The sequence below is a fragment of the Schistocerca serialis genome, chromosome 2 (genome assembly GCF_023864345.2).
Source record: "Schistocerca serialis cubense isolate TAMUIC-IGC-003099 chromosome 2, iqSchSeri2.2, whole genome shotgun sequence".
Lineage (NCBI taxonomy): Eukaryota > Metazoa > Arthropoda > Insecta > Orthoptera > Acrididae > Schistocerca > Schistocerca serialis.
Window position 1 is genome coordinate 1007834615 of NC_064639.1, and position 72089 is coordinate 1007906703.

The 72089-nt window shown below is 44.4% G+C and overlaps 1 long non-coding RNA gene across 1 annotated transcript; it reads right to left on the bottom strand.

Annotated features, from left to right (window-relative positions):
- Positions 1-5872: 5872 nt before the first annotated feature.
- LOC126456691 (uncharacterized) lies at positions 5873-51380 on the bottom strand. The gene is made up of 3 exons (XR_007585375.1): positions 51209-51380; positions 18888-19104; positions 5873-5978 (listed from the first exon to the last, which is right to left on the bottom strand). It is a non-coding gene; the product is annotated as an uncharacterized LOC126456691 (long non-coding RNA).
- Positions 51381-72089: the final 20709 nt, after the last annotated feature.

The following is a 72089-nucleotide window of genomic DNA, read 5'->3' on the forward strand; positions in this document are numbered from 1 at the left end:
TCATTCATGGTGGTACATGGTACTTACTGGAATTGCGGAAACATGGACGGGAGGACCCACCAATATAAATTTATTTTCACACATCCTGTTTATTTAACAATATAAAACCATAACCCTTTTTTTTTCTTTTACAAAACGAATAATTTGGCAAAATATACTAGATGGCCGGACCTGCAGCCAGCCCGCAAAGGTGTTTACTATCACATTGGACACAGTCTGCCTTATTAAATGCCCTTCTGCAACACATGAAAACTACATAAGCACCATTGATGACAAGAGTGATTCAATTACTCAAAACAGATGACGTAACTTTTAATTTGAAAGCTGTATGTCGAAAGGTTCGGGGTTAAGATGCGCACCTATGCTTAAAGATTAAACAGATTAGGAAACAATATGACAATGATAAGGCTTACTTCAAAGCAACCAACTTCTTAATTTCAATCGACAACCAAGGTGCGATTGGATCCCAGCCTATCCCTTTTGACAATCTTATTTTGACTAAAGCCCTGGTGACAGTTGGCTATTAATATTCTCAAAGTTAAACGGATTGGCAGTTATTAAGACCACTCTGAAGGAACGTCTTAAAACATTACCTGTGAACACTTATTACAAGAGAACTCACTCAGCGCAACACAAGATCCATCTAAAATACACCAATGATTACCCGCTCTTTCAAACACAGCAACGCACAACTTAGTGCAACAGGTTGTCCATATTATAACTAGTGACTGAAAAATGTAATTACAATCAAAGAATTGAACGGGTTAACTTCTAAATCTAACCCCAAGGTCCCTCTTTGTTTAAAGGCAACCTGTGCCTTAGTGCAATTGTTCCGACTGTATTTACGACCAGGAGCTGATTCATTTGAACATTAATGATCGGGTACAAAACAAAAAGGAAAGGCAATATAATAGTGGGACAAATTTTCAAACGACAACTACTGTCTTAGTATAGACTATGGTCTGCATTTACGATTAAAGAGCCGACCGAGTAAAACTCTCAGGGTCGGGTACAAAACAGAAAATAATAAGAACGACAGGTAGACAATGACACAAATCACCACGAGGATTACAGAATGCTACTCCCCTTTGTCATCAAGCATTTCCATATATCCACGGTGTGTCGCAGTGGTTACTGAGTAGGTAGAAGAGGGCAGACAGGCCACGAGCGGTCGTCCGACACAAATGCTGCCAACCAACCGACGGGATGTCGGCCTGCTGCTTGTAGTCGACGCTGACCCCGGTGAAGTACTCCGGTATCTTCGCTCTGCGCAGGCCCTCCTTGCGGTGCTCGTGGCTTCGGCCGCACAGAACTCGTGACCACCTCTTGTCGCGACGCTACCGCCAATCCCCAACTTCATGCCTCCTCTAGGGCCAGTGAAGCCCGTATATATATGCAGACAAAGACCTTCTAAGGACACAGCTACCAACTCTTCCTCATAGCTTTTGGCAATTGGGTCGCAAGAGGGATGGGATAGTCAATACTACACCTGAGCCAGTGGCACCAGACAGAACAGTCTACTAAATCAATGGCGCCAAGGCTCACATGGATATACACACCCCTACAAATGTTGAACACATGCCAGAAGGCCAAGTTCGAAGCTGCAGTAAAATGTTGACCTATTGGCCTTGCAAGCTTCTCATTAAGGTAACATTTAAGAATTAGTGACTGGTGCCCAACTCAAACACACATATACTTCTGCATGAAGCCAAAAAAGACACACAATATTTCTATGCTTCGTGGTTGAAACATTTAACCACGTTGTCTCCCTGAACAGAAAGGATGAAACTTTATCAAAGTGATTGACTGACTGATGGTCCATTCACCATCTACGAGAACTGTAACCGCTGATATCCCGTTCACATACACAAAAAAAAAAAAAAATTCTCTCATTAAACTGTGGCATATTATTGTGTATAACATTTTGTAACTACTGGCACATAAACATAAAATTTGTACACATACTGACAATTGACAGGCATCAGCATAAGTGAGACAGAGAAATATTGTGTACACAAAAAACACAAACTTTTGTAAGTGTTCCTGTGTAGTCGAAGACCATGTAACATAGTGTGCATCACAAACAAAAACTTGTTCCAAACTGACACGGTGATACGCAATCAGGATATCTTCAACATGAACATGTTTAAAAAAAACTGGAAGCTTTAAAAAGAAACAATATATACTTTACATTGTATTTCCAGTTTCTAGTCTCTGAAATAAAGTTCTGGGGAGAAAAGCAATGTTTGCACTAGAGGGACGAATTATACTGAGTTCATGCAGTTGTCTGAGCGGCAAAAAAAACAGTTGACCGTAATATCCTTCACACGCCAACTTCATACAACAAATCACTCAACACACAGACATTATTTCTGCACTCGTCTGTGGAGCAGGGTTGTGGTTCCTGTGATGGAGAATAGGGCGCCTGCTGGGAGGAGTGCAACTACTCATGTGGGCCACCAATCTACTGTTCCTCAGAACCAGGCGCGGATATGGCATCCGGAAGTATCTCCAGTCATCCTTCCTTCTGTGTGTGTGTGTGTGTGTGTGTGTGTGTGTGTGTGAAATCTTACCTGCTAAGTTCATCAGTCCCTAAGCTTACACACTACTTAACCTAAATTATCCTAAGGACAAACACACACACCCATGCCCGAGGGAGGACTCGAACCTCCACCGGGACCAGCCGCACAGCCCATGACTGCAGCGCCTGACACCGCTCGGCTAATCCCGGGCGGCTCATCTTTCCTTCCTTCTCTGTAGTTGCGTTGTCAGTCGACAAGAAGCTCATATGGTGGTAGGACAGCCTACTGTTGATTTGCAGTACTGTGCCATATGATGGCAAACACATATACAGACTCTGATTATCATTGCGGACTGCAAGATTCGGGACAGATCCATTGGACAGGTAGTTGGCTGTCTAAAGGCAGTAACACTTGGCCTTATCTAGACCGGAAAGTTACAGTATAGGATATTACTCTTAGAGTGACTGCAACACTCATGGAATCATCCGATGGAGGTTGAAACAAGCATAGCAGATCGATCAATGTGGCCGATTGCTCGCAACTGCTCTCTGTAGGAGATAATCACGACAAACTGCAGTCCAGCAGTACCCAAACAAGGAACTGCTTTGGGGATGCAATCCAGCTTATTATAATGAGTTATGTGAACTCGTGCAGGAACCGAAAATGGCGTCCGTCATAAGTGCGCCTCAAGAGCCATTCTCACCGACGTTTTGTGCCGCCACTATTAGAGCACGCCTTCGTCATCTGGCACCTCTTCTGCAGTGGAATCCCCATATCTGCAACACTGCTGAGCCGTGCCATGCTGTCTCCCCGGCCAGCCGCTAACGCATTCCCCCATCCCAGTGGGATTCCATGGATTGTGTAATCCAGCCTATTATAATGAGTTATGTGAACTCGGGCAGGAACCGAAAATGCGCCTCAAGAGCCATTCTCTCCGACGTTTCGTGCCGCCATTATTAGAGCACGCCTTTGTCATCTGGCACCTCTTCTGCAGTGGAATCCCCATTTCTGCAACACTGCTGACCCAAGCCGTGCTGTCTCCCCGGCCAACGGCTAACGAGTTCCCCCATCCCAGTGGGATTCCGTGGATTGTGCAATCCTGCCCATTATAATGAGTTATGTGAACTTGTGCAGGAACCGAAAATGGCGTCCGTCATAAGTGCACCTCAAGAGCCATTCTCTCCGACGTTTCGTGCTGCCATTATTAGAGTACGCCTTCATCATCTGGCACCTCTTCTGCAGTGGAATCCCCATTTCTGCAACACTGCTGACCCAAGCCGTGCTGTCTCCCCGGTCAACCGCTAACGCATTCCCCCATCCCAGTGGGATTCCATGGATTGTGCAATCCTGCCCATTATAATGAGTTATGTGAACTCATGCAGGAACCGAAAATGGCGTCCGTCATAAGTGCGCCTTAAGAGCCATTTTCTCCGACGTTTCGTGCCGCCATTATTAGAGCACGCCTTCATCATCTGGCACCTCTTCTGCAGTGGAATCCCCATTTCTGCAACACTGCTGAGCCGCGCCGTGCTCTCTGCCCGGCCAACCGCTAACGCGTTCCCCCATCCCAGTGGGATTCAATGGATTGTGTCCGCCCTTAACTGCCCCAGAGCAGTCCGACAGGTGAGCCGCCGCCTTACTTCACTGCACTGAACAGGTGGGCAACATGCGGGTAGCATGGGGGATGTGTCGTGACCGACAGCTGCCTCCCTCATCAGGCTTCTCCCTGCCACCCGGGCCCATTTACTTCACATGGACCACCCTGTAGTGTCAGTTCTCGCCCAGCAGTCACTCCCTGCTCCCAGTACCTGCACAATACTTAAATCCATATAGAGGGTGTGCCCCCCACCCAAAAAAAACTTTTTACAAATACAGCATTAAGAATTTTTTACAATCGTCTCAGATAATATTTTGTACATTCAATAAAAATAATAATAGAAATGAATATTTACATGAACAGAACTGTTACACTAATTCACTATAAATATAAAATACGCTCTGGTGTCAGAATGTATAACAGTATAATTATAAAGTATAGTGACTTAACCTATGGGCCTATTGTTAACGCTAGTGTGTGTGTGTGTGTGTGTGTGTGTGTGTGTGTGTGTGTGTGTGTGTGCGTAATTATTGACTCATTAAGATAAAGAGTAAGCTGAAATATGCTACCGATATCCCTAAACTACTACGAGGGTTGGAACTTTAATAGTGGCAACTATTTATTTACAGCTCGCACAAAATTGATACGTGTTTCGAAGTTTTGCTGACCTTCAGAGCAGTCACCAGCATTGTGTATAACCCGTTGCCAGCGATGTGGAAGTTGTAGGATACTCTTAGCAGTGCCAGTTGTGTCGACAGTTCGAGCGGCGCGGTCTATTTCCCGACGAATTTGTAGTAGTTCTGAAGCGAATGCCGTGAAACATTCCCTTCAGTTTAGAAATCGAGTTGAACTTACGAGGGCTTAAGTCAGGAGAGCGCAGTAGGTGGTATAGCACTTAGCAGCCCCATTAGTCAAACAAATCAATAACAGCTTGCACTGTACTTGCTTGAGCATTGTCCTGCAAAATGATGGTCAGGTCCTGCAGAAAGTGTCTTCACTTTGTCTCTATGCTGATCCTTTTTGGAACACAACCTACGACCTGCTTGAAGACAGATGCAATGACACTTTCTGCACGATCTGACCATCATTTTGCAGGACAATGCTTAAGCACACACAGTGCAAGCTGTGACTGATTTGTTTGACTGATGGGGCTCCTGAGTGCTATACCACCTACTGCTCTCCCCCAACTCGATTCCTAAACTGAAGGAAACGCTTCACAACATTCACTTCAGAACTGCTACAAATTCGTCAGGTAATAGACCGCGCCGCTCGAACTGTCAACACAACTGGCACTGCTAAGAGTATCCTACCACTTCCATAACGCTGGCAACGGGTTATACACAGTGCTGGCGACTACTCTGAAGGTCAATAAAACTTTGAAACACGTATCTATTTTGTACGAGCTGTAAATAAATAGTGGCCACTATTGAAGTTGCAACCCTCGTATATGTAATCGCAACTATTGCCTACCTGTTACTGGAGCATGCTCACAACTACTGATGACAATTTAACTTCGCTAACTACACTATCTACAGGCGCCACTGCACGTCCCTCGCCGTCTTTGACCACAGAGGCCTCGATGGATCCCTGAAACTGCTCAAGACATGGCGGATGCACACAAATACAGAATGAACACATATTAGACGAGATAAAATTAGCTGCAATTGCTTTAATGATGGAAATTAATAAAATACAATATATAACCTATCAGCTACACCCGTTTACCAAACATACCCTCCCCCCCCCCCCCCCCCCCTCTCCATCCTGGCCCGTTGAGACAACTCGGTGGATGTTGCTGTCTCTGGCGTGGCCGATATGTTGAGTCGGGTTGCTGCTCATCTGAGATGGAACTGGATATCCTGAAACGTTCGGTGGAAAATTTACACAAAAAAACACGACAGACTTCTCAAGTTACAATGCAAAGACGCTACCTCTGTAAACAAGTTCTTCTAAATACCATCCTTCCGGACTGCTCTTGTGTGCTAGGGCTGACACCAAGACACCAATTACCGGACTTGTTGTGGAATTCCATACCTCCTGCATTACACCTCTCATGCGATAAATCCCGACGATCGCACACGTTCAGAGACATGACGTACCATCGTACGAGGAACTCGCCACACTCCAGAAAAGTTACGCCCAGCACCAGCAGCATGGGTAGGCACAATGGTCACCTTTGTACATCCACCTACAAACCCTATGAGTGTGGTGCAACGCACTGTGGTGTGCCCAACGCCAACTAAAAATAATCCTCACTGAAAATAGGTGCAACACTGCAATAGTGATCCCATAACACCAGTGACAAATACCGCGAAAACAAACAAATGCTGCAGTGCTGTAAGGCGTGGCCAGAATAATGTCGGTATGCATCCAGTAGCTCTTCCTCAACAAAGACACAGTAATAGGCATGGTGTAAAGACAAAACACATATGAAGATCAAGTCTGTGTTACCATTGACTCGGAAGAGTGGTAGCTCCCCCATGTAACAGTAAGTCTGGAAAAATGAATTAGGCCGACACAACATTCACAGCATTCTCCGTCGCTGTCAGGTCTGTGTTGCTGCAAGAGGTGGCCACACCCCAAATCTTTGACCAGTTGTCGAAATGTGTGCGCAAATCTATTAAGTTGGAAAAAAACGAAGAATGTTTTTGTCTACCGTTATGGATGTTGCAGTTGTTTACATTATGTATTGTTTACATTGTTTCTTCTTTGCTATCACCTAAGTATTCTCTTTTATGGCACAATAAATGCAATATTGCAATATTTCCCTTTGTTGCTCTAAGTTTGAACACCAGTGTACATATGAGCACTAGTATGAATTGAGTAATTCACTTGTAATTGGTTCAGTTGTGATTGAGCACTTCAGTCGTCACTATCTCTCTACTGTGATTTAACACTACGGCTGTCAACATGTCTCTCAATTCGATTCAACGAAAGATTAGCCCCAAAAGTCAGGTGTTGAAATCTCGACGAAATATTCACAGATAACCGATCCTGTTGCAAAAAGGCAAGCTGAAGATTGCTCCGTACTGTAAAGTGTTATCAGACCTGCTTCTCAAACTCTAGAGAGATTGAGAGGGCTATTTTGACAGGAGCATAAGACATACGTAGTCGACGGAGATGGTCTAAAATATTTATGAGCACAGAAGAAGATTATGAACATGACACTTGGAAAATGGTGATAAGGTAGAGCTATGAGAGGAAGTAATGCCGGAAGCATGGGTAGACTGGCAACATCATTTTTTAGTAAAGCAGTAGACAGAACACGTGATACTGTATGTAGCATTAGATTTCAACCAATAGCAACAGTGTGAACGATATGTGATTCATCGGTGGAGATGATTCAATAATTCACGATCTAAAATAGCCGGATACAAGAGGATTATCTACATAACCGATTTCGTTCACTGGAATAATCCGAATGAATTGGTTGCTTCGAAAGTAGCGGACAATAAGTCACTCGGTAATGAAATAATATGTATTGACGAAGTACTTCGAGAGCAGTGATTATTGCCTAAAAGTTTACAATGTCTGACAAAAATGCTAAAATGAAAGGCTGGATTTGGAAACAGTCCTCATAATATTTTTTTTCTTGTCTCACTTTTATCTGTTTTGTGGGAAAAGGGTGTTTTCAGGAATTTTACTGAGCAGTCCTCCTGATTCAGCACAAGAGATAAGAAATTTCTGGATGAGGTATCGAATATATTGCTTCCCCCTACTTATACCTCCCGAGGAGATCACGAATGTAAAATTAGAGAGATTAGAGCGCGCACGGAGGCTTTCAGACAGTCGTTCTTCCCGCGAACCATACGCGACTGGAACAGGAAAGGGAGGTAATGACAGTGGCACGTAAAGTGCCCTCCGCCACACACCGTTGGGTGGCTTGTGGAGTATCAATGTAGATGTAGAAATTTGTTCTGATTCCGTAGGAAGGCATACTATAAAAGCTGGGAAAAAACTACTAGGAAGATTTGGGTTGATGCTGAACCGCTGGGTACTCAACACCCCAGTCACTATCCTTCTAAAAAATAAGAATCTATACATATATGCATTTTTCTTATCAAATTGTAGCTACAGACTGTGTCCTCTCGTTTCCGCTCGCTCTACAGGTAGCGCGCCAAAAACCCAAGCCACCTTTCACGCTTCGCACAGCAACCTCTGTACAGTAAAAAAGCAGACCATCTCTTACTTAACACAAATCCTACACATTGACACATTGCCCCTAAGCGTGTACCATTTTATACACGTGACAACTTGCACAAATATATAAAATTACATTCACGTTCATTTTCGTTTCATTAATCTATGACAAAACATTATTTAGTAAATTATACATGTTACGCATTTCTTTACACGAGTTACAAACATACATTAGCAAAGCACTCTGACATCACGTATATCATACTTCCCATAAAGTCTTTGCATAACACAGTTATATTTCGACAAACTTGAAAGTCAAAAAAAAAAAATTTTAAATTAGATAAGTGATTGAGTAACAGTGTTACAAACTCACTTTGGACACAAAACTTAACACGCGTTTGTAACACTTCCCTTCAACAGGCACACAAGAAATATATACAATTGGAGCAGCATTAATTTATAAGAAAGATAGTTAAAGTAAAAGAAAAATACTTGTGACTAATGATGAGTCAACAAAGCTACATTCAAAGTCAATAGTTCACTTCCTGCAAGTTTATTTACTTAGCAAAAGTTAGGGATTGGAAAAAAAATAATTTTATAATGAAACAAACAATTTACAATATTGTTGCTAAATTCTGTTATTCTTTAATTGGGGGTAGCGCACAGCAATGCATCTTCTCTGTTCGTTGTCGGAGAGGCGTAGTAGCTTGTTGAGGTGACGGTGATGGCTCGCGATGTCGTAGACAAAATTATTACAGCAACTCTATTTGTCGTATTTCCACGACGAAGTACGCCGGTGAGATCCCTTCTTAGTTAGGTTGCAAAGTCATTCGCAGTGGCGTTTAACAAGTGATTGGCTGAATAGACTCAACTATTGCTGATAATCCACAGGCTTAGCATGTGGACGTCTATTACTTGTTCTGCACCCTTAGTTCTCGTTTCAGTATTTTACACATTCTCCGTGATAGTTTCCGGCCTGATATAATTATTCTTCACGTCTGCATATGACTGCTGCGATCTTGAACTCACAGTCAGCAAAACCGTTCTTGCTATTGATCCATAACTGTAATTACGTCCACAACGATAGTTACTTCTTCAAACATTCGGCTGTTCATTAAAGAAGACACATGGAACATATTTTGTGTTCAGACATAATGTCCTCTCTAGAATATGAGAAGCTCATCTGCAGAAACCAGAACGGTTCTAGGAAAGGAAACAGCGGTCATGCGAGACACAGCTGGCCCTCTTTGTGCATGACACACAACAAACTCTAGATACCGGCTCCCAGGTTGATGCTATATTTCTAGATTTTCGAAAGGCGTTCGACTGGGTTCCGCACTGTCGCTTGCTCCAAAAGGTGCGCGCTTACGGCCTATCCGATGACATATGCAGTTGTATAGATAGTTTTCTAACAGACAGGGAGCAGTATGTCGTCCTGAACGGGGTGACTTCAACAGAAACAAGCGTAACTTCAGGTGTGCCCCAGGGCAGTGTAATAGGTCCGTTGCTTTTTACAATTTACATAAACGATCTGGTTGATGGTATTGACAGCGGCATTAGACTGTTTGCCGATGATTCTGTAGTCTACAGGAAGGTAGTATCGCACGAAAGTTGTGAACAAATCAATGAGGACTTGCAGAAAATAAATGCGTGGTGTAATGACTGGCAGTTATCTTTCAATATTAGTAAGTGTAACTTATTGCGTATAACAAGGCGAAAATCCCCATTAATGTACGAGTACAAAATAAATGACCAGTCTTTGGAAGTGGTATCATCCGTCATGTATCTGGGTGTGACTATTCGAAATGATCTCAAATGGAATGATCGGATTACACAAGTAACGGGCAAGGCGGTTTATTGGTAGAATCCTTAAGCGATGCAGTCCTTCAACAAAGGAAATACCTTACAATACGTTAGTTCGTCCAGTCTTAGAGTATTTTTCGTCTGTATGGGACCCTTACCAGTTGGGTCTGAATCAAGAGATTGAGAAGGTCCAAACAAGAGCGGCAAGATTCGTGACTGGTACATTCAGCCATCGCGAGAGCGTTACAAATCTCATAGAAAGTTTGAAGTGGGACACACTTGCAGATAGACGGCGCGCTAAGCGGAAGGTGCTGCTCACTGAATTCCGAGGATGTAGAGCACATACTGTTACCACCAACTTTCAAGTCGCTCAATGATCACCATTCAAAGATAACGGAAATCAGAGCTCGTACTGAGGCGTTCAGACAGTCGTTTTTCCCTCGCGCGATCCGCGAGTGGAACAGACGCGGGGAAATATGACTTCAGGGCGAATTGTGCCCTCTGCCACACACCACTTGATGGCTAGCGGAGTGTATATGTAGATGTAGATGTTTTATGGAGTCTTCTCTCGCGATGCAGTTAAATGTAAAACAGTTTCACTAAAACGGAACCATAACTATAATGCCTACTCGTGTTAGCTTTGTCTGTGCTGTTTCAGACACAGTCTACTTAGTAACACTCATATCGTACGATCTTTCTGTTCATAACGATCACTTCAACTTTCATTAAGCACTGGGACTGTAATCCCAAGAGTCAATCGCTAAACTGCATGATTCATTGTCTCGACAAGATTTTGCGTCTCAAATTAACAACGCGAGTCTCGCCATATTACCGCACACCCACTGACTGACTCCCCCTTAGTGTGTATCACTACTGTCACACTCGCTACTACTCTGTGCTTTCATGTCTAAGATTTATATATCAGTTCTTCACATCACAGTTAATATTACTAATACAGACAAAATAAAATAATTTCAAGTCTTCTCATATTCAAGTACTAATTATAAAACTTGTTCATCGTTTAGATGCAGTTATGTTTAAACATTATTACCAAACACAGTTACGCTACACCATCATTGATATGAATACTTAGTCTATGAAACTGAAAGAAGTGGCCGAGAACAAGAGAAAAAATTTACATATTTCCAATGACTGTACCTTCACAATCTGAAGGACTGGAAGAGACATCTACCATCGAGACTCTCAAAGATCAGTCCCGCCTATCTCGACTTCTGCAGCAGCGGGTTAAATGAGCTTAACATATGATAAAAGACAGAGTAACGCGAGCACAGGGCGTAATGAAATTATTGCTATGTAATAGTTTGTGTCCTGCACCCTTGAACTATGTACCTCACCGCTGGAGCGGAAGCTTGTGTGCCTCAGTGATACATGTAGCCATCCCGTAGGTACAACGCAACAGAGGGGTATCTGGTGAGTGGCCAGCCAAACGTACGGTAAAAAGGGAGATGGATCGGTTATTGTGGGAACTAGTGAAGTTCGGTGGCATGAGGAAAAGGACTACTGGTCATATCAATACAGGATTATAAATACAACATCAAGTAGAGGTAATGCAGGAAAAGCTTTAATAACGAATAAGAAAATAGGAACGTAGATAAACTACTATGAACAGCATAGTGAACGCATTATTGTAGCCATCAGAGACACGACGTCTAAACTCACCGTAGCAGTAGAAGTTTACATGCCAATAACCTCTGCAGATGATGAAGAGACTGAGGAAATATGAGATACAAGAAATTATGCATATAGTTAAGGGAGGCGAAAATTTAATAGTGACTGGCGATGGCAGTTCAGTGGTAGGAAAAGGAAGAGAAAGAAATATACTAGATAAATATGGACGGAAGGAAAGGAGAGAAACAGGAAGACGCTTGATCGAATTTAAACATCGCTAACACTTGGTTTAAGAATCATGAAAGAAGGTTATATACACTCAGGCTTATAAATTAAGGATAATGCTGATACATGGTGAAACAACGCTCTGGTGGGCGGTTTGAGGGTTTAAATCACCTCGGGGTATGACCATGCGGTGCATCTGACATGTGGTCGTCGCACGATGGCGCTGACAGCACCCCACATACGCAGAGGTGTGTTGGTGCATGTCAGAGTACGGTTCAAATGGCTCTGAGCACTATGGGACTCAACTGCTGTGGTCATAAGTCCCCTAGAACTTAGAACTACTTAAACGTAACTAACCTAAGGACATCACACACACATCCATGCCCGAGGCAGGATTCGAACCTGCGACCGTAGCGGTCGTGCGGTTCCAGACTGTAGCGCCTTTAACCGCGCGGCCACTCCGGCCGGCCTCAGAGTACGGTGCAGCGAGTATGTATGCAGACGTTTCCAGGCGTGCTAATGGTGACAGTGTGTTGAAAATGGCTTAAAGAACACATATGGATGACGTTATGAGGGGTAGAATACTAGGGCGACTGGAGGCTGGTCAAACACAGCAGGTCGTAGCACGGGCCTTCCGTGTGCCACAAAATGTGATCTCAAGCTTGTGGCAACGATTCCAGCAGATAGAAAACGTGTCCTGGCGCTACAGTACAGGACGTCCGCAGTGTACAACATCACAAGAAGACCGATACCTCACCATCAGTGCCCGCAGACGGCCACGGATTACTGCAGGTAGCCTCGCTCTTGACCATACCGCAGCAACTGGAACAGTTGTCTCCAGACACACAGAATAGAGACGACTGAACAGACATGGTTTATTCGCCCGGAGACCTGCAAGGAGCATTCCACCGACCCCTGGTCAAAGGAGAGCCCGTAAAGCCTGGTGTCAAGAACACAGTACATGGTCATTGGGACAGTGGTCCCAGGTTATGTTCACGGACGAGTCCAAGTATAGTCTGAACAGTGATTCTCGCCGTGTTTTCATCTGGTGTGAACCAGGAACCAGGTACCAACCCTTTAATTCCTTGAAAGGGACCTGTATGGAGGTCGTGGTTTGATGGTGTGAGGTGGGATTATGATTGGTGCACGTATACCCCTGCATGCCTTTGACAGAGGAACTGGAACAGGTCAGGTGTATCGGAACGTCGTTTTGCCCCAGAATGTCCGCCTTTTCAGGGGTGCTTTGGGCCCCACCTTCCTCCTGATGGATGATAACGCACGGCCCCACCGAGCTGCCGTCGTGAAGGAGTACCTTGAAACAGAAGATATCAGACGAATGGAGAGGCCTGCCTGTTCTACAGACCTAAACCCCATCGAGCACGTCTGGGAAGCTCTCCGTCGACGTATCGCTGCACGTCTTCAAACCCCTAGGATACTTTAGGGGCTCCGACAAGCACTGGTGCAAGAATGGGAGGCTGTACCCCAGCAGCTGCTCGACCACCTGATCCAGAGTATGCCAACTCGTTGTGCGGCCTGTGTATGTGTGCATGGTGATCATATCCCATATTGATGTTGGGGTACATGTGCAGGAAACAGTGGCGTTTTGTAGCACATGTGTTTGGGGATGGTTTTCTCAACTTATCACCAATACCATAGACTAACAGATCTGTGTCGTGTGTGTCCCCTATGTGCCTATGCTATTAGCGCCAGTTTAGTGCAGTGCCACGTTGTGTGGCACCACATTCTGCAATTGTTCTTAATTTATGAGCATGAGTGTATCTGGAAGACACCTGGAGACAATGGCAGATTTCAGGCTGATTATACAATGTTAAGACAGAGACTTACGAACCAGAGCTTACAATGTAAGCCATTTTCCAGGGGAAGAGGTGAATTCTGGGCACAATTTATTGGTTATGAACTGTAGTTTAAAACTAAATAAATTCCGAAAAGGTGCGAAATTAAGAAGATGGGACTTGGAAAAATCGAAAGAACCATGGAATATTGAGATTTTCAGAGAAATCTCATGGATCGATGGACAAGAACAGAATGAGAAATTCAGTAGACGAAGAATGAGGACTATGATAGAAGAAATAGTGAAGGCAGCGAAGGATCCAACAGGTAAAAAGACAAGGCCTACTAGAAATCCTTGGATAACAAAAGAGTTATTGAATGTTGAAAGAAGAAAATACAAAGATGCAGCAAATAAAGCAGGCGAAAGGGAATACAAATGTCTGAAAAATGAAATTCACAGGAAGGGCAAAATAAATAAGTTGGAATGAAGCCTGTTTTATGAAGGGATAGATACCGCCTAATGAAAATTAGATGCCTTTGGAGAGAAGAGAAACAGCTATATGAGTGTCAAGGGCTTAGATGGACACTCGCTTCTAAGCAGAGAATGGAAAGCAGAAAGTTGGAGGGAGTCTATACAGGGGAGATGAACTGTAGTCGAATATTATAGAAATGGAAGATGAGATGAGAGATACGATATTACGAGAAGAATTTGACAGAGCGCTGAAAGACCTAACTCGAAACAAGGGAGCAGACAACATTCCGTTAGAGCTACTGATAGCTTTGGGAAAGCCAACGCTGATAGAACTACTCTATCTAGTAAGCAAAATGTATGCCACTGGCTAAATACCCTCAGCCTTCAAGAAGAATATAATTATTCCAATTTGTAAGGGGTCCGTAGGCCCTTACTATAAATTAGCACTCGGCACAGGTCGATAGGGCAAACAATCTATAGTGTCGGGTTGCGAGAGCGAGTGTAGAGTGGAGTCAGTTCCCAGGTTGCGGGCCGAGCCGTGTGGAGGCCTGTTGCTGTAATGCAAGGGTTTGCCGACAAAGGGAGTGGCCATCGTCGCGGATTAACCCCTTTGTGTTAGAATAATACAGGAAAGTGAAGAAGTATAATTACGATAGTGATCAGTGATATTTCCGTGCCGATATTTGTGGTTTCGCGTCTACCGCGCCGGCATGATTTGGATTGCAGTGTTGGATTGCAGTGAATGAATTTGCGTGTGACAATAATGAATAGCGAGGAAGCCTGTGCTGAGATTAGCCGTAATTAAATATGTATGACGAAGGCAGTGGCTGTCTCCTTCATTTTGTATTATTGAGACGAATATAGGTCCTTGATTAGTGAAGCTGTGTTGGCGTTTCTTCTTGTCACCGGACATTTCATTATTACAGCATTTGAGAAGGTCAAAATGGAATGTAACAACTCCGTAGCAGTCAAATCCGATTGCCAGCCCCATTAGGTACATGGTCACATTAATTAATATTTATTTGGGCTGCTATTCAGATCCGGATCGGGTCGAGATACATAAATCAGAGGTGTTACAAATTCCAAAGAAAGCAAGTGCTGACAGGTGTGAATATTATCGAACTACCAGTTCAATAAGTCATGGTTGCAAAATACTACAGCGAATTCTTTACAGAAGAATGTGTAAACTGTTAAAGGCTGACTTAGGGAAAGGTCAGTTTGAATCCTGAAGGAATGTAGGGACACGGCAGGCCATACTGACCTTATGACTTCTCTTAGACGTTAGGTTAAGGAAAGACAAACCTACGTTTATAGCATTTGTAAAGTTAGAGAAACCTTTTGACAATGTAGACTGGAATACTCTTTTTTAATTTCTGAAGGTATCAGGGATAAAATACGGGGTGTGAAAAGCTATTTGCAACTTGTACAGAAACCAGATAGCAGTTATAAGCGTCGACGGGTGGGAAAGAGAAGCAGTAGTTGAAAATTGAGTGAGAGAGTTTTCTAGCCTACCAAAGATGTTAATCAATATGTACAAGAGAAAGCAGGTAAAGGAACCAAAGAAAAATTTGGGGTAAGAGTTAAACATTCTGTCAGAAATAGCAAAGGACTTGCAACAGCATTGGAACGGAATGGACAGTCTCTTGAAAGATGGATATAAGATGAACATCAACAAAGTTAATGGAATGTAGTCAAATAAAATCAGGTGATGCTGAAGTAATTATATTAGGAAACGAGATACATTAAGTAGTAGATGTGTTTTGCTATTTGGGCAGCAGAATAACTGATGATGCCCGAAATAGAGAGAATATAAAATGTAGACTGGTAATGGCAGGAAAAGCATTTCCGAAGAAGAGAAATTTGTTAGCATATAACACAGATTTAAATGTTAGGATGTCTTTTCTGAAAGTATTTTTCTGGAGTGCAGCTATATATGGAAATAAAACATGGACGTTAAACAGTATAGACAAGAAGAGAATAGAGGGCCTTTGAAATGTGCTGCTACAGAAGAATGTTGAAGATTAGTTGGGTACACCACGAAAATGATGAGGAAGTCCTGAGGAGAACTGAGGAAGAAAGAAATTTGTGTCATAATCTGAGTACAAAAATGGATCGGTTGATATGACACATTTTTAGGCATCAAGCGACTACCAATTTAGTATTGGAGTGAAGTGTGGGGGATGAAAACTGTAGAATGAGACTAACAGATGAATACAGTAAGCAGATTCAGAAGGATGTAGGTTGCACTAATTATTTATGGAGAGCCTTGCACAGTATATAGTAGCATGGAGAGCTGCATCAAACCAGTCTTTGGACTGAAGACCTTAATAACAACAACAACAGTAGTTCTTGTAAACAAAAACGGCAGTTTCTATTTACAAAGTATTGCACAGTGGAAAATGTTGATATTAGATCTCTAAAAGATGACTGTTGTTTCATTTGCAAGGGTATTTAACTCTTAGACATAAAGTCTTTGGTGGTCTATACGCTTTTACAGAAGTCAATGAGTGAATAACATTATCGCTTCAGAGAGAGTCTTTACCAGTTCCTGAAACTGCTTTTTGAAGTGTACGATAGTTTCTAGGCGTGAGTTAATGTTCTCATAATTACGCAACTTCATTCTTTTCTCGGCTTCAGACGTTGACTGACGCTTCTCGGAGTGCACCTTCAACAGACAGTATTTCCATATCAAGGGAATTAAGGGAATTATTGCCACCGCTTTAGAGGCCAGTAAGAATACCACCTGCTGTATCAGTTCATTTGGGTTGCCATCTGTTATCGATTTGTTGGGCACTGTTTACCAGTTGGGAACGTCTCCTCTTCTTTTTCTCCCTAATCATGGTCACCATGATTTCCCTCATCAAGCTCATGCTCTTCTCCACCTTTGGCTTGGTGATCACCATCATTTCCCTCAACATGATCATCCTCTTCTCCACCTTTGGCTTTTCATAAATCCAATGTTTTTAATGTCTTCATCTGTCTTCTTTAGGAATAGTTACCTTAGACTCTCCAAGGCTGGTTGAAGTGCACAGTCCATCTCGAACCATGTTTTCCCCTCCACTCCCAAAACCAGATGAGATTTTTTAGGCACATCTGAACTATGGTCTGATATTGGAAAGTGTGGAGGATGTTGTAGAATACGCGTTAAATTCGTACATATCCATGATATAAAATATAACAGATCCCTGTGAAAAATTTTGTGCAGTAACATTTTATTGTTATATATTGTTTGTTTTTTCTTTAATTCCTCATTAATATATTAAAATAGAAGGCAATTTTGATACAGTTGTATGTGAGACAAGAAACTATTACTACACAACACAGGTATGTACAGTACGTTTGCTGTAAGAAATACAGAGATGTGTGCATGTTAATAATGCATACTTTTTTGACCTTGGAATCAATATTATGCCACAGGTGTGTTTATTCTCACAATCATCTTTGAAATTCAAAGAAATTAACACCATCATAAATTTCTGTGCAGATCTATATTAAACGCTCTGATCACAGATGGCCAATGATTAATGATGGTCAGTTATCAACAATGGTCAGTGATCAATAATGGTCAGTGATCAGTGATGGTTAGTGATCAGTAGGCGTAATACGATATTTACCACTTATCTTCTACCTTTTAGCGGTTACCGTTTAGCATTTACCATTCAAAATTACCATTTAAAATTTAGTACTTACTATTTACCTTTTAGCAGTTACTGTTCAGCGTTTACCGTCTAGCATTCAGCATTTAACATTTAGTGTTTACCGTTTACCTTTATACACTCTAAAAGATCAGCTGGAGGTAGCCAATAAACAACTTCTAAATAATTTCTCTGGGCCTTTTACAAAAATGAAACACAAACTGGTCCCCTGACATCACACTCTGTACAAAAAACTATTGAACCAACAAATGTGTTGCTCTCATCCTGCAACTAACTTATAAACTGTAATGATAAACAGATTCTATATTTATACGTGTGTTTACATATATCTCTACTTCATAGTATGCAATCAGCTGAATTCAAAATATTTCGTCAAAATTTCCCCTAATGATAAAAAACAGGAAAAAAGAAAAAAAAACAATTTGTCCTACAGTATTAATTGTAAGTTTACTCTTAGAGTGCAAACATGTGTGACACCCAACAATGATATTAAGAATACTATGAAATGTGCCATAGTAATTTGTTTACAATATGTGTGCCGTTTGTAATTCAGCAACATGTACATCGATCTGGAAAACCGCATGAATCACAACAAAAGAACTCACCATCTTCTGGAACGTATGTAAGTGAATGTAACTGTTTCATATTATATGTAAATAAATGCGAATATTTTAACATGTTTTATTAATGAAACAGCTTATAAAGTGGCACTAAATATTCAAATATTCTTGTGCAGTGTAGGAGCAGACGACATGCTGTTGATCAAAACGTCTACGTAACAGAAAATATTAGTCATCTGGAGATGGGCTTGGTAGCCTCAAACCGGCTGTAGCACTAAAATAAAACATTTTAAAAGATGTGTCTGGTTGTGTCTTTCACCAACTTCAGTCTTTTCCCAAAAAAGAAACTTTTATTGGAAATAATAGCATTTGTAGCGTGCCTTCAACGTATTTATACAGTTGTCGCACGTAATCCTTTATTTTGTAATAAGTTATACATAATTTCATATGTTAATTAGTCTCTCTGGCCGTAGTGTAGCTTAAGTTACGTACATTGTTTGTAATTGTCAGCTCCGCGTCCTGGACATGATGAATTATTCGTTGTCGATTATCTGCCATGTTACCCTCTGCCAGTGGTGTCATTTGGCTACAAATTGGAGCGTGAGTGAGATCATCACAACGTTCTCTCGTTCTTTGCAGCTTCCCAGATCGCAGTGCATCCATTTCTCCTCATGCAGCAACTCCATCGGCTTCTTGAAGCCGTCCGGTCCTACAAACAAATAAAAATTCCTGTAAATATGGGGAACATTTATTTATAATTCTGAACACAGAGATACACTTGTGAACATGTAAAGTTAACAAAATATTCTAAAAACAGAAAAGAAGTGTTATGGGAAATGTTTCCCAAAACTTCTCCATAACCCAATCAATAACCCACTATTCAAATTAAACTACCAAATCAATTCAGATTACTAGCAATATGTGAAGGTACTGTAATACTTTGCCTCCTTCGCCGCCCCACACAGCGACCCAGGAGAATGCCGGCCATTCCTCCTCCGGCGAGCGCCTGGGACGCAGACATTGGAGCTATTCTGCAACCACACAAGCAGATAGCCGGCGGTCGCCCTCTCCTCGCTTAAGAATAGACACGTTACGAAGAGCCTGGTGGACACTGAGAACCGTGGAAAAAACTGATGGACCCCTGCATCATTAAGATGGAACGTGAAGAGCGTACTCGCGAAAGCATGTGATATCCTCTGGCCGGCAGTAGTAATTTTATCTGCCTTAGAAATCAAGAACGTGTCGATAATTCCAGCACCTCATAGGCGCAGGTAGGAACGTACATAAAGAGTGAAAAAATCGCATAGGGGCGTGTGAAAAAATCAACATCCTTAAAAAAAAGTTTTCTGGGCCGTAAGGACGTTACTTAAAAATCAAGGACGCAAGCAGATTCTGAGACAAAGTCCAAATATGAGTCTGGCGAGGCCTCACGCAGAGACAGCGGCTACAAAGAAATGTTGTGTAGGGCTGCTCTCACAAAAACTTTGAATTCAGAAAACACCTAAAGAATGTGCCGTCAACGCTGGTGAAATCGTGAGAAAAGCGCCAATTCCCAAGTCGCACGCCAGCCCGCGCTACAGAGGGAATTTCCACCCCGCTGTGAGAGGTGTGGTCATGAACCGACGCTCAGTTGTTGGGCGGCATTGCATATCGAGTCCGCCAGCGGCAACGTCGCGTGAGGAGAAAATTTCGAGGAACCGTGGAGCTGATAGACAGATGAAGAGTGAGCTGATAGTCGGTGACACACCACGGAAGCAAGAGGACATGGGGGCTCTTCCATCCATCACCAACTTCCACCTTGCGTTACCGTGATAACACAGCTTTGCCTTCAGAACCCTTAACGAGCAGACAACGCGGAGATGATACCCGGGTACTCGCTGCGCAGCCGCAGAACATCGGAATGGGCAGCCAACTCGCGTCGTGCCGTCTCCACGTTGGGAGAAAATGGCTACTTGAATAGTGAGACAATTTCCCCCGCCCCCCTAAAATGGCTCTGAGCACTATGGGACTTAACTTCTATGGTCATCAGTCCCCTAGAACTTAGAACTACTTAAACCTAACTAACCTAAGGACATCACACAACACCCAGTCATCACGAGGCAGAGAAAATCCCTGACCCCGCCGGGAATCTAAACCGGGAACCCGGGCGCGGGAAGTGAGGACGCTACCGCACGACCACGAGCTGCGGACCATCTCCCCCCTCCCCCCTCTCCTTCCGCTTGCCACTTGGTAATCGGGTCGTGTCCACGCCCAATCAAATCGTCCCTGAGATTTGTAATTTTTGTCTTTTTTTCGTGTAAACGGTACTGAAATAAATACATTTCTATCATTCTTTAATCATCTAAGCCAGTGGTTCCGAACAGGTGGTCCGCGGACCCCCAGGGGTCCGCGAGCTATGCCAGAGGGGTCCGCAAGAGGCCGGCCGCGGTGGTCTAGTGGTTCTAGGCGCGCAGTCCGGAACCGCGCGACTGCTACGGTCGCAGGTTCGAATCCTGCCTCGGGCATGGATGTGTGTGATGTCCTTAGGTTAGGTAGGTTTAAGTAGTTCTAAGTTCTAGGGGACTGATGACCACAGATGTTAAGTCCCATAGTGCTCAGAGCCATTTGGTCCGCAAGATGCTATTAGAATTAAAAATACATTAAATATATTTCGTATGATAACAAATATTTTGTTTTGGCCGCTTCCTGCATGAGCAGAGCTTTAGCGAACGCTAACTTCTGCGTCTAGCGTCTTCCTAGAGCCAACTGACACTAGCACACTCTAGACGCTTGAATGTGTTAAACTTGAGTTTACAAGGAAAAAAATGTAGACATGTTCAAAGTTGAGGATCAGATTAGTGGTATGGTCAAAAGTGTCAGATCTGGGCGTCAAGGATAGAAAATGAGTCACTAACTAACTTCTCTACTTTAAAACAATTCTTGGAGTCATCAGAGGAGAGTTTGCCTGACCACATCAAGACCAATGTAGCCGAGCATCTACGCAGCCTAGCCACCACTTTTAGAGAGTATTTCCCTGAACCTGACCCTGACGACAGACGGATTCAAAATCCCTTCAACTGTGAAGAAATAGACAAAATCCAAGGCCTCACTGAAGAAGAGCAAGATCAACTTGTGGATCTGCCCAGCTGTGGTACGATGAAAAACATTTTCATCGGTGATAGAATTACTGACTTCTGAGAATCAGCACGCAAGGGCTACAAAAAGACCCTTCCATTTGCAACCACATGTTGGTGTGAACAAGCATTTTCTTCCATATGTTTAATGAAAAACAAATATAGAAATCGGCTAGACACGCGGTCGGATTTCAGAGTGAAAGTTTCAAGTTTGGAACCTAATATTTCCGAAATAATGGATTCAAAGGTCACATTGAACTCATCTCATTAATAACTGAAAATTGAAACTAACTGTATACTGATGGAGTGCTATGTTGTAACAGTATGTTTTCAAATAAATAATACTTGTATGAAATTAGTGTTTTCTTATTTTTCACGCATGTCTACTCAATGTAATCTCAAGTGTAGTACACTTGAAAGACCAATACACTCAGTTTTAATTTTTTCCTGTCATTTTCAGTTCATACTCAATTTTAATTTTTTTAATGAGTTTGTTTTAAGCTCAATATTTTTTCAATAATGAATATGTCAATGTTTTTTCTATGTACCAAAAATAGAAAACGTATAAAAAGACTCTTAATTTGGCTTTTTAGGTACTTGATACTGTGGTATGACAAGGTACCAATCATGCTCGATAAGGGGGTCCTCGAGAAAACCCCAGATCTAAAAAATCTGTTCGATTCATGCATCAACCCTTTGACCCCATAACCATTTTGTGTTTGATTTCATTTAATTCTTTATTTCATTTAATTATTGGCTCCCAGCTGGTTGAGGAGTCGAAGAGTCACTTCTCGTCCCAACTTATCCACACATTATCGATAGGAGACAAGTCCAAAGACTGTACAGGACAGAGAAGTTGCTGCACGTTTTGGACAGCACGTTAAGTTCCACAGGCAGTATGTGGACGAGCTTTATCCTGTTGGATCAACACATAACCTTTCTGTTGCAAGAACTCCAAAGGTACAGGCTAAAAACATTCTGTCGTACCGAGCACTGGTTAGCGACCCCTTCAGAAACGCTGTTGTAGCTTATCGCACCCCAGACCATAGGGCCTGGGGTGGAGCCAGTGTGTCTTTGGGGAATGCCGTCTACGAAACGGTTCTCATCAGGTGTACGTCGTACGCACAAACGACGACCACTTGTGTGCAGGCAGAATCTGCTGTCATCGCTGAAGACCACAGTGCGGCATTCTATCTTCCAGGCCATCCTCTGTCGGCACCAGTCGATCCGTGCACATCGATCTTGTGGCATGATTGGAAGACAGGCTAGAGATGTGCGTGTCTGTAGTCCCAGTGCTAAAAACCAGTTCACAACAGTTCGTGTCGACTTGTATGGATCCACAAGTCCTCTTATCTGTGCTTTGGTAGTTGTACGATCTGTCAGCCCTTCCCTTACAATACAGCGATCCTAACGAACGTCTGTGCTGCGTGGACGTCCAAAATCTCGTCTACAGATGTGAGAATGTTCCAGTGATCAATGATACCAGCATCACTGCACAACTGTCGCAGCATGTCCAACTTGGGTGGTAAATCTCTGAAAGGGCCATCCCGCCACTTGGAAGGCCACAATTTGTACCCTTCCAAACTCGTTCAGTTGGCTGTAGGAAGCACGAGCGCGTCTCCATGACATGGTTGCCTTCTCGCTTCATACGTTTGCATCACACTGAGCCTTCTGGATGTGACCATTCCCTATTGAAAGGTACAGATAGGTGGCGCTCAGATAGCTATGCCACCACGCTATCTGTCGGCAGGCGACGTTGAAACCATTATCAGTACATCTACTACACCCGAGGTGGCATATGTGACCATAGAAGCAAAGTCGATGTCTTTCCAGATCTACTAATTCTTTTTTTTTTCTACAGTGTATTTTTCTGTTACACAAACTACCGTCACTGTACCTAAGTTTGTCTGTCCAGCTCCTGTGACTGGCCTTCATAGAGATATCCTTTTCTCTTCAACTGAAGTGACTGCTGTGGTATTCGTTACTGCTGTACCTAAAGCCTTAGAGTACTTCTAAGGCATCTCGCCATTCATCAGTACTTCACATGGGAGTTGAACCACTCTACTATCCTCCACACCTACAAATCCTCTGTTATGCCAGTCCTGCCTGGATATCTGCCCCCCCCCCCCCCCCAATTCCTATAAGTCCCTCTCTCCCTCCATTTATCCCTCCTATCAATTCAGATCCTCACCTCCCCTTCCCTCCCCCTGTCCTTTTCCCAGACTCCCTCTCCCCCCCCCCCCATTCCATCCTGTTTTTTCCTCGCCTACCCTCTCTCTAACTCACTTCTCTCCCCTGAGTCATTTTGCTCTCCCCTCCACTGCCTTTCCCATTCCTTCTCGCATCCACCCTGCCCCCTTTTTCCTACATCCTCTCCCTCCATCGGCTGCCCCCTTTTTTCTTTTCCTCTCCTCCCCCCTCTTCCCCCTCATCGGTCTGGGTCCTCCCTCCCCATCCCCCAGCTGACACCGTGTCGCCTCTATAGTGCTATTTTAAGTCAGTGTTCAGTGTCGTCCCCTGTCGGTGTTGTGAACAGCCACCATACTGTCGCTAGTTGTGTTTTTTATCTCCTGCGAACAGAAACCAGAATGTCGCCATGTTTTTTAAGTGTGACTGTCTATTTACTATGGGTTTTACTCAGCATCACTGACCGTCTGTTTTTATACTTTTCTTCGCATCTTTTTCGCAATTTTTCAGTTTTTCACAGTCACCATTTTATCGACTGCTTTTATTTTTCTGCTATCTCCTAACACACTTTTTTAACTTTTCTGTAGGTTGCAGAGCGACGTATAGTGCTGCTGCCAGCCCCTCCTCCCACTCCCCCACACCTCCCTCTAGGGTGGGGGGGGGGGGAGCGATCGAAATCCAATAATGAAAAAAAAGTACTTCATTATTGTTCTTCTTCCCATAGTGATTCTCTCGGAAGATTCTCTTAAGCTTCAGTATAATTTTCATAATTTGAAGCCGTATCTGCTCCTGGGTATGGCTTACACTCCACTATCTCATTTCGGAATCTCTGTCTGACCACGATGTAAACCAGCTGGAATCTTCCCGTGTCTCCAGGCCATTTCCTGGTACATCTCCTCCTCTTGTGATTTTTGAGCGGTGTATTAAGTGTTACTGGCTGTCTGGTTCACAGATATACATGAACGAGCCCTTATTGGATTAATGATTTCCGTACTGTATTAATTATTGCTCCTCTATTTTTTTAGGATCATATCATTTTTCTGTATACTTATTTTTGACACGCGCAATTAATGCGATAGGTAAGAATTTCTGAAGGTTTCTAAGTGCCCGAAATCAGTAAAGTAATTAAACTTCGGATATTTAATTGGTTGCTTATGATTTAGTTATATCAATAAATCAGATATATTTCGTTATAGCTGTTATCAGATTTTCGTCCATTTTCTTAACTGTTTCACCCCAAGTTATTCTCTCTTTAACACGAACTTGTACCTCTCACACTAGTTCTGTAAGTGGCGCACAATAATTCGTTGGCTCAGCACTTTCAGACTGTTCTTCTCATGAGTTGTTGCGTCTTATTACAGTTTACGCCCTCGGATGATTTCTCTACGCCCATGAACGTCTGGGATGTATTCCGTTAATTATTTATTTTTCCTTTCACTGCTATGCGCAAATCTAGATATGCTGAGAGGAGAGGTGTCTACGTCGGTCGGTGAGGCGTGGCATGAAGTCGGCGTTCCAAAGCATCCCAAAGGTGTTCTATAGGATTCAGGTCAGGACTCTGTGCAGGCCAGTCCGTTGCAGGGATGTTATTGTCGTGTAACCACTCCACCACAGGCCGTGCTTTATGAACAGGTGCTCGATCGTGTTAAAAGATGCAGTCGCCATCTCCGAATTGCTCTTCAACAGTGGGAAGCAAGATGGTTCTTGAAACATCAATGAAGTCCTGTGCTGTGATAGTGCCACGCAAAACAACAAGAGGTGCAAGCCCCCTCCATGAAAAACACGACCACACCATAACATCACCGCCTCCGAATTTTACTGTTGGCACTATACAAGCTGGCAAATGACGTTCACCGGGCATTCGCCATACCCACACCCTGCCATCGGATCGCCACATAGTGTGCCGTGATTCGTCACTCCACGCAACGTTTTTCCGCTGTTCAATCGTCCAATGTTCACGCTTCTTCCACCAAGTGAGGCGTCGTTTGACATTTACTGGCGTAATGTGTGGCTTATGAGCAGCCGCTAGACCGCGATATCCGAGTTTTCACACCTCCCGCCTAACGGTCCTAGTACTTGCAGTGAATCCTGAAGCAGTTTAGAATTCCTGTGTGATGGTGTGGGCAGATGTCTGCCTATTACACATTACAACCCTCTTCAACTGTCGGCGGTCTCTGTCAGTCGGATGATGGGAAAGTCGACCATATCCACACTTGGCGATTCATATTTCCCTTTCTTAATGGTTACGCGAAAATAAGGCAAAGTCCATGTAAATGTTAACATTTTATAACTCGTATCATAGCTGTTTTTGACGTTTAGTTTGTAGCCAAGTAGTGTTGTTGCTGTTTAATCCACATAAAAGCACCTGTCGCCGCTGCATTCCTTAAATTTAACTTAAGCGTCGTATGGACGTCCTAAAAGAAATTCATTTCACAGTACCGTACACTGCAAATTGTGTCAGTTCGGTACACAGCGTTTCCTCGCCGTTTCGTTAGCTAACAGCACACAGTGTGCGCAACTTTACCTTTGTTGTCGGCGGACTTTTATGGCAGAAAATTGGTGCTTCCTTTCGTCCTGGCGCTGACAGCCCGTAATTCCCTCACCCAACTATTTCCTGGAGAATGCTTAGCCCCTACTAGCTTTTCAGAGAGGTGCTCTGAACAGATTCAGATGGCAGATTGTTGCCAGCTAGTATTAAGCACACTGATGAAGTCGCAAAATGTGACAATTTGACTGCAATGCCTCACATCACAGATGATTTTTAAAACATGAGACTGGACATCTGATCATATTAATGCCATTCTTTGATAAAACTAAAATTTATTTCTCTGTATTTTTTGCATCAAGTACAATTTATTTAATCCACTGTTATTCTCCATTCACTCAAAAAATTCATTTGACTCAAACTCTGCTCAGCACTCATTTTTCCTTTGAAAGTTTCTTTCCTCCATGGCAGGAAACAGAAAATTATACCAAGAAAAGGGTTCTGGTGAATAGGTTGCGTGGGTGCCTATTTCAAAACAAGATCCCTTCCTCATGCCATCGAGAGTGTAAATGTGTGAACAGATGCCTTGTCCGGACCATGGACATTTATGCACTTACCTTGAAGGCTCCTCTTAAAATCTTGCTATGGAAACGGTCCAGTAAAGCAGCGTTATATGAAGTAGCAATAAATTCAGCATTTTCCAGTCTACTATAAGGATATTTTCATAAGCGCAAAAAAGTCCCCATTATTTTTCCTTACAACAACATAGTTTTCGATTTTTGTGTCTCAGTTTCACGTTTTCCAGCTTACTGTTTTGGCTGCAATTTTGGCTCCCTGATGGAATGGTGGATTCACGTCTCGTCTAGAGCCATGGAGGGCGATGAAAACCTCCAGAAAAAGGTCTCATCTTTTCCAGTTATAGTAATTATGTAACCCTCGAAGAAACGTTTCTGGTGTGGAGTCAACAAGCATTTCTCGTTCAGCCTCATACACCTAGTTTTGTTTGGGATATTATGTATTTGACCATACCAAAAATACGCCGTCGTAGTGGTTTCTTGAATCATAAGGCAACGATCTCCTGTCACGACACCATGAATGTTTCGACTCTTTTTATCTATCTCTTCAGAGTAAATTGAGATCAAGTGACTCAAATATGGTAGATCTGTAGTGCTCGTATAACCCTGCCGACGTACCATCGAAGTTTCCGAAGAATATCAATCATACAGTTGGGAAGATATCGAAAGCAAATAAATGTGAGTGCCATCGCACAATTAGCAAAAGAGTTCATGTGTACAATTTTCTGATAAGAATAATATACAGAAAAATAGAAAAGAAAATTGAGGATCTTTTAGGTTATTTTGCTTCAGTAAAGCTTAAATGGCAAAATCGGAGAATATCGTCAAAACTGATATAATACTGAACAGATGAGCCATGAAGGTTTCCTAAATTTGGTCTACAAGTAATAGTCAAGAGAGTTTTGAAAAGAGGGCAGTCCAAACAGAAAATGGAAGTTCGCCACAGATCGAAGGGCCTAATACATGGACAGGATGCGATGACGAAGCAAAGAGTAATAGGAATGAAAATAATGAAGTGTTTAACAAATCTCTGAACGACAGAATAGTGGGAAGAAGGGAAAGACTTCTACTGTAAATGAAGCAACGATACACGGTACACCTAATGCAGGAAACACATCAGAAGTGGTTTGGTACAGGCGAAGAAGAATCATATCTTGATACGTAAATGAGGAAGAGGGTAGTGGAAGTATATGTCTCTAGCACAGTATTGTATGAAACCGAAACAAGAATCATCGAAAATCGGGAGATATTGGGAATGTGATACTACCCAACAAAACAAAAAAAAAAAAAAAAGGTGGAGAGATGAGGACACAAATGAAGTACTAAAAACGATAGGTGAGAAAAGAAGTGTATGGAAGAAGAACCAAATTAATTGGATAGACGAAGTAATAAATGAAGAATTACTAAAAAGGATAGGTGAGGAAAGAAGTCTATGGAAGAAGAAAAAATTAATTGGATAGATGAAGTAAGAAATGAAAAAGTATTGAAAAGGACAGTTGAGAAAAGAAGTGTATGGAAAAAGGAAAAAATTAAGTGTATGTATGAAGAAGTACTAAAAAAAGGATAGGAGAGAAAAGAAGTCTATGGAAGACCAGGAACGTACCCTGTTTTTGACTCATTAAATTGGGAGAAAGTGGAGGTAGGGAAGTTGGTTGCTCCCATATTACTTTCATGAAAGCTCAGTGTATTCCAAGATAAAAATCAAAACTACTGAACAGCAATGTTTTTACCAAACACACAAACGCTACCATCACATAAAAGGTACTTACTACCTGCAGTCTACTTGGGTGAGAAGGTACAGACTGTATGAGATTTGTACATATTATTTAGATACATGTGGATACTTCCTGTACTCACATTTTTAGTATTGTAAAATGTAAACTTTCACGGCCGGAAAACCCACAATAAATAAAATTTTGCGGGCTGTAATGCCGTGGTCGAATGGATTTCACCATAAAGCCCAGCATTTCGTCCCCAACTCTTCAACTGCGGAGGAAGTTTTCAATGGGGGGGGGGGGGGGGGAGGGGGTTGTAGTTACTTTGAATGTCCGATTCACGCCTTGGCTCGCTACTGACTGACATTGCTTGGCAATAGGAAAGAAAGCTACTGTGCTACTGGAAGCTTTTGCATCCCGTAGCCACATCAAGTTTGACCAGAGAACAGCAATGAATGACGAAAGTTTTTTAACATTTCACTACAGATGACTCTGTGTATACTTGGTACTAGTCAGCATCTACGCCACGTTCAGAGTTCCCTCAAGCTGGTGTTGAACTGGCACGTCTGTCTTTGTGGTGCGACACGATGGGAATTTGGATTGTGAAGATACTTCTTTTTTTTTCTTTTCTTATGGGAATTGCTGCCCTCCTCTGCCCCTCTGCCCCTTCCATAAAACATCCCTGTGGAAAACCCTTACCTGAAGGGGAGCCAGCCAGGTTAGTGGGACTAGGTGCAGACGAAGACGAGAACATGTGAAACAGACTGTAAAAGATGTTCCCTGCATTAGTTACGCAGATACAAGGAAAGATAAGCACAAAAGAACAAATTGTAAAAGATGAGCTAGACAGTAGGGGATTTTACTTTATTATATGAGCTTTCAAAAGGTAACTTCATATTTTCATTACGGAGAAGTCATGGCCGGCAGTGTTAGCTGCATGTAAATTCTTTTGTGCCACGGTCTAGTAACAGGAAGTCAGCACCGAGGAAGGGCACCTTGATCACGAGCCTCCCTCATGTGCTGACGAGGTAACGCCGCCCCAGGCGTCGCTTAAGAGGCAACGCTCTGGAAAATTTCAATGCTGCCCCCGCGGGTTTCTTGGTCCCGACCAGTCACGACGGAGGAAGCCGCGTGGTGCATCGAATATACCCGGCCGTCCGTTGCTGGGCGCCCTCTTGCCCTCTTGTCTTCTCGCTCTCTTGGACGCGCGCCCTGTAGCAGTGTAGACCTTCCTGCTTGTCCCGGTGCTGCAGCACTGTGGACTTAGTTTTGGCAGACAACTTTCATTAGCTTCGTGAACTATGTTTCGCCAAACTCTATGCTCTGGCTCACCCTCGCCTCCTTAGGCCTGACTATGGCACCCCTTTTTAACATGCTTTCGCCAATAAATGGCCTTTGACTAAATATTATCCTAATTATTCCATAACGCCCACCACCTTCCCAGCCGCCTATCCTGTACAGAATGATGTATGATGCATACAAATTATCAAAAGGCCTTTGACTTCGGAAAATAAACTGTCCAACATGGTTAGATGTCAGTGTAACTTCGCACATGTGCAAACACCATCGACGTGTATATAAATGATTAGGAATGCAATTCTCAATGACAAGTAGAACAGGCCCCGAGTGCTATAGCGTTGTTCGTGTTTAGTGTTGTCACCAGGGTATATGAGGAGAGTGAAAAGCGCCAGAAGCTGAGTAATCACCGTGAAGGACATGGAGCTGCTGCGTATTCGTACGAGACAGTGGTAGCAATTAGGAAGGGGTTTCATTGTGGGTCTCAATTTTGCCCACTGATGGAATAGTGCAATATCCAGGACTGTAGGACATTTGGATGATTAGGATGTGACAGTATCCAGGTGCTTGACTAAACGGAAATAAGAGTGCAGGCATACGCGTAGTCAAGGTTCCGTTTGACCACATCTACATCTACATTTACATCTACATCTACATCTACATTTATACTCCGCAAGCCACCCAACGGTGTGTGGCGGAGGGCACTTTACGTGCCACTGTCATTACCTCCCTTTCCTGTTCCAGTCGCGTATGGTTCGCGGGAAGAACGACTGTCTGAAAGCCTCCGTGCGCGCTCTAATCTCTCTAATTTTACATTCGTGATCTCCTCGGGAGGTATAAGTAGGGGGAAGCAATATATTCGATACCTCATCCGGAAACGCACCCTCTCGAAACCTGGCGAGCAAGCTACACCGCGATGCAGAGCGCCTCTCTTGCAGAGTCTGCCACTTGAGTTTATTAAACATCTCCGTAACGCTATCACGGTTACCAAATAACCCTGTGACGATACGCGCCGCTCTTCTTTGGATCTTCTCTATCTCCTCCGTCAAACCGATCTGGTACGGATCCCACAAAAAATGTTTCAAATGGCTCTGAGCACTATGGGACTTAACATCTATGGTCATCAGTCCCCTAGAACTTAGAACTACTTAAACCTAACTAACCCTAGGACATCACACAACACCCAGCCATCACGAGGCAGAGAAAATCCCTGACCCCGCCGGGAATCGAACCCGGGAACCCGGGCGCGGGAAGCGAGAACCCTACCGCACGACCACGAGATGCGGGCACGGATCCCACACAGATGAGCAATACTCAAGTATAGGTCGAACGAGTGTTTTGTAAGCCACCTCCTTTGTTTATGGACTACATTTTCTAAGCACTCTCCCAATGAATCTCAACCTAGTACCCGCCTTACCAAGAATTAATTTTATATGATCATTTCACTTAAAATCGTTCTGCACGCATACTCCCAGATATTTTACAGAAGTAACTGCTACCAGTGTTTGTTCCGCTATCATATAATCATACAATAAAGGATCCTTCTTTCTATGTATTCGCAATACATTACATTTGTCTATGTTAAGGGTCAGTTGCCACTCCCTGCACCAAGTGCATATCCGCTGCAGATCTTCCTGCATTTCGCTACAATTTTCTAATGCTGCAACTTCTCTGTATACTACAGCATCATCCGCGAAAAGCCGCATGGAACTTCCGACACTATCTACTAGGTCATTTATATATATTGTGAAAAGCAATGGTCCCATAACACTCCCCTGTGGCACGCCAGAGGTTACTTTAACGTCTGTAGACGTCTCTCCATTGATAACAACATGCTGTGTTCTGTTTGCTAAAAACTCTTCAATCCAGCCACACAGCTGGTCTGATATTCCGTAGGCTCTTTGTTTATCAGGCGACAGTGCGGAACTGTATCGAACGCCTTCCGAAAGTCAAGAAAGATAGCATCTACCTGGGAGCCTGTATCTAATATTTTCTGGGTCTCATGGACAAATAAAGCGAGTTGGGTCTCACACGATCGCTGTTTCCGGAATCCATGTTGATTCCTACATAGTAGATTCTGGGTTTCCAAAACCGACATAATACTCGAGCAAAATACATGTTCTAAAATTCTACAACAGATCGACGTCAGAGATATAGGTCTATAGTTTTGTGCATTTGCTCGACGACCCTTCTTGAAGACTGGGACTATCTGTGCTCTTTTCCAATCATTTGGAACCCTCCGTTCCTCTAGAGACTTGCGGTACACGGCTGTTAGAAGGGGGCCAAGTTCTTTCGCGTACTCTGTGTAGAATCGAATTGGTATCCCGTCAGGTCCAGTGGACTTTCCTCTATTGAGTGATTCCAGTTGATTTTCTATTCCTTGGACACTTATTTCGATGTCAGCCATTTTTTCGTTTGTGCGAGAATTTAGAGAAGGAACTGCAGTGCGGTCTTCCTCTGTGAAACAGCTTTGGAAAAAGGTGTTTAGTATTTCAGCTTTACGTGTGTCATCCTCTGTTTAAATGCCATCATCATCCCGTAGTGTCTGGATATGCTGTTTCGAGCCACTTACTGATTTAACGTAAGACCAGAACTTCCTAGGATTTTCTGTCAAGTCGGTACATAGAATTTTACTTTCGAATTCACTGAACGCTTCACGCATAGCCCTCCATACGCTAACTTTGACATCGTTTAGCTTCTGTTTGTCTGAGAGGTTTTGGCTGCGTTTAAACTTGGAGAGGAGCTCTCTTTGCTTTCGCAGTAGTTTCCTAACTTTGTTGTTGTACCACGGTGGGTTTTTCCCGTCCCTCACAGTTTTACTCGGCACGTACCTGTCTAAAACGCATTTTACTATTGCCTTGAACTTTTTCCATAAACACTCAACATTGTCAGTGTCGGAACAGAAATTTTCGTTTTGATCTGTTAGGTAGTCTGAAATCTGCCTTCTATTACTCTTGCTAAACAGATAAACCTTCCTCTTTTTTTTTATATTCCTATTAACTTCCATATTCAGGGATGCTGCAACGGCCTTATGATCACTGATTCCCTGTTCTGTACATACAGAGTCGAAAAGTTCGGGTCTGTTTGTTATCAGTAGGTCCAAGATGTTATCTCCACGAGTCGGTTCTCTGTTTAATTGCTCGAGGTAATTTTCGGATAGTGCACTCAGTATAATGTCACTCGATGCTCTGTCCCTACCACCTGTCCTAAACATCTGAGTGTCCCAGTCTATATCTGGTAAATTGAAATCTCCACCTAAGACTATAACATGCTGAGAAAATTTATGTGAAATGTATTCCAAATTTTCTCTCAGTTGTTCTGCCACTAATGCTGCTGAGTCGGGAGGACGGTAAAAGGAGCCAATTATTAACCTAGTTCGGTTGTTGAGTGTAACCTCCACCCATAATAATTCACAGGAACTATCCACTTCTACTTCACTACAGGATAAACTACTACTAAGAGCGACGAACACTCCACCACCGGTTGCATGCAATCTATCCTTTCTAAACACCGTCTGTACCTTTGTAAAAATTTCGGCAGAATTTATCTCTGGCTTAAGCCAGCTTTCTGTACCTATAACGATTTCAGCTTCGGTGCTTTCTATCAGCGCTTGAAGTTCTGGTACTTTACCAACGCAACTTCGACAGTTGACAATTACAATACCGATTGCTGCTTGGTCCCCGCATGTCCTGACTTTGCCCCGCACCCGTTGAGGCTGTTGCCCTTTCAGTACTTGCCCAAGGCCATCTAACCTAAAAAACCGCCCAGCCCACGCCACACAACCCCTGCTACCCGTGTAGCCGCTTGTTGCGTGTAGTGGACTCCTGACCTATCCAGCGGAACCCGAAACCCCACCACCCTATGGCGCAAGTTGAGGAATCTGCAGCCCACACGGTCGCAGAACCGTCTCAGCCTCTGATTCAGACCCTCCACTCGGCTCTGTACCAAAGGTCCGCAGTCAGTCCTGTCGACGATGCTGCAGATGGTGAGCTCTGCTTTCATCCCGCGAGACTGGCAGTCTTCACCAAATCAGATAGCCGCCGGAAGCCAGAGAGGATTTCCTCCAATCCATAGCGACACACATCATTGGTGCCGACATGAGCGACCACCTGCAGATGGGTGCACCCTGTACCCTTCATGGCATCCGGAAGAACCCTTTCCACATCTGGAATGACTCCCCCCGGTATGCACAAGGAGTGCACATTGGTTTTCTTCCCCTCTCTTGCTGCCATTTCCCTAAGGGGCCCCATTACGCGCCTGACGTTGGAGCTCCCAACTACCAGTAAGCCCACCCTCTGCGACTGCCCGGATCTTGCAGACTGAGGGGCAATCTCTGGAACAGGACAAGCAGCCATGTCAGGCCGAAAATCAGTATCAGCCTGAGACAGAGCCTGAAACCGGTTCGTCAGACAAACTGGAGAGGCTTTCCGTTCAGCCCTCCGGAATGTCTTTCGCCCCCTGCCACACCTTGAGACGACCTACCACTCTACCACAGATGAGGGATCAGCCTCAATGCGGGCAGTATCCCGGGCAACCACAGTCGTAGTCCGATCAGGGGATGCGTGAGACGAGCTGGCCGTCCCCGACAAACCCCCATCCGGATCCCCACAGTGATGCCCATTGGCAACAGCCTCAAGCTGTGTGACCGAAGCCAACACTGCCTGAAGCTGGGAGCGAAGGGATGCCAACTCAGCCTGCATCCGAACACAGCAGTTGCAGTCCCTATCCATGCTAAAAACTGTTTTGCAAAGAACGTCTGAACTAATCTACAGAGAGCGCAAACAAATCGACAAAATTTAAACGGTTATTAAAATACAAGATTGCCTAGTAAATGCAGTAATGCTGCTACTTGCGCACTGCTGACACCGCTCGGCGGCGGAAGGAGACTACGTGAATTTACACTATTCAGGTACTAAAACGCGATGCTACACTCTCAAATACTATAATACGCCCGAAATTTATGAATTAAACAATGCAAGTACCAAAAACACGCAAAGAAATTAAGAATTAAACTATGTAACAAATGAGTGAGCTAGGAGTATACGACTTGCTGCTGCAGCTGCTTATCCAACGGCGGCAGGGAGCACACTGACTGTGACCAACCGACACTGGCTGTTCAAAACAAAAACAGAAGACAAACGACTACGCGAATTTACACTATTCAGGTACTAAAACACGATGCTACAACTCTCAAATACTATAATACGCCAGAAATTTATGAATTAAACAATGCAAGTACCAAAAACACGCAAAGAAATTAAGAATTAAACTATGTAACAAATGAGTGAGCTAGGAGTATACGACTTGCTGCTGCAGCTGCTTATCCAACGGCGGCAGGGAGCACACTGACTGTGACCAACCGACACTGGCCGTTCAAAACAAAAACAGAAGACAAACGACTACGAGAATTTACACTATTCAGGTACTAAAACACGATGCTACAACTCTCAAATACTATAATACGCCAGAAATTTATGAATTAAACAATGCAAGTACCAAAAACACGCAAAGAAATTAAGAATTAAACTATGTAACAAATGAGTGAGCTAGGAGTATGCGACTTGCTGCTGCAGCTGCTTATCCAACGGCGGCAGGGAGCACACTGAGTGACCAACCGACACTGGCCGTTCAAAACAAAAACAGAAGACAAACGACTACGCGAATTTACACTATTCAGGTACTAAAACGCGATGCTACAACTCTCAAATACTATAATACGCCAGAAATTTATGAATTAAACAATGCAAGTACCAAAAACACGCAAAGAAATTAAGAATTAAACTATGTAACAAATGAGTGAGCTAGGAGTATACGACTTGCTGCTGCAGCTGCTTATCCAACGACGGCAGGGAGCACACTGACTGTGACCAACCGACACTGGCCGTTCAAAACAAAAACAGAAGACAAACGACTACGCGAATTTACACTATTCAGGTACTAAAACACGATGCTACAACTCTCAAATACTATAATACGCCCGAAATTTATGAATTAAACAATGCAAGTACCAAAAACACGCAAAGAAATTAAGAATTATACTATGTAACAAATGAGTGAGCTAGGAGTATACGACTTGCTGCTGCAGCTGCTTATCCAACGGCGGCAGGGAGCACCATCTGACCACCACAAGAGAGGATGGCCATATTGTGCACCAAGCACATCCTTAGTCCTTCACATCTACGTCTGCCATCCGAAACCACGTAATGCACTCCCTGCAACCTTCTGTATCATTGCATTGGATGCTGACTATAAGCGGACTGAATAGGTAACGACAGTCCCAATCGTAGGCTGCCGTTAATACCACAGCACAAACGTCTGCGATTGGAGTGGTGCCGGACCGAGAAGCCTGAACTGCTGTTGAATGGCGTCGCACAGTTTTCAGTGATGAATCGCAGATTTGCACTTCCAACGTCGGCAAGTATGTCGGCGGCCTGGAGAGGTCCCATTCTTCCAGTGGTGTGTAGAAGCACATTGGCGTTATGCCTGGAGCAAAAAATGGTTCAAATGACTCTGAGCACTATGGGACTTAAATGCTCAGGTCATCAGTCCCCTAGAGCTTAGAACTACTTAAACCTAACTAACCTAAGGACATCACACACATTCATGCCCGAGGCAGGATTCAAACCTGCGACCGTAGCGGTCGCGCGGTTCCAGACTGTAGCGCCTAGAACCGCTCGGCCACTCCGGCCGGCCGTCACGCCTGGAGCCATGGTGTAGAAAGCGATCGACTATGACTTCATGTCAGGGCAGATAGTGACTGAGGGAATTCCGACGGCACAACTTCTTACTAGAGAAGCCTTTTTTCCAGATTGCAATACTGACGGAAAAAATAACAGTAACAAGAAGGAGTTGAGCGACATAAACAAGAGTTGGTAGCCGTGTTTCTACACTCCTGGAAATGGAAAAAAGAACACATTGACACCGGTGTGTCAGACCCACCATACTTGCTCCGGACACTGCGAGAGGGCTGTACAAGCAATGATCACACGCACGGCACAGCGGACACACCAGGAACCGCGGTGTTGGCCGTCGAATGGCGCTAGCTGCGCAGCATTTGTGCACCGCCGCCGTCAGTGTCAGCCAGTTTGCCGTGGCATACGGAGCTCCATCGCAGTCTTTAACACTGGTAGCATGCCGCGACAGCGTGGACGTGAACCGTATGTGCAGTTGACGGACTTTGAGCGAGGGCGTATAGTGGGCATGCGGGAGGCCGGGTGGACGTACCGCCGAATTGCTCAACACGTGGGGCGTGAGGTCTCCACAGTACATCGATGTTGTCGCCAGTGGTCGGCGGAAGGTGCACGTGCCCGTCGACCTGGGACCGGACCGCAGCGACGCACGGATGCACGCCAAGACCGTAGGATCCTACGCAGTGTCGTAGGGGACCGCACCGCCACTTCCCAGCAAATTAGGGACACTGTTGCTCCTGGGGTATCGGCGAGGAACGTTCGCAACCGTCTCCATGAAGCTGGGCTACGGTCCCGCACACCGTTAGGCCGTCTTCCGCTCACGCCCCAACATCATGCAGCCCGCCTCCAGTGGTGTCGCGACAGGCGTGAATGGAGGGACGAATGGAGACGTGTCGTCTTCAGCGATGAGAGTCGCTTCTGCCTTGGTGCCAATGATGGTCGTATGCGTGTTTGGCGCCGTGCAGGTGAGCGCCACAATCAGGACTGCATACGACCGAGGCACACAGGGCCAACACCCGGCATCATGGTGTGGGGAGCGATCTCCTACACTGGCCGTACACCACTAGTGATCGTCGAGGGGACACTGAATAGTGCACGGTACATCCAAACCGTCATCGAACCCATCGTTCTACCATTCCTAGACCGGCAAGGGAACTCTCTGTTCCAACAGGACAATGCACGTCCGCATGTATCCCGTGCCACCCAACGTGCTCTAGAAGGTGTAAGTCAACTACCCTGGCCAGCAAGATCTCCGGATCTGTCCCCCATTGAGCATGTGACATTGGGACTGGATGAAGCGTCGTCTCACGCGGTCTGCACGTCCAGCACGAACGCTGGTCCAACTGAGGCGCCAGGTGGAAATGGCATGGCAAGCCGTTCCACAGGACTACATCCAGCATCACTACGATCGTCTCCATGGGAGAATAGCAGCCTGCATTGCTGCGAAAGGTGGATATACACTGTACTAGTGCCGACATTGTGCATGCTCTGTTGCCTGTGTCTATGTGCCTGTGGTTCTGTCAGTGTGATCATGTGATGTATCTGACCCCAGGAATGTGTCAATAAAGTTTCCCCTTCCTGGGACAATGAATTCACGGTGTTCTTATTTCAATTTCCAGGAGTGTACATCTGAAATACGGTATCTGTTTCGCACCAGCCATATAACATTGACACTAGTCGCACCACTATGAGAATGCAAGTCAGGTAATACGATACTGCAGTACCTTGGTAATTCCGAATTACGATGCAATGTTCTTTCGGACATGCATGCAAGTCCGAAGGAACAGGAACTACTGCTACTACAGCCGTCAGCTGTATATGGAATGACGACAGTGAAAATGTGTGCCGGATCCGGACTCGAACCTGGATTTCCCGCTTATCACGAGTGGTCGCCTTACCATTTGGCATGAATGCATGTCCGAAGGAACATTGCATCGTAATCTGGAATAACACAGGCACTACAATATCGTATTTATCCGCCGACACCGGGCAAGCAACTTTCAAGTAAAATGTCTCCCCTGTACGGGAATACACATAATGGATGTACGAGCACAGGTTGTACACGCATGGTTGATGACGTTTGGAACTTTGGGTCTGGCCGTGAGCAGTGCTCGGATAGCCAATTCATAACGCGACTGCTCGCGATAAGCGTTAAGTCCGGGCTACACAGGTGGAACCAATAACAGTGTTGTGAAGAGGCTACTCTAGAGCATTAAGATAATGTTTTGGAGACATACTTTACAACATATAGCAGTATTACATAAAGACGATATATATATATATAGACAGAGTGTAAACGGTATAAGGCGCCAAAATTTTACAGATGGCACATCTCGCAATGCTTGACAAAAAAGTCTAGTAACATGTTTGCGTATTTCCTACGGTTGTCCCAGAAAAAAACAGTTCGTCTCAGGATAATGGTTTTGGAAAAGTAGATACTTGGCCGTGCACGTACGTAAGCAATCGGTTCTTGTTATTGCCCGTTGCGCGTATTGACATCGCGAGCATAGGCAACTACGGCCTGAGTGGCTGCGTCATTGTAAAACACCGAGCGACGACAGTAGGCGAGTAACCTGTGCAGATGTTATTGCAACTCTGTTAACTGTTAGGATGGAAAGGATATTTACTATAGCTGAACTATGCGATATACATTTAATTTATGCCGAGGCAAAAGGTGTTGCGAGGGCAGCTGTGCGAATTTATCGAGAATGCTTCCCACAACGACGACTTCCTGCACGAAAGACATTTGCTGCTGTGCACCAAAGGTTTGTGTCATTGTAATTCTCTACTTGTATGCGATTATTATACATTTACATCTTAATAAAGTACAGTAGTTATCTGCACCTTTGTAAATTTTCGTCCGTATGCGAAACGTATCTTCTGTTCTGCTATGCTTTCCGTTTTTGTTACATCGTGACAGAATACAACTGACGAGTACGTATTTAATTCCCTTAGATTGAGAGATACTGGCTCTTTACTGCCCCGCGCAGAAGGCAGAGGCCCACAACGCGCCGATCGTGCAGTGGAAGCTGAGGAAAGAATTCTGGACCGCATCCAGGAGGATCCTTCTCAGAGTACTAGAAGCATCGCCAGCCACGTGGGTATATCGCACACTGTCGTTCTTCGCACTTTGCAAGAGGAGCGTCTGCGGCCTTACCACATTCAACGCGTACAAGCATTGGAAGAACATGAGTTCCCTCCACGACGTGAATTCTCAGAGTGGTTTTTGTTACACAGTGCGCAGCATGATTTTGTCAACAAAATACTCGTCACAGATGAAGCGTGTTTCACTCGCGACGGAATAACTAATTTCCATAACATGCACACGTGGAGTATACACAATCCTCGCCACGTAGTGGCAATACATTTTCAGCGACAATTTTCCGTAAATGTGTGGGCGGGTATGCTCGATAATTACATTATTGAGCCCTATGTTTTGCCTGCACGTTTAACTGGTAACTATTACCGAACGTTTCTAGAGGAAACATTGTTACCAACGTTGTTAGAAGACATTTTCTCCACGATGGTGCTCCACCCCACATTGGTCACAGAGTACGCAGATTTTTGGATAGTCGATTTCCAGGACGATGGATCGGGCGTTCGGGTCCACGTCGATGGCCAGCACGCAGCCCTGATTTAAATCCACTGGATTTTTACTTTTTGGCCCATATGAAAGAACTTGTTTATGCTGAGCCAGTAAATAATGTGGACGAATTGACGCAGAAGATTTTAGATGCTGCCAATACCATAAAGGCCAATGTGCATGTGTGTGAACGAGTGCGACGAAACTGGGTTCGCCGTAATGAAGCATGTGTAGAAGTGAATGGTGGTCATTTCGAACATTTATTGTAGTATTGGTGTAAGAGGAAACGAAGTAATGGGTTTTCTTTTCGTTACGATGTTGTTGTACAAAAGGAAAATAATGTGAATTTAGTATTCGTTATGCCGGCCGCGGTGGTCTAGCGGTTCTACGCGCTCAGTCCGGAACCGCGCGACTGATACGGTCGCAGGTTCGAATTCTGCCTCGGGCATGAATGTGTGTGATGTCCTTAGGTTAGTTAGGTTTAAGTAGTTCTAAGTTCTAGGGGACTGATGACCATAGATGTTAAGTCCCATAGTGGTCAGAGTCATTTGAACCATTTTTTAGTATTCGTTATGGCATTGCCGTAAAAAGGTGAAACAGTTTATTGTAATTAATGCACAACTATCTACTTGGTGATTGATTGAATTTGTGCTAATGGAAATACATTGTGTTTGATATTAGCTTGTCATTACTACTACTACCTTCGATATCGACTTGCTGAGAAACAGACTGGTTGTATTCAATTGACGCAAAGCGAATTACACATTGTTGACAACCCAAAAACCGTTTACATTCCTTTTTTCGGTACCACCTGATTATCATTCCAGGTCGTTGTACACGTCTAATGATTTCAATCCTCTTGTCGGCTCGTTGCCTTTCTCTGGCCTACCCGTCATTGTAGGCGATAAGCTCGGTACGCTGTGTACTGTCGGTTGACTTGTAAGTAGGCTGTTTAGGTTTTTTTTTGGCTCTGAGCACTATGGGACTTAACAGCTATGGTCATCAGTCCCCTAGAACTTAGAACTACTTACACCTAACTAACCTAAGGACATCACACAACACCCAGTGGTTTTTTATTGGTAACGCCACGTAGCGCTCTGTATGAAAATCACTGGCTGTGCTGTGTGCAGTCTGTCATTTATAATTTTTCTAAGGGGACTTTTCAGACTACGTAAACAGAAATGTATATACTATCTATTCTACGAACATTGGGATTTAATAATACAAAAATAAAGTACATAATACAAGAAAATGTTATTAGACTTTTTTCGTCAAGCACACCGAGATGTACCATCTGTATAATTTTGGCACCTTATACCGTTTACACCCTGTATATATAACAGCAACATATTAGTCACAGCGTACTATTATTACAGAACGTTGCAGCATTATACCGACTAATGTAACACAGACATGACGCGATGTGTTAATATCAAAACAGGTTGTCCATTTTATCTAATGCTTAATGTCTAACAAACTGGAAAAATATAAATTTATAATATGTTCCCGTATTATCTCATGTGAAGTGTAGCCCTAGGTCTAGGTCTAGGTTAAAGCACAATTTTAAAAGTCCACTCCTAGGCGAAGGCCTAAGTCATGATTCATGGTAAAGGATCTATGTGGGTGGATTCGCAAGTATGCCTTAATGTGGTTCATCTCCAACCATTTATAACTTTTGCGGATGAAATGTTGCGACCACATGCAGTAAGCGTTGCTTCATGCTGTGGAGAATGGCAAAACAGAGGCACGCCGGTGATCGAGGCGTTGCGAAGTAGGCAGGCACAGATAGCCTTGCTGACAGCAGCAGTCTACCAACAGACTGATGCAAGGACGCACACAGACCGATAGCCGAGCGAAGCCTGGAGAGTGCTGAGTAAGGGGAAGTGAGGCCAGCACGCTACGTTATGCTGCAATATACTGCGGGAGTAATAACAAAAAGCAACCACCGAGGGTAAAAAAGTCCTCCTGCCGGATATAAATAGTGGAGCGCAGGCAGCAACAGACAGAAGCCATTAGGAAGCAGTTCGGATCTGAGGGCAGACGTGGCCCGTGTCCGAATGTTCAATCTTCATAGATGACGATTCCGGAAGTCTGTTCCAGCTCGTAGGAGTCATCCATTCGCCGCCAGATGTCAACTTCAGCTCTGGAGGTCGGCCTGAGTTCGGTCGGCACCATGGCTGACTAACTACAGCGAGAACTTCCAGCAGGACCGGCCGCAGCGCGGTCTTGGTCGTAGGCGCCGCCGGGGACTGACGCCCCGACTTCACGGCAACCCAGCCCCACGGCGCATGGTGCGTCCATGATGGGACCTCGCGGACATCGCGACTGACGGCTTCCCAGTCGCCAGTGCAGCAGGCGGCGGCAGCTGACCTCACGGCGACGCGGCTCCGTGGGCCTGGCCGTACTGGGGCGCCGAGTGGCGACGAGTTCATCTCACCCACAGGGCATCCTGGCTTCAGCGGAGCACTGGTGGCCTGAGGCTCGTTGAGTGAGATCAGCGACGCACGTTGCGCGCATTGTCGGAGAATCTACACAGCAGCAGCCAGGCGGAGGGATCCGCAGGGCTGGGCAGCGACGACGAGGGAGAAATTGTAAAGAAAGTTCAATAAATAATTGTAAAACTCCACGCCATCTCAGTCTTTGGCACAGCTACTGTGTCTGCTGCCAAGAAGTGGTGCAGAAGTCGTAACAGGATAATTATACTAGCAGAGCCGTCGCCAAATTTGTTTACAGTAAAGTATTAGTCACGTAGTCATGTAATGCTATTAATGTCTAGTAACAACGCTACATCCATTGATAGGAGATATGAGTATGTCATATCGAATCTTTATAGAGTCAAAAATACCAATTTCATGTGGGATATCTAAACGTAGGTGTACGTCAAAATATGAACTATATTTGAAGAACAACGCAATAATAATCATGTACAATAGTACTAAACTGCGTCGTTTCGTGAACAGTAGTAAGAGTTGTCTTGGTTCACGTTATGGTAGCCGGCCGGTATGGCCGAGCGGTTCTAGGCGCCTCAGTCTGGAACAGCGCTGCTGCTACAGTCGTAGGTTCGAATCCTGCCTCATGCATGGATGTGTGTGATGCTCTTAGGTTAGTTAGGTTTAAGTAGTTCTAAGTCTAGATGACCTCAGATGTTAAGTCCCATAGTGCTCAGAGCCATCCCCACGTTATGGTGCACGGCCAGACGGCTCACAGTAATTTTTTAATGTATTCTACCTTTAAATAAGAAACAGAAGAGTGGTTTACCCATTTGATGATCGAAGGATAGTGATGATGGAGTAGTTTACAATTCCAGTATCCCTTTCCTCCTCACATCCCAGCCAACCTAGGCTAAACAGAATGAAGAGAACCTCTCCGTTCTGTAACTGCCTTGAACATGGAGATATATCTCATTTCTGTGATCGTTAATTATATACATGTATACTAGAGATTGCATCACAGAACTCATGTAAAGCTTTTATTTGTGGTATCAGAACCTCGGATTAGCTGAAAGAGGTGTGGACACATTTGTGATTAATACTAGTTGTAGGCAGCTGCTAAACGCGCAGTGAATTCTGCCCTGCCTCGCTCTTCCCACAGGCCAAACGAATGCATGCACTCGTTGCAAAGGAAACGCAGTTGAAATGAAAGTACATGATTCACAAAAGTGGACTGTATTTAGAGAGTAAATTGCGAGACACTGTTACAGATGCGTGCACGCAGCTTGGTGGTCACGGCCCGTCTCCCTTGTCCCAGACAGTTCCAGCCGTACATTGTGTGGACTGCCGGGCAGAAAAAATTCTTACCTTTAGCAAGCTTCCGGTCGCTGCTGCGCCCTTGTGGCACGTTGCACCAATACATAATGTTCCACCCACGTAATTTATATAAACTACACAAAACCAAATAATCACATGCAGCACAAGTTGCATCGAACAAACAAGGAAATAAGATGATTGCAGAAATTGTGTCCACTATGTTTCCTGTGGAACAACACAGATCTTCGATAGTGGTCGTTTATTAAGTTCCCGTTGCTGTGCGCACTGCAACAACTCTTACCACACCATCAGGATCAGGGTGAGTACTGAGTCACGGCGGGACTTGTGCCAGTAGTATATCTGACATGAGTACGATCGATTTCCTAGTACAGAGGTTTGTCTTGGGGCTTGGGGCGGCTTGGGATGTAAGCGAGTGCCGACCGCGAGTAAGAAAACAACGCTTTGAGAACGGAAGGAGGCGGTGCGCGAGTCGGCGATTCGCTGGCGGGCAGAAGCGAAGACGGCGTGCCTGAGGCTGGGCGGCGGTTATTACGTGGTTATACTGGAGGCGACGGAAGCTGGCCGGCGCTGTGCATTCACCGGCAACCTCGTGAGCTGTGGATGTGCCCGCTTCCTTGGAGGGGCACGAGAAGTGATGGTCTCACATCTTCGCAAAATCGCCCCAGCATCAAGACACCCCGTTAAGCACTGTAATTACTAAGAGGGCTTAGTTAACTGTGATTGTCATCGCTCTTGGTATAGAAAGACGTTGCCGGACGCGTGATGTTGTATGTGTCCTATTTCATTTGATGCCTCTTGCTAAGCGTTTGCTCTGCTTCCACGTAATATTGATGTATTTGCAGAATCTTAGTTCATTCGCTATTATTAGCAAGTGTGTAATTTGCTTACGATATCGGTTAATCCAAATGGATCAAATGGCTCTGAGCACTATAGGACTTAACATCTGAGATCATCAGTCACCTAGACGTAGAACTACTTAAACCTAACTTACCTAAGGACATCACACACATCCATGCCCGAGGCAGGATTCGACCCTGCAATCGCAGCAGCATCACGGTTCCGGACTGAAGCGCCTAGAACGGCTCGGCCACACCGGCCGGCTTGGTTAATCCATGTCAATTCGTCCTCTGTGAGCAATCGGGTGGCCAATACGTGCGTCATGAAGTTCTAGTGAGTGTCGGTTCTCGTGAGCCAGTTTTATTTCCCACTCTTAGCGTTTGCTTATCACGTACTGTTTCAGTTAAAGGAAAGACTTGCGAGTGAAATTAGTTGTTGTTTAGCCTTGATTTTATAGTGTTAATTTACTGATCTTGAAGGTTAAAGTTAAGAAAAGTTTTTTATTTGGTCTCCTGTTGTCGGGTGTGGTCAGTGTTTCAGTGAGCTGAGGCAGCGGGCAACCGAAGAGCAGAGCTTCCCTTTAGATTACAAGTTTGGCTTACGGGCGGTGGACTTCGCCTGAGCTCGTGTGTTCCTCTTCGGTAACGTTTGCTGGGTTCACATTTCGGTGGCCTACGCGATGTGGGGTTGCAAACGGAGCCACGTCTTGGTTCGAAGTTCAGTATTACTCCCCTCAGTCGGTTCCACCGCTCGTGGTTAAACTTCGGTCTTACAAGCTTGGGTCTTACTTCTGTTGTTACACATTTATGATTGTACAAATTTGTAACTTTCTATGCCGTAAAAGCCCATCTTACAAGCCAATGGGCATTTGAATAATTTCGTGGTTCGCTCTGCAAGGTTCACTAGTCTAGTAATATGCAAGATTGCCCAAGTTACGTTTTAATAAATACGTTCTAAGTATTCGGGTTAAATTGAGTCTGTGTGTCCAATGTTATTTTACATGTAATGTTAAAGTGTTGGAACTGAAAGGGTCTTAAATAAGGTGTCTAACTAGAGTTATTTTGTTAAAGTTATGGTCAGATCCAGCCTTAGTGGCTTCTGTAAATTTTTATATGAGGTCGTTGCTAATGGTTTATTAGTTTATTAATGATTTTATGCAGTGAGAGAGTTTCTTCAATATTTTGCCTGAGTGGCGTTTCTCAATGTTAATGGGAGATCGTTGGCTAATAATTTATTAACTTCCTTATGATTTTATGTAATGAGTGTTTCGTAAATAATCTTGCGTGTGTGGCGTCTGTCAGTTTTAATGTGACATTGTTTTTGGTAGTTAACAAACACATTGGAATTGAAATGTTCACTTTATTGGGGCAGCCCTTCCATTCCCTTTAGATTTAAAGGCTAAACAAAGCAAGTGTTAAGTAATAACGTACCAAGTACCAACAATGACCCCAGACAGCCGCAGGAGGGTGGCAAATTGTCTTCCTTCAGTGGAACCGATGTACCTGGCTGTAGATGGTCCGTCGTTGATGACCACTTAGTTCTCTGTTGTAGTTGTGATAGGTAATCCCCTGACCACAGTTTCCAGATGTGCCGCTTGCACTGCTGGATGAGCTGCTATCTTGACAGCCTGGATGACGGCTCTGGAAGCATGCCTGGCTCCAGGATAGTTGTTAAGGGTTCACCAATAAGAAAATGGCCTGGAGTAGGGGATGAGAATTCATCTGGGTTGTCAGGAAGTTGTGTAATGGGTCGGGAATTCAAAGATGCTTCAGTTTGTGTTGGAAGTGAGTATAATACTTCAAATGTCAGCAATTGGTTTCCCACGACTCTCTTCAAAAGTGTATTGACAGATTTTATGCCTGCTTCCCACAGACCACCAAACTGCGGGGCATGAGGCGGGATAAAATGCCAGTGGATACCATTCTGCAATGCATAGTTCTGGATTTGGGCTGCTCGAAACTGACAGCTGAACAGTTTATGCAGTTCACTCAGCTGATTCCTTGCACCCACAAACGTCTTCCCATTGTCACTGTACACATTTGCGCAAACGACTCGCCGTGAAATGAATCTTCAAAGAGGAGCAATGAAAACTTGGGAGGACAAATCTGTGACAAGCTCGATGTGTACTGCCTTCGTTGCCATGCAAACGAACAAGGCAATGTAGACCTTTGTCCTAGTTTTCCTCCATTCCTTACGTGTAGTGGCCCTCCATAGTCAACCCCACAATTAAGGAAAGGTCTGATTAGCTCTACAAGCACTGAAGTAAGTTGTCCCATGAGCTGTGTTACAGTGGTTGCCTTCAAGCGGTAGCAAGTAAGGCACTTGTGGATTATTTGTCTGATTACAGATCTTCCATTGGGTATCCAGTACCTTTGTCTGAACCTTGCTAACAGCAGCTGAGATCCTGCATGCAACAAACGAAAATGCTCGTTCATGACTATTAATTTAGTGAGATGATGCTTAGGAGGAAGAATCATGGGGTGCTTCTAACTGTAAGAAACTTTTGATTGTTCCAATCTGCCGCCCACCCTTAACAACTGTTCATCGTCCAGAAAGGGATAAAGTGAGTTCAGTTTTCTTTTCTTGGAGACTGATCAGCCATGTTGTAGTTCTTCAGTTTCCTTGTAATAATCTGGCTGTTGCACCATACGATGCTGTGTGAAGTTCTCCTGCTGTTAGGTTTCCACAATGCCTCTCGGTGGGTTGCAGTCTAAGATTGTTTATATATCTCAGCACGTACGCCATAACTCTTTGCAGTTTTGACCATGAAGAATAATGTTGGGCTATCTTATTCACAGTGCAAGTAGTTACAGTAAGTTTCTCTGGTGAGTCAGCTGATACGTCTGCATACTTCATGGCGTTAACAGGCCATGCTGATAGTGGTTGATGGAGCCAGCAAGGACTTGTCCACCACAGCGTACTTTCACCTAACTGTTGTGGTGCAAAAAATGGTTCAAATGGCTCTGAGCACTATGAGACTTAACTTCTGAGGTCATCAGTCCCCTAGAACTTAGAACTACTTAAACCTAACTAACCTGAGGACATCACACACATCAATGCCCGAGGCAGGATTCGAACCTGCGACGTAGCCGTCGCGCGGTTCCAGACTGTAGCGCCTAGAACCGCTCCGCCACCCCGGCCGGCTGTTGTGGTGCAATTCCTCTCGAAATGATGTCAGCGGTATTGCTCTTCGAGGATACGTGGTTCCAGTCTTTTACTGCAGAGAGTTGCTGGATTTCAGAGACAAGATTCCCAACAAACGTTTTCCATAACGTTGGTTCTTTCGCCAACCGTGCTAAGACAACAGTAGAATCTGTCCAAAAGTAAGTTTTGGCGATGTTTGTGTAGCCCATATCTCACCTTCTCCATTAATATAGCCAGTAGTAGGCCTGCACACAATATCTTGGCAGTGATATTTGCTTGATTGGTGCTACTCTGGATTTCGAAGTAGAAGCTTGATTGAGAAATTATTTTCTTCACAGACACTTCTAAGGTATATGCAGGCTCCATATGCTTGCTTGGAGGCATCTGAGAATCCATGTAGCTCCAGCCACTTTACTCCATTGTTGATCACTCTTCGTTCGATACGAATGCTATTCAGTGATGGTAGATGATCATTCACCTGTTCCCACTTTGTCTTCAAGTCATCTGGTAACGGCGTGTCCCATTCTATTTGTCTTTGTCAGGGGTGTTGCAGAAACACCTTGCAAGTCACAACCACTGGCCCCAGAAGTCCCAAAGGATCGAATATGGAGGCAACCCGAGAAAGTATATCTCGTTAAGTCCAACTTCCGTTACTATTTTCTGCACCAGTAGCTAAGAATTGAAAGGTATCGCTATGAGGATGCCACAACAGACCCGAAGTCTTCATTGTTTCTTGTTGCTCGTTGCCCAAACTTCATGGTATTTGCGCTTCACGGTGGGTTGTTTTCCAGCAATCTTGAATAGCTTGCACACCATTTACGAAGCGGAAACCCTCCGTTGTGAAGTACTCTGATAAGCTCTTCCTGCAGACTGACTGCCTCCTCTATGGTGTCAGCTCTGCTCCTATCATCGCCTACATAGAAATCCCTTTCTAACGTGTTCGCAGCTCTTGGATATGTTGTTCTCTCATCTTCTGCTAGTTGTAATAGACGTCTTGTTGCCAAAAAGCGCGCTGCTGCTGTACCATAAGTGACTGTAGTTAAACGATAATCCTTGATTGGTTCGTTGGGAGACTCACACCATAGAATTCTTTGAAGGTCTTGATCTACCTTTCCGACTTCAGTCGGTATGAACATTTTTGTAATGTCAGCAGTGGAAGCATATCTGTGTGTTCGGAACCACAGGACAAGTAAATATAAGTCATCTTGTACTGTTGGTCCAATCATCAAGATGTCATTGAGGGAAGTGTTCGATGATGTCTTTGCTAAGGCATTAAACACTACTCGAAGTTCAGTCATTCTGCTTGATTCTTTAAACACTGCGTGATGTGGCAAGTAATGCATGCAGTTCTCCGTATCTATGGTCACCATTTCCATATGACCCAAGTCTTCATATTCACTCGTGAAACTGACACACTGTGCCCTTAATTCTGGCTGTCGCTGTAGCCTTCTCTCTAAGCGTTGTAAGCAACATGTTTATTTACGGACTCTCCTAATCCTGCATGACTATCTTTCACTAGTAGTTTCGCCACGAATCTACTATTTGTGTTCCTCTGAATGGTCTCCGCAAAATGCTCCTCACACAATCGCTCTTCTTTTGTGTGCACAGAAACAGACTTCATTTCTTCTTGCTGCCAGAATCTTTCGACCTGAATGTTAAGGTTGATACTGCGTGCAAGGCATGACAGTACTGTTCGCGTATTGGACTTAACTGAATGAGAAGGTATCTTTCCTGACACAATCCAACCAAATTATGTTTCCTGTAAGGTTGGGTGGTTATCTCTTTTCAGTTGACCAGGCTGCAATGCATGAAAAAAGGTCGATGCTCCAAGCAGAAGATCAAACTCATCAGGTTTGTTAAATGATGGGTCTGCTAAACTTACCTGCTTAACAAGATGCCAGGTGGAGGTTTCAAGGGCTGCTGTTGGGAGTGGCCCTGTTATACGCGGTAGTAATGCACACACAACATGTGCGCTATAGTCATAAACTCTGGAGGAAATGTACACACTGCAAACGTGAGGCGATTCTACCGTTTGAACGTAGCTGATCCCACTCATTGGCATCGGATGTCGATTGAGCTGTAGTCCCATCCGAGCTGCTAAGCTCCTAGACATGAAGTTCATTTGTGAGGCACTGTCAAGAAGTGCCCTGCATTTGTACACCTTCCCATTTCTGTCGGCGATGTTTACAAGTGCACCAGATAATAATACTTCTGCACGTTGGTGGTCTCCTTTCACTGTGCAGTATGTTTGCTGTTGTTGTATATCCGTTTCTTGGTTTCAATGTTACTGTCTTGTTCCTTGTGCAATAATGTGTTGTGGTGCTTGTTACAAATTTGGCAGTTGCCAGCACGACGTTCCTTCTGCCTATGATTCAAGCCCAGACAGTTGAAGGAAAGTTTTTGTCTGTTCACGAAGTCTATTCTGCTAGCAGTGTCGCTCTCTTTGAACTAAGGCGTTACTTAGCTCATGCGTTGAGTTGCCGAACACTCAGTCGGGAGCAGTTGCGAAAAATGTACGTCGAGAACTGTACCCTTCTGCCGGCCGGGGTGGCCGAGCGGTTCTAGGCGCTACAGTCTGGAACCGCGCGACCGCTACGGTCGCAGGTTCGACTCCTGCCTAGGGCATGGGTGTGTGTGATGTCCTTAGGTTAGTTAGGTTTAAGTAGTCCTAAGTTCTAGGGGACTGATGACCTCAGAAGTTAAGTCCCATAGTGCTCAGAGCCATTTGAACCATTTTGTACCCTTCTGCTTTAGTATGCTTCGCGGCCGGCGGCTAGGACTGGGGTAGCATTTTGTCTGGATGAATAAGCTGTAATGTCTGGCAGCTGAAATGCCACCAGATCTTTCAGACGAGGAAATGTGGTGTCAACTGTTTTACATTCCCACACTTTCCTTAGAATCGCACTAATGTGATCCAACAAAATGTGCGACAGTAATATTTCATGCAGTGGAATGCCGACCTGCATTACCTCAATCGCGTTCAGATTTCTTATTAGCTAGTTAATCAACTTTGACATTGGGCAGATCTTTTACATGCAAATCAACAATTAATTTGGGATTGTTATACCTTTGAGCGATCAAATCCTATTCCACCTTAAAGTTACTTTCTGTAGTCTTCAAACGACTGCCTGTTTTCATCATGAGATCCTTCAACCTCTTTAATCTCTAACTGAGTCTGGATGTCGTTGTATTCATCTCTGCTTGTATTTAGCAGTGACTGCCTTACTCTGATGTCGTTGAGGCCGGATCTTTCATGAAATCTATTAACAAATGTGGAGAGCCTAGTCACTCGTGACTTGATTACTGCTCTTTTCTTAATTAAATTTCGTTTCTCGACGGGGTCCATGCTTTAGAAGATTAGCATAAAGGATAATAGATTAAGGAAATAGAGCCGGGCTGCTCACAGAGCAGGGCGAAATTACCTGTAGGGCGCTGACTGGGCTGGAGCTACTGGAGGAGACGGCGACGGACGGCACTTACTGATACACTGGTGTCATGTTGCCGGAACTGCTTGGCTGTGTTGCGACGTTGACTGGCTTGAGGTGCGCTTCACAACACGATTCTCGCGGCGTTTGTACCCTGGAGAGCCCTAGTGCGGACGTCCGTCACTGCTGATGCTTGAGAGAAATACGGAGCGTATGCTAATTTCGGAGACTAACATAGACATCCACGATAACCGGATACTAGTAATTCGCGGTACGGAGAATCACATAGACAGCCACGATAACCGGATGCTAGTAATTCGCGGTACGGAGAATCGCATAAACAGCCACGATAACCGGATACTAGTAATTCGCGGTACGGAGAATAACATAGACAGCCACGATAACCGGATACTAGTAATTCGCGGCGCGGAGGACCAAAATATAGGGAGCCGCAAAACGCGCGGTGAATTATGCGTTGTCTCGTTCTTTCCACAGTCCAAACGAATGCATACACTCGTTGCAAAGGCGGCTGAAATGAAAGTAAATGATTCGCAAAAGCAGACTCTCGACCGTGCATTGTGTGGATTGTCTCGCAGAAAAAATTCTTACCTGCAGCGAGCGTCCGGTCACTGCTGCTCCCTTGTGGCACGTTGCACCAATATAGAACTTTAGTGATTGGTAATATTAAGTCGGTCCTCCGCTTATTCGTAAAATCAGAAGGATGTCGCCATATAGGAGCGCGTAACTACTGTAAAATTCTTTATAATTTTCTTTGGTTACCCTTTGGTGGTGTAGACCACTTACAGACTCTCAGCTGCGAACGTTTTCTACGCACAGTTTCGTGTAAACTGAGTAGCTGTGCGGAAGGCACGAAAGGTTGCTCTAACAAAGCGTATTTGCTAATGCGTTTTCTTCTGTATGTGTTGTAAGAGAAACAGAGAGTGGTGACTGACGGAAAACAAACGAACTGCACTGTTATTCCGCGGGCCTAGCTGTGTCAAGGTCGCGCAGGTGAATCGGAAGCAAGTTGTGGCCAACCCCACGTCCTGTAACGGCATTTTGATTTGGGAGCGAGGCAACCAATGGCACATCATGCTAAGGCCACAGCCGGGTGTGTTGACATGGGAGTAAGCACGTCACCTGAGCGCACTGCACCCCTGACCACGCCAGCAGCCTTCTACATCTACATCTACATTCTACATTGATACTCCGCAAGCCACCCAACGGTGTGTGGCGGAGGGCACTTTACGTGCCACTGTCATTACCTCCCTTTCCTGTTCCAGTCGCGTATGGTTCGCGGGAAGAACGACTGTCTGAAAGCCTCCGTGCGCGCTCTAATCTCTCTAATTTTACATTCGTGATCTCCTCGGGAAGTATAAGTAGGGGGAAGCAATATATTCGATACCTCATCCAGAAACCCACCCTCTCGAAACCTGGCGAGCAAGCTACACCGCGATGCAGAGCGCCTCTCTTGCAGAGTCTGCCACTTGAGTTTATTAAACATCTCCGTAACGCTATCACGGTTACCAAATAACCCAGTGACGAAACGCGCCGCTCTTCTTTGGATCTTCTCTATCTCCTCCGTCAACCCGACCTGGTACGGATCCCACATTGATGAGCAATACTCAAGTATAGGTCGAACGAGTGTTTTGTAAGCCACCTCCTTTGTTGATGGACTACATTTTCTAAGCACTCTCCCAATGAATCTCAACCTGGTACCCGCCTTACCAACAATTAGTTTTATATGATCATTCCACTTCAAATCGTTCCGTACGCATACTCCCAGATATTTTACAGAAGTAACTGCTACCAGTGTTTGTCCCGCTATCATATAATCATACAATAAAGGATCCTTCTTTCTATGTATTCGCAATACATTACATTTGTCTATGTTAAGGGTCAGTTGCCACTCTCTGCACCAAGTGCCTATCCGCTGCAGATCTTCCTGTATTTCGCTACAATTTTCTAATGCAGCAACTTCTCTGTATACTACAGCATCATCCGCGAAAAGCCGCATGGAACTTCCGACACTATCTACTAAGTCATTTATATATATTGTGAAAAGCAATGGTCCCATAACACTCCCCTGTGGCACGCCAGAGGTTACTTTAACGTCTGTAGACGTCTCTCCATTGATAACAACATGCTGTGTTCTGTTTGCCAAAAACTCCTCAATCCAGCCACACAGCTGGTCTGATATTCCGTAGGCTCTTACTTTGCTTATCAGGCGACAGTGCGGAACTGTATCGAACGCCTTCCGGAAGTCAAGAAAAATAGCATCTACCTGGGAGCCTGTATCTAATATTTTCTGGGTCTCATGAACAAATAAGGCGAGTTGGGTCTCACACGATCGCTGTTTCCGGAATCCATGTTGATTCCTACATAGTAGATTCTGGGTTTCCAGAAATGACATGATACGCGAGCAAAAAACATGTTCTAAAATTCTACAAGAGATCGACGTAAGAGATATAAGTCTATAGTTTTGCGCATCTGCTCGACGACCCTTCTTGAAGACTGGGACTATCTGTGCTCTTTTCCAATCATTTGGAACCCTCCGTTCCTCTAGAGACTTGCGGTACACGGCTGTTAGAAGGGGGGCAAGTTCTTTCGCGTACTCTGTGTAGAATCGAATTGGTATCCCGTCAGGTCCAGTGGATTTTCCTCTATTGAGTGATTCCAGTTGCTTTTCTATTCCTTGGACACTTATTTCGATGTCAGCCATTTTTTCGTTTGTGCGAGGATTTAGAGAAGGAACTGCAGTGCGGTCTTCCTCTGTGAAACAGCTTTGGAAAAAGGTGTTTAGTATTTCAGCTTTACGCGTGTCATCCTCTGTTTCAATGCCATAATCATCCCGTAGTGTCTGGATATGCTGTTTCGAGCCACTTACTGATTTAACGTAAGACCAGAACTTCCTAGGATTTTCTGTCAAGTCGGTACATAGAATTTTACTTTCGAATTCAATGAACGCTTCACGCATAGCCCTCCTTACGCTAACTTTGACATCGTTTAGCTTCTGTTTGTCTGAGAGGTTTTGGCTGCGTTTAAACTTGGAGTGGAGCTCTCTTTGCTTTCGCAGTAGTTTCCTAACTTTGTTGTTGTACCACGGTGGGTTTCTCCCGTCCCTCACAGTTTTACTCGGCACGTACCTGTCTAAAACGCATTTTACGATTGCCTTGAACTTTTTCCATAAACACTCAACATTGTTAGTGTCGGAACAGAAATTTTCGTTTTGATCTGTTAGGTAGTCTGAAATCTGCCTTCTATTACTCTTGCTAAACAGATAAACCTTCCTCCCTTTTTTTATATTCCTATTAACTTCCATATTCAGGGATGCTGCAACGACCTTATGATCACTGATTCCCTGTTCTGTACATACAGATTCGAAAAGTTCGGGTCTGTTTGTTATCAGTAGGTCCAATATGTTATCTCCACGAGTCGGTTCTCTGTTTAATTGTTCGAGGCAATTTTCGGATAGTGCACTCAGTATAATGTCACTCGATGCTCTGTCCCTACCACCCGTCCTAAACATCTGAGTGTCCCAGTCTATATCTGGTAAATTGAAATCTCCACCTAAGACTATAACATGCTGAGAAAATTTATGTGAAATGTATTCCAAATTTTCTCTCAGTTGTTCTGCCACTAATGCTGCTGAGTCGGGAGGTCGGTAAAAGGAGCCAATTATTAACCTAGTTCGGTTGTTTAGTGTAACCTCCACCCATAATAATTCACAGGAACTATCCACTTCTACTTCACTACAGGATAAACTACTACTAACAGCGATGAACACTCCACCACCGGTTGCATGCAATCTATCCTTTCTAAACACCGTCTGTACCTTTGTAAAAATTTCGGCAGAATTTATCTCTGGCTTAAGCCAGCTTTCTGTACCTATAACGATTTCAGCTTCGGTGCTTTCTATCAGCGCTTGAAGTTCCGGTACTTTACCAACGCAGCTTCGACAGTTGACAATTACAATACCGATTGCTGCTTGGTCCCCGCATGTCCTGACTTTGCCCCGCACCCGTTGAGGCTGTTGCCCTTTCTGTACTTGCCCAAGGCCATCTAACCTAAAAAACCGCCCAGCCCACACCACACAACCCCTGCTACCCGTGTAGCCGCTTGTTGCTTGTAGTGGACTCCTGACCTATCCAGCGGAACCCGAAACCCCACCACCCTATGGCGCAAGTCGAGGAATCTGCAGCCCACACGGTCGCAGAACCGTCTCAGCCTCTGATTCAGACCCTCCACTCGGCTCTGTACCAAAGGTCCGCAGTCAGTCCTGTCGACGATGCTGCAGATGGTGAGCTCTGCTTTCATCCCGCTAGCGAGACTGGCAGTCTTCACCAAATCAGATAGCCGCCGGAAGCCAGAGAGGATTTCCTCCGATCCATAGCGACACACATCATTGGTGCCGACATGAGCGACCACCTGCAGATGGGTGCACCCTGTACCCTTCATGGCATCCGGAAGGACCCTTTCCACATCTGGAATGACTCCCCCCGGTATGCACACGGAGTGCACATTGGTTTTCTTCCCCTCTCTTGCTGCCATTTCCCTAAGGGGCCCCATTACGCGCCAGACGTTGGAGCTCCCAACTACCAGTAAGCCCACCCTCTGCGACTGCCCGGATCTTGCAGACTGAGGGGCAACCTCTGGAACAGGACAAGCAGCCATGTCAGGCCGAAGATCAGTATCAGCCTGAGACAGAGCCTGAAACCGGTTCGTCAGACAAACTGGAGAGGCTTTCCGTTCAGCCCTCCGGAATGTCTTTCGCCCCCTGCCACACCTTGAAACGACCTCCCACTCTACCACAGGTGAGGGATCAGCCTCAATGCGGGCAGTATCCCGGGCAACCACAGTCGTAGTCCGATCAGGGGATGCGTGGGACGAGCTGGCCGTCCCCGACAAACCCCCATCCCGACCCCCACAGTGATGCCCATTGGCAACAGCCTCAAGCTGTGTGACCGAAGCCAACACTGCCTGAAGCTGGGAGCGAAGGGATGCCAACTCAGCCTGCATCCGAACACAGCAGTTGCAGTCCCCATCCATGCTAAAAACTGTTTTGCTAAGAACGTCTGAACTAATCTACAGAGAGCGCAAACAAATCGACAAAATTTAAACGGTTATTAAAATACAAGATTGCCTAGTAAATGCAGTAATGCTGCTACTTGCGCACTGCTGACACTGCTCGGCGGCGGAAGGAGACTAAGCGAAATTACACTATTCAGGTACTAAAACACGATGCTACACTCTCAAATACTATAATACGCCCGAAATTTATGAATTAAACAATGCAAGAACCAAAAACACGCAAAGAAATTAAGAATTAAACTATGTAACAAATGAGTGAGCTAGGAGTATACGACTTGCTGCTCAGCTGCTTATCCAACGGCGGCAGGGAGCACACTGACTGCGACCAACCGACACTGGCCGTTCAAAACAAAACAGTAGACAAACGACTACGCGAATTTACACTATTCAGGTACTAAAACGCGATGCTACAACTCTCAACTACTATAATACGCCCGAAATTTATGAATTACACAATGCAAGTACGAAAAACACGCAAAGAAATTAAGAATTAAACTATGTAACAAATGAGTGAGCTAGGAGTATACGACTTGCTGCTGCAGCTGCTTATCCAACGGCGGCAGGGGGCACACTGACTGCGACCAACCGACACTGGCCGTTCAAAACAAAACAGTAGACAAACGACTACGCGAATTTACACTATTCAGGTACTAAAACGCGATGCTACAACTCTCAACTACTATAATACGCTCGAAATTTATGAATTACACAATGCAAGTACGAAAAACACGCAAAGAAATTAAGAATTAAACTATGTAACAAATGAGTGAGCTAGGAGTATACGACTTGCTGCTGCAGCTGCTTATCCAACGGCGGCAGGGGGCACACTAGATGCCACGACGTCGAAGCAATCGCGTCACATGACGAATGTGCCACGCCCTCCTCCCCCCCCCCCCCCCTCTCTCACACTCAAGCCAGACCAAAACAAGTAAAGGTAGCAGCACTGGAAAAAGCGTAATTAGTAGCCACACCCCAGGACTAAATTAGCTTAGCCACTCCGTATTAACAGTTTCATGGAACTGTTTACTGGCACCAGAGGACGGGATCGATGAGTAGCCAAGAATGCTGTGGAGGTTGCGGATCAAGCCAGTCGCATGAACGTGAACGAAAGAAACTGTAAATTTCGGCAGAAGAAACTGTGACTTCGAGAGCTTCTTAACAGGTTGCCTTCCCTGAAGATATCTGTAGGCAGTGATTAAGTGAATCAGTGAACTTCTCCTGAAGTTTTAATTTGGGTAATGTGTTAATGTTTTTCATTTGTGTGAAATGATGTTCACTGTTGTCTTTACGACGTTTCCGTCATGATGTAACATGGTCTTTTTGGAAAGTATTTCAGAGAAACTGCATCACTAGGGAATGACCCTAACATTTGTCTTATTTGATGTTTCATAATTTCATGTTTTGTTTGTGTTTATGCGGGTTTTTTATCATATTTTTGCCTGATTGTATATTTAGTAGTCCTTACTGTCCATTTAAGCTTATCAGTCTACACATATAAATTGTTTCTTCATTGCTAATAACCACTAACGATTAAACTTGGCGCACTATATTGATCCAATAGTGTCATGGAACTAACCTAACTGTAGAATATAGAATATTTATTGTTGTGTGTGTGTGTGTGTGTTTGTGTGTGTGTGTGTGTGTGTGTGTGTCTGTGTGTGTGTGTGTGTGTGTGTGTGTGTGTGTGTGTGACGGACAGACTTGGCTACTTATTGTTCCGACTGAGTAATTTATCCAAAATTAGAGTCACAGATTTGCGTTTGCTGTCGTTAATGAGATCTGTTGCTTAGTACTGTAAATGTTTATGCAGCTGAACTAACGTGTTACACATAAATTCAGTGAATGCAGATTAACAACTAGAAATTCAAAGTTTTGCGGGTGGTTAATCATCTTAAATGCTTGCTAAAGAAAATAAAAAGCCAGGCCAAAGTATTTTCATTCAGTTACTTTATATTTTTTGTCAGTTTTTTGTGAGTTATAATGGAGCCACAGTGCTCGCCACGTGGGTATGTGGAATGTGTTAAAGTGTCTTAACGTTTTCTAAAAGTGATCCCAAGGAAATCGATACCCATTCTGTGACAATTTTCGTTTGATATTAACTTGTTGTGGCCACGTATGCAGCAGTAGTTCACGTGGTACCCAAATCGAAAGTTATTCAAGTGTTGTTTCTTGCAGCACATTATAATGATTTTGATGACCTTCATCCACGTGTTATCTAATAATTCGCTAATTTTCGGTGAGTTGTCTTTGTGAATGCCAACGGACCCCACGTTTTCCGCCACTGAGTGTTCACTATCCTACGTCCGTGTAAGCCGTTTGTTTCAATCACTTGGTGTGGAATAATAGCCCATCAAAGCGAAATTCATTAATTTATATCAAATTTTCAACTTCGCGGTAAATTTCACTTGTTGAGCCAATCCATCGCAGTTTGTTTCGTTAAAACGGTGTCAGATATGCTGAATATCCTGATAGTGTGTAACGTAATTTGCGTGTTTGTCAATGTGCAATTGTACGAAGCCCCTCAAAAATTTCCGTTTTGCTTCGCTTTCCGATAGTACATGCTGGCGCAATTAGTCGGAATATCAACCACGCGCATTCCACTCCTCCCCCCCCCCCTTTCTTTCTTTCCCGTAGATTTTACGGTAATTCTGTGAATGATATCCATATTCCTACACTAAAGTGTGATTGAAGTTTCTTTTGTACGTAGAAGACCAAATAAGACAAAATTCTTAACTGCTGTCATTAATTGAAATGTGATTACCATACCAAGAATCAGTGCTAAATAAATAACTCCACATTAAAAGCAATGTTTTAGGCCAATAAGTGTAGAAAATTGTAAAGAACCACATTTTGAGATGAATATAACCAGACTACTCCCTTGCCTTGCTAAATGCAGAGTGTGTTTTAGCCCATTGATAAGAAAGATTTGAAACATAAGTAAAAGATTAAAAATGTAATGGAACAGAAGTCAATAGTAGCTTGACTACGGTCATGGTAAAGCAAACGGTTACCACCTTTTGTAATGAATGTGTTGGTTCCAGGTATACTTAGCGTTGTCCGTTGCTTTGTTACGTAGATTAGATTTCAGGTTGCATGTAAAATCAGCAAATATAAATTTAATGTTGGGCCGATGTTGTTAATTAAAATCACTGTACCAAGAACCCCAGGAAACAGTAAGAGGTTAAGATGTGCATAGGAACTACCAGAGAGTAGATAAAGGCATAAGTCCAGGCTAGATAACTATGAATACAGAGCAAAATATCACACGATACGAGAGTATTTGCAATTCATGTACGATACTTACACTCTGCCTCACCGACGGTAACCGTACAGTATGAATACAAAGACCACGGCGCTTGTATACTCTGCTGACAAAATTGAGACTTAACTCTAGTCTTTTGTAACCTACAGAACACAGTGTAATTGTCTATGCAGAAGCCAATGCGTGATTCATTTACGAGACCACGCAATTTCGAAATCCGATTTGACGGGTGAGCTGCTACGCTGCAACAGATTTCATCCTATTTTCTGCAAGTGGCTGCAGCAAATTGGCTCCCATTCCTGTGACCTGGATTAGGGCACCTATTATATTCACTGTTTGTACAGTCGAGGCAAAAAGCAAGTAAAGCATCTCTCTTTCAAGTACCTACCGCTTCCCTCACACTAAGTCCTTCGGCTTAAAGCGACTTCACGGAGTGAAGCGGACTAGTAGTAAGACACTAGGCTCGCACTCGGGAGTATGGCGGTTCAAATCTCTGTATAGTCATCAAGTTTTAGGTTTTCTGTGAATTTACCGAAAAAGCTTAAGAAGTTAAAACCTTGAAATATTCGTTTTTTTTTCATTGATCTTAATCTGCGGAATTTTCTCTCTCCAATGATATATAATACGTCCTGGGGGTGCTGAAAGAAACTTTCAGATATTTTCACTTTACTCGAAATAATCGTCTTGAGAGAATTTAGCAAAATGGTTCAAATGGCTGAGCACTATGGGACTTAACATCTGAGGTCATCAGTCCCTTAGAACTTAGAACTACTTAAACCTAACTAACCTAAGGACATCACACACATCCATGCCCGAGGCAGGATTCGAACCTGCAACCGTAGCGGTCGCGCGGTTCCAGACCGAAGCGCCTAGAACCGCTCGGCCACACCGGCCGGCTGAGAATTTAGCAACTATATACAAGCAGACACTTAAGATAATTCTCATTTATTGTCCGTATCAGCCAGCCGCTGTGGCCGATCGGTTCTAGGCGTCTCAGTCCCGAACTGCGCTGCTGCTACGGTCGCAGGTTCGAATCCTGCCTCGGGCATGGATGTATGTGATGTCCTTAGGTTAGTTCGGTTTAAGTAGTCCTCCGTCTAGGGGACTGATGACCTCAGATGTAAAGTCCCATAGTGCTTAGAGCCATTCGAACCATTTTTTGTCCATATCCTTTGCACACTCTTTTAATTCGGTTCCATGCTTCGATCACACTGGATCACCTTTTGATCTAAAAAAATTAAAACTAAATGTTTACCATCTAATATTTTACAATAGTAGGAAAGAAAAGAATTGTACATAGAAGTAAGATTTACCTACTTACTATTACTATTTACAGTTACTAAGTAATTGCACCAGCAAACCGTCTTGTTTACTCAGCACAACATATCGGAGGACTATATTTTGCGTCTGTGGTCAATGTTTTAAACAAGAAGATGCTGGAGATAGAATGTGGGAGGAGAGGAAATGGAGCAAGACTGAGAATTTTTCCATAACTATACGTTCTGTAATTTTAACTCGATCTCACTTGTTAAACTCATGACATCCCCACCACTCCCTCCCTACATCCATCCCCCTCTCGAATCAGCCTCTCTCCATTTCCCCTCCCCCCTCCTACCACCTATCACCAACATCTACCTCTTTAAAACTCTGACTGCAGTTGTAAAAGACATTACTCTGATATCTCGTGCTGAGTAAACAAGACGGGTTTCTGATGCAATTACTTAGGTAACTTCTACCTTTACGTACAATTCTTTTCGTTGTCACTACTGTAAAATTTTAGATGGTGCAAACTTAGTTTTACTTTCCTTTAGATCAAAACATGAACCCGTGTGAACGAAACATGTAATCGAATTTAAAAAAGTGACAACTGAGACAGAACAATAAATGATAATTATCTTACATATCTATTTCAGATACACTATGTGATCAAAAGTATCCAGACACCCCCAAAAATATACGGTTTTCATATTACGTGCATTGTGCTGCCACCTACTGCCAGGTACTCCACATAAGCGGCCTCAGTAGTCATTAGACATCGTGAGAGAGCAGAATGGGACGCTCCGCGGAACTCACGAGCTTCGATCGTGGTCAGGTGATTGGGAGTCACTTGTGTCATAAGTCTGTACGCGAGATTTCCATACTCCTAAATATCCCTAGGTCCACTGTTTCCGATGTGATAGTGAATTGGAAATATTAAGGGACACATACAGCACAAAAGTGTACAGGCCAACCTCGTCTGTTTGACAGAGACCGCCGACAGTTGAAGAGGTTCGTAATGGGTAATAGGCAGACATCTGTTCAGACCGTCACATAGGAATTCAAAACTGCATCAGGATCCTTTGCAAGTACTATGACAGTTAGGCGGGAGGTGAGAAAACTTGGATTTCATGGTCGAACGGCTGCTCATAAGCCACACATCACGCCGGTAAATGCTAAACGACGCCTCGCTTGGTGTAAGGAGCGTAAACATTGGACGATTGAACAGTGTGTAAACGCTGTGTGGAGTGACGAATCACGGTACACAATGTGACGATTCGATGGCAGTTTGTGGGAATGCCGAATGCCCGGTGAACGTCATCTGCTGGCGTGTGTAGTGCCAACTGTAAAATTCGTAGGCAATGGTGTTACGGCGTGGTCGTGTTTTTCATGGAGGGGGCTTGCACCCCTCTTTGTTTTGCGTGTCACTATCACAGCACAGGCCTTCATTGATGTTTTAAGAACTTTCCTGCTTCCCACTGCTTCGGAGATGGCGACTGCATCTTTCAACACTATCGAGCTCCTGTTCATAATGCACGGCCTATGGTGAAGTGGTTACATGACAATAACATCCCTGTAATGGACTGGCCTGCACAGAGTCCTGACCTGAATCCTGTAGAACACCTTTGGGGTGTTTTGGAACGCCGACTTCGTGCCAGGCCTCACCGATCAACATCGATACCTCTTCTCAGTGCAGCACTCCGTGAAGAATCGGCTGCCAATCTCCAAGAAACCTTCCAGTAACTGATTGAACGTATGCCTGCGAGGGTGGAAGCTGTCATCAAGGCTAAGGACCAGCCAACACGACACTGACTTCCAGCATTACCGATGGAGGGTGCCACGAACTTGAAAGTCATTTTCAGCCAGGTGTGCGGATACTTTTGATCACATAGTGTATTTGTTAAGTGTAAAACTATTGAAGAATCCTACCGAGTCCATCAATAGCGTAACGCGGGCCAGAAATCCCAAGACAGTGTTTATGTCAATTAGTACACTGCATTTTGGTATCTTTGATGCAGTGTCGACGTTCAGTGAAGGCAATGTTGCAAAGTGTGAAGTGTTGAAAAGACTGTTACAAACTGCTAGTCGTTCCACAATAAAACAAACGTTAAATTTAGGTAAAGAAAGCGTCAGTGCATCAGAGAGAGCTATTAGAGGCCTTGTAACAGAGCAAGACAGCGCAACGAACAAGAAAAAGGACATCGAAAGATGAGATGGAAGAGGATACAGACATCCAATCTTATGGAGCTGGAATGCGTTGACAAATTTAATGGCCTTTTCCCGTAAGTTGTATATTTTACGAATAGAGTGTACTTTTTCTTAGCGTCTATTTGCCAGAATTTGTTCAAAATTGCAGGCTGCACTAATCTGAGTACTTTGCACATTTTAACACAAGGGTTTTCCTATTTTGTAAACAAAGAAGTTACAGCCTTATGTACACAGAAAAATGTAGATTGTTTCTTGTTTTGATGCGGCTTTTTACAAAAATAATTATTTTCCTATAAACTAATCAATATTTTTAGAAATCCTTTCGTCAAAATGGTTAGAAGCGGGTTACCTAAAAGTTACAAGTTTTACTAATTTTTATCCCCAATAGTTTCTTGTAAAAGGTAACTTGCACATGAATAAATTGTACATTATTTAAGATTGGATTACCAACCTGCCCAGACCCCCTTCAGGTAAATCCTATGGTGGTTCATTTGAAAAGTAAACGACTCATTTCCATTCCAGTCATTGCTCCTACAAATTGGCTCTCCATTTCTAATGCCCTCGTCGTTGACGAAACATAAAACCCGTATCGTTCTTGCTCTCTTTGTAACTTGTAATCCTCACTAAATGACTGGACATATTTCCAAAGCAAAAGTTAGATAATATAAGAAACTGATTTTCATTACTTGGCATCAGCGTACGGAAATGTATGCAAAAATTATTCTTATTATTCCACCGGCTGCGTCTAGAAAATTATACATTCCAAATCACCTACGGGCAATACGAAAAAGAGCTGAAGCGTGGTATTACAGAAAGATGTTGGAAATTAGGCGGACTGATACAATAAGGAATGAGCGGTGCCTGTCGACGTCCCCCAGAGCGCGCTATCAAAGTGCTACACTATGTGATCAAAAGTATCCGGACGCCTGGCTGAAAATGACTTGCAAGTTCGTGGCGCCCTCCATCGGTTGGGCTCGAAATCAATACGGTGTTGGCCCACCCTTAGCCCTGATGACAACTTCCACTCCCGCAGGCATACGTTCTTTCAGGTGCTGGGAGGTTTCTTGGAGACTGGCAGCCCATTCTTCACGGAGTGCCGCATTCGGGAGTCGTATCGATGTCGGTCGGTGAGGCCTGGCACGTAGTCGGCGTTCCAAAATATCCCGTAGGTGTTCTATAGGATTCAGGTCAGGACTCTGTGCAGGCCAGTCCATTACAGGGATGTTACTGTCGCGTAACCACTCCGCCACAGGCTGTCATTATGAACAGGTGTTGAAAAATCGCCATCCCCGAATAGCTCTTCAGCAGAGAGAAGCAAGAAGGCGCTTAAAACATCGATGTAGGCCTGTGTTGTGATAGTGACACGCAAAACAACAAGGGGTGCAAGCTTTCTCCGTGAAAAACATAACCACGCCGTAACACCACCTCCTACGAATTTTTCAATTGGCATTATACACGCTGCCATCGGATACGCCACATTATGTACCGTGATTCGTCATTCCACACAGCGTTTCTCCACTGTTTAATCGTCCAATTGTTACGCTCCTTACACCAAGCGAGGCGTCGTTTGGCATTTACCGGCGTGATGTGCGGCTTATGAGCAGCCGCTCGACCATGAACTCCAAGTTTTCTCACCTCCCGCCTAACTGTGAAAGTACTTACAGCGGATCCTGATGCAGTTTGAAATTCCTGTGTGACGGTCTGGATAGATGTCTGCCTTTTACAAACGACAAGCCTCTTCAACTGTAGGCGATCTCTGTCAGTCAACAGACGAGGTCGGCCTGTATGCTTTTGTGCTGTATGTGTCCCTTCACGTTTCCACTTCACTATCACATCGGAAGCAGTGGACCTAATGATGTTTAGGAGTTATGAAGTCTCACGCACAGATGTATGACACAAGTGACACCCAGTCACCTGACCACGTTCGAAGTCCGTGAGTTCCACGGAGCGCCCCATTCTGCTCTCTCACGATGTCTAATGACTATCGCGGTCGTTGATATGGAGTACCTGGCAGTAGGTGGCAGCACAATGCTCATAAAATGAAAAACCTATGTTTTGGGGGGTACCAGGATACTTTTGATCACATAGAGTATCTCTGGTTTCCTTGACTCCGTTTATCGCCAAAGAGTACACTGCTCTGCGAAACTTAGCTAAGAGATAGATAAAGTAACACAATATATTAACTACTCAGTGGAAATGAATGAAAGTGCGGGAGTATGTTGCCCGCGATCTCCCAGTCGTGCGCAGAATGCTGGACGTCACATGGCGTGAGGTCAGAACGATTAAAGCACCAAATGGAGCTGGTCCCAAAACACGAACAATGGAAGGAAAGGGAAAAGACTGTGTGTATCAATTAGCGAGCACTTACAGTACCCAGTGGTGTTGTTCTTCATCACACTATGGCCCGGAGACAACATCTGGATGACTTTACTCAGGGAAGAATCATCGGGAAAATGGAAGAAGGACGAATTGTGACGAGTGTAGCCCAGGAGTTTGGTATTGCTCGCAGCATAGTTAGATTTGCATGGGAAGCATTCCGTAGTACAGTAACTGCTGCCCGAAGGAGAGGAGGTGGTCGACCAAGGTAAACTACAGCAGCGGATGACTCTACATTTTGCAGCCGACATGAAGGGAAACACGTCAAACAGCAGGTGCAATTGAAACCACATTTGAGAGGATTGCAAGCACACCATCTCACGCCCCACAGGGGCACAGCGATTGCGTGAATGTGGTCTCTTTGCCCGACGACCATTACTTTGCGCCACGTTGACATTCAAGCTTCGGCGAATCGTTTGTGATGGTGCGAAGAACACAAGGACTGGACCAACGAGGAGTGAGGTCACATGTTCTCTTCTGATGAGAGCAGATTCAGCGTGAGTAGTTGGTTGGTTGTTTGGGGAAGGAGACCAGACAGCGTGGTCATCGGTCTCATCGGATTAGGGAAGGAAGTCGGCCGTGCCCTTTCAGAGGTACCATCCCGGCATTTGCCTGGAATGATTTAGGGAAATCACGGAAAACCTAAATCACGATGGCCGGACGCGGGATTGAACCGTCGTCCTCCCGAATGCGACGTGAGTAGTGATTCTAGACCTACCGTCGTGTATACATTGCTGTCCGCGATGATCACACGTCCTAGTAAGAACCATGCTCCGCCTTCTGTAATGCCCAGGGGACCATCATAAATCGCGGTGACTTCAATGCAATTATTGTCTTTGAATAAAAGTGTCATTTCTGTTCGTCTCATTCTGTCTTTCTTTCAGTTATATTCTGTATTATACTGTAGGGTTAGCCGAGCGCGCTAACGCACTGCTTCCTGGACTCGGGTAGGTGCGCCGGTCCCGGATCGAATCCTCCCGGCGGATTAACGACGAGGGCCGGTGTGCCGGCCAGCCGGGGTGTGGTTTTTAGGCGGTTTTCCACATCCCCCTAGGTGAATACTGGGCTCGTCCCCACGTCTCGCCTCAGTTACACGGCTCGCAGATATCTGAACACTTTTGCACTATTCCATGGATTACACTAGTCACAGACAGTTGGGGTACACTAATTCCTTCCCGGGGGGTACAGGGTGGCGGCAAGGAGGGCATCCAGCCACCCCTTCAACTAACATTGCCACATCCAATTAACCATGCCGACCCTGCGTATCCGCGGGAAAAACGGCAGAAGCAAAAGAAAAGAAAAGAAAGACTGTAACATTTGTTTCTATGTATAGTCCCACTTTCATCAAGCTATTTTAGTTGGCAGTGACAAGTCGTGCGAGTTACTTTAGTCTAAGTTTTGCGTACCAGTATATAAAGCAAATACACGGAGCGGAAGGTCAGCGAGTGTAACAAAGAAGTGTACAAGAACAGTCATCTATGGCCGAGTGTGCGTCGATAGCTCAGTAAACAGTAACCATGCAGACACTGCTAGTACGGGAAAGAGAGTGTGATGTCGTCAGTCATACGACCACGCCGCCGCCTGAGAGATCGATCCGCCGGAAGTGATTCTCTCGATAAACGGAACAGAAGAACGGCTGTGCTAGCCAAAGAGTACACAGGCAGTCGCAGTACTTATGCTCGCCGCGAGGCGCCGCTAGGCCACTTCATATGCAGCAGGTGTGTAGTGCAGTTGTGCAAGTCTACAGTTCGTAGCCGCGCTCAGTGGTTAGCCAGCGCCGACATTAGTCATCGTCTGCAGCTCAGTCATTGCTGCCATGAAGTTTTTGTAGCTCCGTTCCGAGTCAGTCTTCAAATACGCCGCATTCGACATTCGAGATTATGAGAGGTTGATTCGTCACTGCAAGATTTGTGACTTGTAAATTACGTCATTCTGCAGCCGCTTAGTCTAGTCGCGTCTTCTATAATTGTCAACCAACTGATCATGGACTACAGCAAAGTTAAGTAATAAATACTTTATAATTTTGTACTCCAGCTAATTAATTGTGTTTTCCTGTTTTAGCTACCGAGCAGTCTTGACATAGTAGAACCCACGTTTCCACCTCCTTGGCTACCTCATATTTGCCGCCTCATGTTGATGCACTCGATTATGGTGTAAGATCGAGAGCCATCAGAGAGCTGTTATCGCCGAAGCCAACAAACCCGCGACCGAGCTGGCCACAGCGTCAGCACCCTGAATCAGGAATAGTTCGAGAGTGTGTGTGTGTGTGTGTGTGTGTGTGTGTGTGTGTGTGTGTGTGTGTGTGTGTGATTTCTTTTCTTCCGTAGCGGGGCTGGTGCTTTACGGCGATACTGGCTTGGGGTTGGGTTGGGTTGTTTGGGGGAGGAGACCAGACAGCGAGGACGGGGAAGGAAGTCGGCCGTGCCCTTTCAAAGGAACCATCCCGGCACTTGCCTGGAGCGATTTAGGGAAATCACGGAAAACCTAATTCAGGATGGCCGGATGCGGGACTGAACCTTCATCCTCCCGAATACGAGTCCAGCGTGCTAGCCACTGCGCCACCTCGCTCGGCTTGTGTTCTACGTCAGTCGTTATACGTAGCTGTACGGCATCGACGTGCGAGCATCTGTGAAGATCACGGACGGTACGTATATCTCACTAAAAGGTGTGTTGTAATTGAAGATGGGGGGGAGGGGGGGGAAGGAAAGGAAAGGAAATGATGATATTAGGCGAATGAGGACTGTGCAGAATCAGCGCCGACACGTGAAAATGTGTGCTAGACCGAGACTCGAACCCAGGAGCTCCCGTTCACTGGGCAGTCGCGTTAACCACTGCACCATCCAGACACAGTGTTAATCGCAACTATGCAGGCATCTCGGAACGCTCCACATTCCCGCCTAGCGCCGCCTATCCACAGTCCCCGTCCATGTCTTTCATGCTAGCTAGTTTTTATCTTCCCACCAGATGTCGAAGCATGTGTGCGAGCACACTGAGGTTGTGCATTGTTTGCCCATCGAGGAGAACCACTTATGTGAATGAGTGATGTGTGTTCTTTCGGACATGTCCGAAAGAACAGACACCAGGAATTTAGGTAACACGTGTAACTTATGTAGCCCTGCTCCATTTTTTATCGTAGTTGACTTAATTGATATTCGTTTGTGTAATGGCAGTTACCGAAAGGCAGCTGCATGGAGCTGGTCATGACTTATGTTGCTGTGAATATCGTGTTGGAACTGTGCCTAGAAGGACAGTGCGCGTCTGAGAATCTCATGTATTATTTACACCTATGGTTCTAATTATTTTTTTAATCATTATCTGGTCACTTTAAGAACTGTTGTTCGAATCACTTAGCAGTCATTATCAGGTCACTTTTAGACTGAATCTAGGACAAACCTATGTTTCTAATGAATTTAAAGGTAGTTAAATTAACCTTCTTCTAGGCTACAGCGTTTCTGTTAGAGAATGGAAGACGTCGAAAGTGTAAACTGAAAGTTCATGGCGCTTATTGACACGACAATAGAGCGCTTAATTGTTAAACTGTGTTCAAACCAACTGTCTTTTAGTAATATTTAAAAGAAAGCTATTGTAACCGTTTTGTTTTATTATTGTTTGTTGTTGATTTGTTGTTGTGCTTGTAAACTATTTCCCTCTTCTTTGACTTTCGTGTGTGTCAATGCTGAACATGAACCTGAACAATTCAAGTGCTGCGCTTACGTAAACGTTATCTGATAAAAAGAGTCGCCAAAAGCATCTGAAACTTTATTACTTTATTACCTTTCATCCGAAATAATTAGAAAACTTAAAACTCTATACTAAATAAAAAATTCTGTGAAATTCTGTACTCTGCAGTGCAGTGAAATATGCTACAATGTGTGACGTCACAGTTCGCGTCTTACAGTTCCAACACACAAAACTAACAGAATAAAAATTCTACATAAAATAACAAAACAGTCTTTGAAAAAATAATTATCCAAAATGCTACTGTGAAAATGCCCTGAATTTTTCTACTAAACAGTGTTCCGAACAATAAATGATATACAAGCTAACATTAACACTCCAGCGTAAGTGTGGGAACGCCTACATAAGAAATGAGATCTGAGATCACCTTACCTTAAGTACCCGGAAGCTAACTTTGAAATGCAATGCTTAACTGTGAATAAACCTATTGTGTTCAGGCCCTAACAAATTTTCATGACTTACTTTGTGGCGACGGAAAGTTCGAAAGCGATGAATATTAAAATAGATTGCAGCAGCAAACCAGCTACAGAAAAATCTTGCTATGTGCAATGCAAGAAGAAAGGCACACCATGCTTTACTTTGAGTGACAGTGTGCCGCCCAGCGCAATGCGGCGGCACACAATTACAAAACAAAAATTTTCGTAAGGGAACGGTGGAACAAACTAAACTTACGGAATGACTGAAAAGAAACTAGCATCCAAAACTGTATTATGAACCTGATTCCTCAATTATTACACCCATAAGGACGGGCGTGTGTCGCACTTGGGTAGCTTAGTTGGTTGAGCACTTACCTGCGAAAGGAAAAGGTCCCGAGTTCGAGTCCCGGTCCGGCACGCAGTTTCATTCTGCCACGAAGTTTCCATTACAACCGTCTTTAAAAAATGAACCTTTTATTAAAAAAATATGACTCTGTCATGAAATTAGTTGCCGGCCGGTGTGGTTGTGCGGTTCTACGCGCTTCAGTCTGGAACCGCGTGATGGATGTGTGTGTGATGTCCTTAGGTTAGTTAGGTTTAAGTAGTTCTAAGTTCTAGGGGACTTATGACCACAGATGTTAGGTCCCATAGTGCTCAGAGCCATTTGAACCATTTGAACCATGAAATTAGTTAATGAAACGGTAAAGGAATGGCCAATCTATAACTCTGAATACAAGCTACGTGAGCAGATGACTTTGTTTAACCACGTCTCGACAACCGAACTAATTCACCCTTACTAATAACGAAAAAATCGTCCTAAACATTTGCCTTTCTCAAATTCATGATAAATAACGCACGAGGAAGCAATGCAGTGTCAACATTTCCTGAATATCTTCACCCTTCTCAAATCCTTCATTACAAAATCGTATTTCCAAAAATAACATCCTCTGCCTTTGAATCTCTGTGTTCTGCTAGTTATTTCTTGATCGCTCAGCAGCTGACCAATACCAGATTATCTCACTCTCTTCTCACTGAATGCTAACTGGCAACGACAGTGATACTGATAACCAAAGATGACGTTGCTTCTACGCAGAAACTTCGTGACGTAACACGTATACTATTGAAGACTTCTGTTTTTAAAGTATGACACATCGAATGTAATGACAGCACACATCATTTTCACTGAATACCAAAACTACGCTAGAAACCTTACACTATTTGTTTATAATATCAGCTCTTTAATGTTTTATTGACTTTTATATGTTTGGTGTCTTTATTGTGTTTAAGAGCTGAAGTATTCTGTAATTGATATTACGAATTACACTTGTAACAAAATCATCTTCTCCAAATTTTGCGTTTTCGAAAGATAATTGGGGTTGTGAGTGACTTTACATAAACCACCCAGATAGCGGAGAGCGTTAGCCCGCCGACACCAGGATTCTGGGAGGGTCCGTCGGTCCCGAATCGAATCCGCCAGGCGAATTAATGACGAGGGTCAGTGGGCTGGCCAGTCTGGATATGGTTGTGAGGCTGTTCCAACATCCGACTGGGTGAATACGGGCCTCGCACCACGTCCCTCCTCAGCTACACGATTCTTAAACGATGGTTCAGATGGCTCTGAGCACTATAGGACTTAACATCTGAGGTCATCAGTACCCTAATACTTAGAGCTACTTAAATCTAACTAACCTAAGGGCATCACACACATCCATGCCCGAGGCAGGATTCGAACCTGCGACAGTAGGGGTCGCGCGGTTCCAGACTGAAGCGCCTAGAACCTCTCGGCCACACAGGCCGGTGATTCTTAAAAGTTTCAAAAACATTATCACACTGTCGCGGGGGTTAACACCAGACACATTCCGTCCCACTAGACAAATTCCTGGCGACAGGAAGGGCTCCACCCTCCCTTTACCACTAACATTGTCAAATCCAGAACAACATGGCGACCACATGAACACAGGGGACGAGGCCAGGAAAAAGGACAAGAAGAAGAAGAAGAAGAAGGTAGCGAGTGATCTTATGTGTAACTCTGGAAGCTGTGAACAGGCAGTTAGAGCTTCTTGGAAAATAAATGTTTTGATAGAAATTATATTTTTGGTGGCAAATCCTCCAGTATGCTCCAGTTTACAGTCTCTACCACCATTCCAAGGGAGTTATCTACACAATCGGCGAGGAAAGGAACATGTGCAAAGCACTGACGAGAAAAAAAGACAGCATGACGCGATTTACATAACGATGTCAGGGAATAACCTCTGTGATATCACAGCGTGTTGTAGAGGGGAAAACTTGGAGGGGTAGACAGAAATTTGAATCTTCGTCATCATGATCAGCGAGCACTAGCCCTTATTTTGTTTTGCCTGTTGTGATACCCATCGGTACCTCGGTCTTTCTTGACGCCTTGACTTAAATGCTTTTATCTGGATAGGCAATCTTTCTCCATTCATTCTTTCGAGATATTCATCCCAGCTCCTCCTATTTTCTTGTATTTTATCGAGGACGTTGCACATATATTGATTTCTTCCCTAATTTC